Source organism: Erpetoichthys calabaricus, chromosome 3 (assembly GCF_900747795.2).
Source record: "Erpetoichthys calabaricus chromosome 3, fErpCal1.3, whole genome shotgun sequence".
NCBI lineage: Eukaryota > Metazoa > Chordata > Cladistia > Polypteriformes > Polypteridae > Erpetoichthys > Erpetoichthys calabaricus.
Genome location: NC_041396.2, coordinates 156577412 through 156646620, shown reverse-complemented (window position 1 = coordinate 156646620; position 69209 = coordinate 156577412). Strand labels below are relative to the sequence as shown.

Here is a 69209-nt window from a genome sequence, read left to right as displayed (position 1 = left end):
TCCCTTGTAGGGCTCGCGGTGATTTGGCACCCGCTACTAATTAATCGCGGGCCCAGTTCACACTGCGTCCCTCTATGATATACGGTACGGGTCTCGCTTATCTGTACCACTGCATTTATCATGATGGGAGACTCCCGACCAAATCGCCGTAAGCATTCCTCCACCTTTCTTAAAGGCGCTTCAGCCGCTGCTTCCAGCTCCCCAACGATCTTCTCTATGTTCATTAGGACCTGAAAGAAACTCTGCACGGGTTCGATTAGTTTTTCGAGATCCCGCACGTCCATAAAGTTATTTAATTCGGCCGGAGGCAGGCTCACTCCATCATTTGCCTTACCTTCCGGCCGGGAGCCAATGAGCACGCCCGCTCCTGGCACGTGCTCTGACGGGCTTCGCAAAGGCGGCTGGGATTTGGAGTTTTGAACTACAGAGGTCCGGGGTGCCACTACTGGCCGACTACAATACGCCTTTTCTAATTTAACGGCTGACCGTTCAGTCATATCTCATTCTTCTATACCTTTATTTACGACTGGCACTGCTTTGTTTGCCTCCCCTTTCCCTTTCAGGGAGCTCGGTTCCATCGGGGGAAACGGCGACCTCACCTATGGGACAATGTTGACCTTCTTCTTCCCACAATCCTTCGGGAGATATCACGTGTTCTGTTTCGGTGAATGGAAGGAACCTGTCATGGTCATGTGTTCGTTTGTAGTCCTTTAGGTTTCCCCAGCCTGCTCCGGGATAGTTCACGTGACTATTCTCGTCGAATAGGTTTCCAAATTTCAGACTCCTTGATCGGCTAGACTCCTCGTCATCGCGGCCATTTTGCTCAGGTGGGAAGTATGTTTCCAACTCCTTGTCAGAATCAAGAAGACAAGCCTCCGAAAAACAATTAAAGTAAGGTCCTGGCGCATCGGACGTTTTTTCGGCACATACCTCCGGACTCCGATTGTGTCCTCTTAGTTCATAGAGGTTGTCCTGTGCGTCCGAAGTTTGACAGCCCTCCCGCTGTCGTAATGCTCGGGTCCTCTCGGTGTCAATCGCGGCCCTGTCTTCCTCGCTTCCCATCAGGTATGTCCATAGACGCGCGGCATCATCTAGGGTCTGCTCCTTTTTGGTATTCCCATTCTTTTTCCCGGATTTCTTCCCCATCATGGACCGATGTTCAGTGAGGCTTTCCTGTGTTGCAGCGCTGCCTGTTGGGTTTGCGTCAGCATTGATTTTTTCTGTGTGTTGTGACCCTGTCTTCTTGAGGTTCTCTGTCCACAGAAATTTATTATACAGGTCCTCTGCCAAACCAACGGCCAGAGAATCCTACTGGCTATGCCACTGTGACTGATAGGGGGCACTATCTCTCCCTTGAACCCTCAGACTATACGCCAGACACCAGATAAATGTCCAAATATAATATTTATTCAGACTGTAATGTGCACAAAGTACCCTCCTCTCCACAATACTCATATAAACACAATAATAAACAATCCTCCACTCTCCCAGACGTATTGCCACCCTTCCACCCAGCTCAGCTCGTCCATCTGGGATTTCCCACAGTCCTTTATAGTCCTTGACCCGGAAGTGCTTCTAAGCCCTCAGTCCATGTGATTACCCAGCACTTCCGGGTCAAATAAAAACTCCTTTTTTTCATCAGCCTGGAAGCACTTTATTTCTTCCAACCATGTGACTGGGATTTACAGTACTTCCGGGCTGTATGGAAAATAAACGTCTCTATGTCTCCCTGCAACGTCTCCTGGCAGCCCCGATGTTATCCAGCAGGGCTGTGTATTAAAACTCCATAGTCCATGATGCCCTGCTGGAATTCGGGGCATCTCCACGTTGCAAGGAGGGCTCCATCTAGCGGCCTGGGGGTATTGGCCGGGATTAATGGCCGGCCATATCCCAAAATATATATATATACAGTATATATATTTGTAATAGATTGTAAAATATTATTAACTAAAAATCCCTTATGTACAAGTGACTTGTGGCAGAAACATTTCTTGATGTGCCACAGTTCATTTTATGTTAGAAAGTAAGAAAGAATATATACTCCTTTAAAACCTGTTTCAAAATTAAATGGTGATTGCCAACTTCACTTTCCAGCACCTGCCACATGTAAACTGTTCTCTGTGTGAAGAAATACTTCCCAGAATGTACACAAACTTTGCTATGTTTTTGAACATTTTGTTTAAAAGTAACAGCAGGCTTCAATCATCCTAATTCCATTTATAAATTTAAATAATTTATGTTATGTCACCTTTTAATCTCTGTTTAGGTAAAAAAAAAAAACAACACTTTCAATGTTTTGTCAAAACTCATACACCATCTAGTCTCTCTTCTTGGAACATTTTAATTTTCTTTACTAGCGTTATGTCCTTTTAGTAATGTGAAGCCTTAAATGCATGTAACATATCAGATGAAGTGCATTAGGCAGTTAGTACTACCTTCCTTGATGTGAACTTCACATGCTATGTAACCCACAATTCAATTAGCTGTGTTATTTGCTTCTGTACTCTGTTTGGATGTGATAAATAATTAGCCCACTATGACACCTTCTCATATTGTGCACTTTCAAATGTCTGATATCAGCTTTGTATTTCAATAAAACTTTTACTTTCTATGTGTAATACTTAATGCTTATTTACTTTTAATTTCATATTCTATCACATTACTATCTATTTTCACAAACGTACACATGGGAGTCAGCTGAAGGGCTCGAAAGATGGTAATTCCATGCTTTTCCAGAGGGTGGTAGTGTGAACTAACCCCTTCTCTCTCTTTTTCCTGCAGATCACCTAAGGGAAATCCTGTCTAGGCCTGTCAACATCACTTCCAGTTCCAGTCCCAGTGACATCACATCCTCCAATCAACTATAAAACCACCATCTTTCTATCATTAAGATGGTTCTGTTTTGTACTCACATCTGTAAAGATGTATTGTTGTCTTTGCCTTTAATTCTCCAGAATCTTCAAGTATACGGTGTGGCTACGGTAAACCTTTTTCTATGTTCTTCTGTTTTATTTACACTACCTATCTATATATATTGTTATGTTTCTGAACTCTTTTGGGACCCACCACAATGGGATGACATGCCAAAGTGCAACTGCCATGTCTATGGAAGACGGCTTGCCTGTCACTGCAGGTTCGCAGCGCAGCAGCATAGCACCACGGAAACAACTACGAGCCGACTGAGATTGTGCTATAAGCAACTGTCGCTGATGGGTGATGAAAGGAACATTATAAATGCAGGGAACAGTATATCTTGGCCACTAACCTGGTCCCAACCCTGCCCGTTTGCTGTGTTTGTGTATAGGAGAGTGGTAGATCCCACTACAATAAATAACTGTGCTGTTTCTGTTTCAAGTTGAATAAAGCTGGTTTTGCTAAAGGACAGAGACTCAGCCTCATTTCTGAGGTGCAAGACAGAGACTCACGCATAATAATATAAAATAAAATGTCTGTCTGAGTGCATGTTCCCTATATAATCCTACACCCTTTGATCAATCTGGACCAAATTTAGCACAGTTGCTCTCAACTATATTGAAACCCAAAATTCTGACCTGGGGTCCCAGTGGGTTTTCGTTTTTTTTCCTGTGTGCTAGTTTGCATACCAGTGCCACCTGCTGGTTCAGAGCATGTGACATATCTGAATACAGTAGACTGAAGCCAGACTAGCAGACAAAATGACCAGAGCTTAACATTAATTACCTGTAATGTTGCTTGCTGCTTCTATTTACTGTAATATAAAAATGAGTATTGTGTGCTTTTGCAGGGTAGTGTTGGGTAAGGCTAGACTGAGAGTGGAAGTGCAGTATTAACTCCTGCTTTGTCAGATTTTCTTCATAATTTAAGCACTATGACATGACAGTGTTCATGGTTACAACCAGGCAAGCACCTAAATGAGAAGAAGTTCTAGTCTCAGATGAAAACCAGCCTAGGTCATTTGGCCAGCCATCCCCACCGTGGGCATTTTGTAGTTCACCATGGTGTTGTAAAACATCAGTAATGCAAACAATGACAGTCTGACACTTGGTCCGTCATTGGTGACAACACATCAACTCCAAAATCACCTCTAAATGTACCTGTAAATCCAAGTCGATATGTACACACTGGAGTTATATGGATATGCCTCTTAGTTCTATATGTGGTTCTTTCTATTGTGTTTAGATTAAAATTTGAACAGCCTGGCAAGCATTATAGTAAACAATTCAACTTGATAAAAATAAATTTCTTTACATTTATACTTGAATCCACATTGACTTACAATTGTTTACATGCTTTTTATTTTTTTTTCCAAATGGAGCACAGGCAAGTGAAGTGACTTGCTCATGGTCACACATTGCCAGCAGCAGGATTTGAACCCAGAATCTAACGGCTTGAAGTCCATGATTAACCACTACACTACACTGCAATAAAAATGGTAGTACTTCAAGATCTTGTAAGTTACAAAAAATCAAGATTTCAAAGTTGAATAACACAGGTATTAAATAGTGTGGTAATGACTGAAGTTTAAATCAGTGTCATTGTCACCAACATACAAATTAAAGTTAATATTAAGTTTCCACATGACTTCTCAGACAGCGTGTTGGCACAATAATTCACATAGTGGTTATTACTGTTGGGATCAAACCCTGTGCAGTCTCTGTCTGTGTTCAGTACGCAAATTCTTCATGTTTGTGTGTTATGGGGGTCCTTTGGTTTTTCTTTTACAAAAGCATGCCAGGTTGAATTAAATGGTGTCTCAAAATAGGCCCTATATGATAAAGTTTGTATGTCAGTGTATATGTTTGTGTTGCAGAATGGCATCTCATCCAAGGCTGATTCCTACCTTGTGTTCAATGCTGAGATAAGCTCTGGCTCCTTGTACTGTAGAACCAGTCAAGTTAGGATAAAGAATATCTGGCTGAAATTAATTATATATTTTAATGGCAACAGATAATGAGGACAAAAAGAAAGCAACAGTATATTTCACTGCAGCCAAAAATGACGGAATATTTCACTGCAGCCAAAAATGACAGAGAATTTATAAATGAAGCAAACCAAATGAAAGCAGTGTCTGATGGAATAACTAAATTCTCAAGTATGTATATAACAATGATGTGGCTAGTGGTATTGAAAGCGTTATAATGGAGGCATTACCTGCATCAAAGGATGTCAGAATATCTGTGGCGACATATTATGACTGGGGTGAAAGGAGAGAGAGGAGAGGTTAGGAGCATTGCCACACCCACCACATGACAAACCAAATCAGGTTGGAGGGCCTACATGCAGGGATGAATGGCATGAGGTTTTTTTTTGTTTTTAATTAAAACTGAATTGAGAGATAACAATGTTCCTGAAAAAATTATAAATAAAAAAGATGCACTTAAAATCAATGTATAATTCATAAGAAAGTTCAGATTTAAATATTGTTTTTAATTAATGATCCAACAATGGCCATACTGTGACATGTTGGTTTCTGTGCTCAGGCCAATTCCCATTCATCTACACAATGTTTTCTAAAACTCTGATCCCTATAGTTTGAATATTAGTCTCTTTTGAGGTACCTTGTCAAAAGCTTTATGAAAATCAAGGATGATAATATCATATGCTCCATTAGTTTCAAATGCTTTGACATTTCCACATATAATTTGTACATATTAATGAAACATGATCTCCACGTTCCAAACCAAAGCTGACGGTTCACTAGTTTACCAGTACTAGACATTGCATGTGTTTCTCTAGCATTTCTTTAATAATTCTAAAATTATGTTAAATAGGATGGTGCAGTGATGAATCCAGCATCCTGGGTTGAAATCCATTGCCTGGAGTAATGTCTGTAAGTGAAGTTTACATGTGCACACTGTGCCTGTGTGGATTTTCCTCCCATATCCACAAAGACTTGCAGATTAGATTAACTGGTGACAATACATTGGTCCATGAGTATGAGTATGCAAGTGGGCCCTGTGATTAACTAATGCACTGTCATGGGATATTTCTGACCTTGCTATCAAGATATACACTGACTCCACAAAACCCTCATTGGATTAAGTGGATTTGAAAATGAAATGGGATATTTGCAATACATTTTAAACTAACTGACAAAATGTTACTAGGGTTAGACTATGTATATAAATGGATAATATTTGCCAACTTTTGTGTTTTACTGCTTTTCCAGGCACGCAATGATTTTCATTGCTGGAATAATTATATCTGGAAGTGTACAGAAATATCTGTACTCAAGCGAATTTCCATTCATCTACACAACGTTTTCTAAAACTCTGAACTCTGATCCCACACACACTCATATAGATATATATTCTCAAACGTGTGAGTCTGGTAAGTGCCAAACAGGAACACAGAGTGCTTGAGAAAGAGGGGTGTACTTCTACCTCAAACATTTCCCCTCCTTTCCCAGGTAAGAGGTAGTAATGCCCAAAGAAATCTGGCGTCACTTCTGCTCCTGCCAACCTATTCCTCCCATTTTAGTCCAAGGACTATAAATTACCTCACAAAAGAAGACCAGTATCATTTGACCAGAGCATGCTGAAGGAAGCATAGCTGTAATGACTGGGTGCAACTTTCCACTATTTTTCCTTCATTCATTATTTTTCATTATTTTTTAGCTTTGCTGATTACAGTAATTATGGATTCTTAGCTGTGATTCCAGCACTTTTCACGTTTCTGCCTTATCTATTTACATATCTATACACATACACACACACAATATTTATATACACTGTATATACAGCATACATTGTACTTATGTACTAGTAAATATTACTCAATTCATGTTATATGTGATTTCACTCTTTTTAACAAAAGACTGAATAAAATACTGATAATAAAAACATAACAAAAGTAGCACATATCTCTCTATCTACATATAAATCCAAATCATTTACTACTTTATTAATATTCCCTAAAGTTACTTAGATGCTTCTGAAAAGTGAAAACTGAAAAAATATATAAACTTAAGAGTATTTGTTGCTTCCTTTTCTGAATATTTTATATAAACCTTGCTGTTTTTAGCACACTTCACCACCTCCCTAAATGTTCTCTAACTGCTAAAACAATGTAACATCAACTTTTGCATTTTCAGTATTGTTACTCTCTAACTGACCTTCGACATCTCTGACAGCTTGTTTAACCATGTAGTTATATGTTCTTAAATGTCTATGAATCCCAAGGCTAGTGCTGGAGTTATTTGTCTTTTATGCATTACACATTTGCCTTTCTTTGTATAATTTCTCTCTTAACTCCTTACTTATCTGAGGAATTCTTTTAAATAAGATGCTATTTTGATATTAATCTCTGTACCTATAGGCATGTCCTTCTTTATAAGGCTTTGTGGCAACTGCACAAAATTTCTATTTATACATCCCTTAACCTATTTAATCCAAAGCAGTATCATGGAGGGCCACAGCCTTTTCCAGTAGCCCTGAAGACAAAGTAAGACCTAACCCTGGCTGCCGTGACACTCTCACCAGGGTCATCTTAACAGCATCATTGGGCCCCTGGGCAAAGTAGTGCGCTGGGGCCCGGTTTTGATAGCAAAACAGAAACATACATAGGCATCAGAAACATCAGGCCCCCAGCCAATGCCCATTGTGCCAATATGTTAAGATGGCCCTGACTCTCACTCATACTGTGGTAATTAACCTAAAATATGTTTTGGATGTGGGAGGAAAACCAGAGAAAAAAAATGACACAGACATATAGAATATGTGGAATATTTGATCAAGCAGTGATAGACTGGGCTGCACTTATCTCAAGCTTCTGCGCTTGAGGCAGCAGTATTAAACAGTCATGCTCAAAATGTGTTTTACTAAAAGTTAATTAAACCTATTGTCCCAATATCAGAAAAATGAATTTTTATGGTAAATCAAATGTTGGTGAGGTGTATATTATGATCATGGGATTCTAAATAATGAGAACAATGATTGATGACCTCAGTTAACTACAGTGCTCTGCTATTTGTTGGGTTTTCCCAGTTTTTATTTAGCTGATGAAAGTTACTGTAACATGTCCTTCCAAACTTACTTTTTTATCTTTTTATAAAGCACTAAGTGGTTAATGCTGCTGCTTCAATGGACCAACGTCCCGAGTTCGAATGCGTATTACCTGTCTGCAGTCCGCAAGTTCTTGTTACATCTCCAAAGACAGACCCTGCAACCCCGAATTGGATTTAGCGGGTTTAATAGCGCATTTATGTACCGTGTACACTGAAAGGTGATGCAATTGGCCCAATGCATAACTAAAACATTAAACATGTAGAATATGGAAAGCTAATATAACCTAACCAGTGAAACACCCCTTTCAACGCATTCAGGTAAGGAATGACTCTGATAGTGTTTATTTGCAATGCGAAAAGTAACATAAAATCTGAAAAACCGTTCAATACAGGGTTGCAGAGGGCTTTAAAATCATGAGCAAAGCAGGGAACAGGGCGGACGGGGCTCCAACACATAATTAAGATTGTTTCCAGGTTGAAAGTAAAAATAAAAAGGTTACAGTACAGAACTTTATGAGAAACGTGAAAATAACAAGTTTTAGAGACAACTGAAATCATTTTACTTAAACTTACAGAAAATTATGCAATGGAACTCAGACCCGAACTGCAATCCCGCATGCTCACGTGTTTCGTGATGTAACACACAAGATGCTTTGCCGTCCACTCTGATTTTTTCTAGACCGAATGGACTCCGCCCCTTTCATAGAAAGACAGGAAGTGAAAGTCGTTGATGACAGAAGATCTGCGCTAAAGCGAACTGCGGGTTAATCTTTGGAATCGTGCTTGAAGCTGTCATTAAAATGTCAGCATTAAGTCCAGCTCGAACAATTTTGAACCCGGTAAGTGTCTAAAATGTTTCATATGCCATTTCATGTCATTACACCTTTAACAAAAATGTGCTGACTTTACATGTTTCGGTGTGAAATGATTTTTGAAACGAGTTACTATTTGACCAGCTTTTTGTGTACGAGTAAGTGTGCAGTTTATATTATTTCCTTATTTGCAATAAAGCCAAAATTAGTGATATTGATAGAAAATAGTAGGTGAACATTATTTCATATAAAGTTTACAGTGTGATCTCGGAAAATCGTGAAAAAATATGAGCGTCGTGCGTTCCGTATTGCACGAGTAGAGATTCGTTTCATATAATAGTCACAGATTGTCATTGGGGTACATAAAACAGAGACTGTTAAAGTCACCAGATTTAGTTTCACTTTTAAGCTGTCTGTTATTTTTTCCCTTTCAGGTGTGCAGTATAAATACTATAGCATAGTCTGTCAAGTCTTTGTAGTTTTCAAGTAAGTTCAGTCATTTTGTATTGACTGTACTAGCCATGTGGAGCAGTTTTCTTTTCAAATTATCTGTTTATTCCATTGTAGAATGGTGTCTAGTGCAGGGTCGTTTCCTGCCTTGTTCCCTGTGCTGTGGGTCCTCTCTGACCAGAATTCGATTAAACGAGTTTGAGAATGATCAGTTATGGGAATAGGGTTTAAGAATTCAATCTGGAGTCTAGGATTTACATTCAATGTGTTATTGTCAAATAGTCCCAAATGTTTGGTATATTAAGAGAACAAAGTTCATTGAGGTTACAATGATAACGGTTCATCTTTCTTCAAAACGTTTAAGTACATACGTTTGTATGTTTTATCCTTATTGACTTTTTTTGATTAATAAGCTGAAATTCCACCCTTCGATAGTTTAAGCACTTTTCCAAGAGGAAAATGCTAAAATGTTTTATATTACTAACAAACTTTACAGATGTTAAATTTATTTATTTGGTTGACACATTTATACAATGTGACCTACAACATTTCAGATACAATTGGTTACATTTCTTTTGCCTTTCCTATTGGAGCACAGGTGGGTGAAGTGACTTACACAGGGTCACAGAGTGTCAGGATTTGGACCCACAGCCTCAGGGTTTGAAGTCCAAAGCCTTAACCACTGTGCCATACTGCCTGCCTGCCCAAATGCAGACCATATGATTAAACTTTTACCCCATCCATTTTTGAGTCCACTTTTTTATTGTAGACAAACATTTAAAATCTTCTTTTTTTTGGTTAAAAGCAGACCTGTCATCATTTCCCTTTATGTGCAAAATTCTCTTCATACATTTTATAATTATTCCTTATTTAGAACCATTTCTGTAGTTAAGTGCATAATGATCTCCTTTCAGTTAAGCCTTAAAAGTTGGTAAATTGAAGAACCTATTCATTCTGTGTCATTTGTTAAGATAACCCTTCCTTAAAAAGTGCTAAAAGCCATAGCTTTATTGAGCTGGTGTCACACTAAGGACTTAACATGACTTCTGAACTTCTGATCAGAGAGCAATCTTACTTCTTCAGAGGGTGTCATATTGTATGACTAGGAAGGAATTGCTAGGAGCAACTGATTAAAAGATGATTTCATGACTTTTCATCAAAGTTCCAACTTGTCTCGTTTTATGTCATAATAGGTCCACATCACCTCATTATGGCAGGCAGTCAGTGTGGAGCATGCTGTAATAAGGAGAGGAGCACTGCACAGAAGTGAACATGAAACACAGTAAAGGTGGCTACGCTGGCTCCAAACTTTGACAATTCTTTCCTCTGTTGGCATAGCCTAAAACACTCACTTTCCTTGCAACCTCTTTTGTTCTTCCCTGCCTGTGGGCATCATACTGTACTTCCTATTGAGCACTCATTTGCTGACACAGGGGCCCACATATAAGTTTGATTTTTATCATAACCAGTCGAAGAGATTTGTAGGGTCTGTTTAGATTTCTTACATTTTATAAATGAAGGATGCAAGTGGAAATCAAACGAGAACTCACAGTGTGATGCCTGCTTTAGAAGCAGCATAGTGGCATTCTGTGTTAAGTCTGCATGTTCTCTTTGTCTTCTTGTTTAGTTTATTCTTTATTGCTACGTCATTCCACAAAGTTAATCATTTTGTTTCATGTATAAATTTTATCATGTTCTTAGAATTTATAGTTTTGTTTATGCATCCATATACTTGGGGTTCATTTTAAATACCAATCTTATAGATAACAGCATCATTTAGAACATGTTTAAATTTATTCTGTTAGGAAACTAAGCTTTCAAAGTCTTCATACTTGTACATTTACATTTACATTTACATTTACGTCATTTAGCAGACGCTCTTATCCAGAGCGACTTACAACAGTGCTTAGTAGTCTAGTAGTAAATATTGTGAACATCTTTCATATTCCTTTACTTGTACACAAGAAACATTTATCAGTTTAATTAAATTTATATTTTGTTTATTACCCTTCACTGTGTACAGGCTTGGAGCACATACACATAATTACAAGTATAATTCATTAACAGTATTACATAATACCATATTAATATACATTAGCACACAAATTGCCTTAAACACACAATAAATTTGAATAAATGTCAGTGATGGTCATAAAGTAACTATGACAATGTAAAGTCCTATAAACATTATAACTGAGGAATGACCATTTGACAACTAAGGGGAGAAACTAAAACTTCATTTTACAGCATTTCAGAGAAAACAAACCATGGGATGTCTGTATTAGGTTGTAATAAACAAAATCACAAGTTGTGATGAGCCAGGCAAACTGTCTGCCCTCCCCTTCGGCTTTTCTAAAATACTGTACATGCATTCTGAAGGGTCTAATAATGCTGCCTTCACTTGTCATGTGACAAACTTGAAATACAAGTTTCTTAGTAGGAAAGTTTATATGAAAATCTTTTGAAGTGGTATCTCCTAGTGTGACAATTCTGAGAAAACAAGGCTTCTCATCTCATTCAATAGTATAAGGTAAAAACCTGGTTAGCAGAAATTATCATATTTTTTGCTCATATTGAAAAAGAAGCAATGTGCCCATTATGTTTAGTTTACTTATTAAGTTAGACATTTCTTTTTTGGAGATCAAGTAGCAAATCAACAGCTGATTTGTAATTCTTCCGAAACACCAACCAGAAATTTAGGTGAGCATATTAAAAGTGGACAAGTGAGGAGTTACAAGTGGTACAGTATCTCTAGAAATTCTCCTAACACTTGAATACAGTTTCAAAAGCAGAACGCATTCAGTTAAATCCTAAGTTTTCCAATATTGCTGGTGTCACTTTCTATGGGCAGACATTGTGCTACAGCAGCATATAGAGAAAGGAAACCAATAATGAGTGTCAGTAACCATTCATAATGATTGCCAAGCTCTTGTCTTTAAGTGAATTACTAAGGGTTGCAATATGCAGATTGAATATACATTTCATTGAAACAATTTTGGAACCATAATTTGTCACCAGCATGTGCTCATTTGTAATTTTTTTTTTCTCCTGGGATTTCTTCTGGTTTACCCATAGGCTTGTTTTAAGCAGTTTCATCATTTGCGGATTTTCAGAAGCAGCACACAAAATCAGAATATCATGAATTGTTCATTTGCTTTCACCTTTTTGCTTTAACTGAAAGTTCTACTGATGTTCAAATTACCAAATATTGTCTCTTAATGATGATTAATGATGCTGATACGCGTCACCACACCCACCACATGACGAACCACTTGGATTGGGGCCCGAGTGCAGTGTGTGACACCTCAGCACCCACTGGAACAGTGTGAGTTTTTTTGCGGCGGCTGGAGTGCCAATCCTGCCACCAACCCCTAAGTGTTCCCTGTAAATTGGAGTTGCAGGGCTGGGTGAAGATTAAGGTCATACCTAGTATGAAGCAATTGAAGATTAAGGACCTTGCTGAAGGGCCCAGCAGAGTAGAGTCACTTCTAGCATTTATGAAATTCGATCCGACAACCTTTCAACTGCCAGACCAGATCCCTATCATCAGCGTTACCACTCCGCCCTACCATATGCTCGGAAGTATACTAAAGTCCTTATTTGTGAACTTCCTCAAATATGCACGATAATAAACCGTTAAATTAAATATTAAAAGTCCTTCCTCATAAGTAATCCCTTTCAGTCAAGGAAGGTTTGCTTTCAGGGGAATCAAAAGTTTGTGGGTCTGTAGATGGCTAATGAGAAATTCTGAAATATATTCACTCTGCCACAATTTGGACATTTGTTTCCAATATGTAGGAATAATTCCAGGTTGCTAATTTCTGCCATGGCAGAAAGTTTCTCTTGTTCTCATCATTCTTCCTTTTGCTGTTAGACAGCTTCAAATTACTACAGACATTGACATAAACTCTTCTCCATCTAGTTTGACAAAGGGCAGTGGTCTCCAAAGAGTTGGTGTTAGTGTTGATGACATCCTTGAATCATATATTTCTGCCTTCCAGTGGAGTGCTTTCAGTGCCTGAGTTTAGAAGAAAACTTGCTTTGGGAGTCTAGTATCAAGCATTAATGTAACATAATTGAATGGTCATTGATTTTATGCTCATGCTGTTCTCTTGAGACAAGACACTATTGTTGGTGTGCCTACTTTCCTTGCAAATTTGAAGGATCTTCACAAGCAAATTAAATGATACTGCTCCAATATCTTGATGTGCTGTCCAGTGCTTGCCCATATTTTATCTCCTTATAGGAGGGTGGGAGTTACTACTGCTGGGTAAACCTTTAATGTGGCTTTATTTTTGATGTAGTGATCCCCAAAAATCCACTTCATCAACAGACTAAAGCCATTGCTTGTGCATTTGAGGTGATGCTGGATTTCTTCATGAGTGTTACTCTTCTGTGACAGGTGGCTTCTTAGGTATGGAAAATGCTCAACATTTTCCAGTGTTGCATCATGTCACTAGGTTATCAGAGTTGGAGACTGTTAATTTGGAGCTTGCTGATGGAGGGTCTTCAACTTCTGAGTGCTGAGTGCAAGTTCCATTTTCTTGTGTGCTTTGGTAAAGATATTAGTAATAGCTCTAAGGTATGCTTCTGAGTGAGCACACATCAGTATTGCCCGCATGCTGGAGTTCAGCAACTCAAGTCAAGGTTGTGTTAGCCTTGGACTGTAAGGGTCAAACAGGTTGCCACCTATCTGGTGGATTAGCTTCAGTCCAGTCACAATCTTGATCCTAATCAGATGGAGCATACTGTAACTGCCAGAAAAATCAAGAAGAGGAAACTGTTTCACTGCAGTCTTACTTTCAAATAGGTCAGTGATACTGTATGTCAGTTTTTGAAAATCATTACTTACATGTTGTCACGGAGTAAGAAAGAATGTTGGCAAATTTCAGCTGGCACCCATACTTCAGAAGAATGTTTCATAGCAGAACTCTGTGGACAGAGTCAGAAGCTTCTGTTAGGTTAGAGAATGCCATTTAGAGAAGTTGGTGGTGTCCTTGACATTTGTTTTCAAGCTAATGAGCAATGTAGATCATGCTAGTGGTTCCATTGGAAGGCTTGAATGAAGACTGAGATTCTGGAAGGGGATGATGATAGTTTAGGAAGATTATCGACGTGATATTTCTTTGCAGTGGACAACAGGGTGATTCCTCTGTAGCTTCTACATTTGTCTTCTTTATTGAAGATGATCATGATCACAGCGTCCCTAAACCGCAGCATCAGGGTGTGAAAGTGGGATGTGAATTCTTCTCACCCATTCTTTAAGATTTCTGAAGGGATGTCATTAGCACCTGGAGCTTTGTTTTCATTCATGTTTGCTGGCTGTCTATGTCTCAACAGGGTTGGAGGTAGGGCGGCACTGAAGTGAAGATTTGTGGCTGAAGAGAAAGCCAACATTTCAGAATACACTGGACCAGTACTTTTTAAAACTGGTTTTGTGCCTTTGCATAAGTCCGATATGAAATCAGTCTTATTTTTGTGTAATGCATTGTAATTAAATTGAATCATAAAACTTCAAGTTGATGAAAAAAATAGTTTTTTTTGCGGAATCCAGAATTTTCAAAAAGGATATAATTAAAATGATCTGAAAATAGATAATTGAATGGATGAATAAATAAAAAGGTAACAAAATGTGAGCGGCCTTACTTTAGTGCGATACCTAATCATAAATGTGAGCAAACCATACTCATCTATATTGTTTAGTTAGCCAAACTTAAATAGTGTTGCTTTTTGTACCAGTTCAATTTGCCCCTTTGATTATTTGCTTTTGTAAAAGCATAATGGTTTCTTGTAGTATGTCACTACTGTGTGTTCCTTATTGTAAACAAATCTAGTACAATTCTCTAAAGGTGACGTCCACAGCCCACAATGCAAGGCAGTGCGACATATCACTCATTCCCTATTAAACGGGAGGAGCTATTTGAAAGCACCACCCATATCCAGCGCAGGAGAGCAACAGAAACAGCGTCACATATTTGGCAAAAAATATGGCATTTTTACTTACAGTATTTGGTTTGAATACCAAATGTGTGTCATTTTTTTGCTATTTTTGATTAATTTTTTTCAGTGACCAAATATTCAGTACGTTAATTAGTTGGATGAATTTCTTGCTTGTCTCAAAGTGAGTGTTGTGGGATAGAATTGAAAACACTCTTGCCACTAACGGAGTTCTGGTTGAGAAGATCATTGAAGTGCTTTTTTCCAATGAACATTAATGGCCTCTCTCTCTTAGTTCAATTACCTCCATCCTTAAGTGTAAAGGGTACAGGTTTGTGGCTGCTCTGGCTATACACAGCTTTGGTTGATTTTCCATTGATATGCTTCTTATGTAGCTGCCATTTAAGAGTCATTTTGATGAACATGACCAAGTGCATAAGTGTATGATTAGTTCAACAGTTGTTATTTCCTGACATACTGTAGTGTATGTGATACAGACCACTTTCTAATTTCTGGCACATACAAAGGTATATTCTATCAAGTGCCAGTGCTTAAATTGTTGGTGTTGCCATGATGTCTTTTTCTTTTGGTAAAACAGTGTGTTGGTGATATTGAGTGTTTGGTTCACTTGATCAAGAGGAGAGTATAATTTGAATGGCTTATTCCAACTTGCTGATGTTTTCTTTCCAGTGATTCAAGTCCTTTTTTTCAAATCTGTTATTAACATCAGCTTCATTTGGAAACACCTGAAAGGAGTTTAGAAATGCATATTAATCTAACACACTCATCTCTGAAATATAAAAGGAAAGCCACATTACCCAGAGAAGACCTCACATGGACATGGGAAGAACTTGTAACATTAAACACACACAACAATTGGGGTCTGAATTCAAACGCAAAACGTGGGTATATGAGACGGCCATGCCAAATAACTTACAAAGGATATGGTGTTGCAATACAGAAAAATGCAATAAATATGAGTTTCGTTAAAGTTTTGAATCCAGAAAACATTATTTATGAATAACAATAAGATTTCTATGACAAAAGATGGATTGAAGTTGAGTTTAATGTTCAACTTTAGATTGTTATACATTACACTTGTTTTCTGTTAATGACTAGTACTTGTTGCTTGGCAGTACTTCTTTATACTTAGAAATGAGCCTTTCCACATACCCAACGATCTTAAAAAATATTGATTAGGAATCAACAAATACATCATGGTGGCGAGTGCAAGAAATTATCATTGTTGACTCTGAATGTGGCAAATCTGGATAAACTGAGTACTGTTGGTAAACTGATACTAATATGTTGAGTCATTGTGGGTTTTTAGACAAGATTAGGATTGCTAATGCCACCTTAACTACAAGGGATAATCAAAATGTTCTGTGCCTGACCTGTGAAGAGAAGCTCCAATAAGTGTAAACAAGTTTTATTTTTACTCCACTGTAACTGTAATACAGTTATTCGAATGTTCTTGAAGCTGTTTTATTAGGGATATGAATGTAACACATTTAAAAGTTTGTAGTTAAACTGTTTAAATACTAATATATATTTTTTTATTTTTTAAGCCCTGGCTTGATCCCTCCTTAGCCCCAACTGCAATCACAGTGTGCTTTACTGAAAAATAAACAAGATTTCAGCAGAGCTTTTTTGTTAAACTGTGTGGCAGATATTTGCACAACTGAATCTTATCAAGTGTTATAACAAAGTGACCTCTGACAGACCCAGTTAAAATGAGTTTTGAAACTCTTCCTCAGTGGTCATCCTCATTTTGAATGGTCTTGCAACACACCCAATAAGTGTTCTCACACTAGCAGTTGCACCTTTTGTAACACAGACTTTGAAGCAACAGTGAGGTTACAGTGAAGCAGTAAGCAAACAAAGTAAAGAGAAAGCAAGAAACTGAGATACTGGAGTGAGTAATATAGGTGTACAAAAAGTAAAGTGACAGAACTTTCTTAGATTCAGGACATAATATTGTAAGAACAATAAGCGATTCGAATCATTATTTTGTAGCAGCTGTTGATATCCATTAGCTCTTGCTGCTTTGACCATTATAAGTAAGGTTGCTGATTAATCGGCAGTAATTTGTGCGAAAAATGTGTTAACAACTTCTGTGATTAATTAAATCTGGTTAATTTGACTGCACTTCACACATTGTTAATAAAGGAACACTAAAGAAATCCAAGTTTATTAATAGTAACAGTGTAGATATGATTTAATTAATTGTGCATCCTTTCGATGCATGTAATTAACATCAGGGCTTGAAATTCACACACAAAGTTAATAATTCCCACAAATTCATATTTGTAATGTATAAATTTCCCACACATATTTATTTGGTAAACACTCTTTCTTACTTGTTGCAAAGTCAACCATGCTGCTATTGCTTCAGTAGTTGTTAGGGCTCTCTGTCATAGTAATGTTGCCAGCTTGTATGCCCAGTTATGAAATGCATTGTACATTTCTTCATCTCCAAATTCATTTGCTTGAGATATTTCCTCAGAACATAAGATGCAGTGTTGCTTCATTTCTTGGTCATATTTAATTTTACATAAAGAATGAATTTATTTGACATACAAATATTCCTTATGTGTTTCTTATCTTATATACTGTCACCCTTTGATTGTCCATTCTTTTGTCATCAATGTCCTCAGTGTCAAAATGCTGACCTAACATTCGGTCCTCTTTATGAGATTTTGTAGCCCATCTCATACCTGAGGATAGACTGTTGTTCTCTACTTTTAGAAACTGAACAATAGCACAGCATTTGATTTTGCAGTTTTTGGCATTCATGTTAACTTGGTTATGAAGCAATAAATATACACTATAAACCACTAATGCTAGGAGTTTTTATTTTACCTTTATTAATATGCAGGAGCTACTTGTTGACCACTTACAAAATGAATACTGTAGAAGAAATCTTTTTGAAATTAATGCACTGATTTTTTTCATAATTTATTACTAAAAATAAACTATTCATGATTATATTTTAAAATAATTTGCCATTTCTTATAGTCATATAGTTAGTCATTTTATAGCTATAAATATATATATATATATATATATATATATATATATATATATATAAAATACTTTTTAAAAACTGTGCATATATTAAGTTAAAAAGTGTACTAAAAAGTAAAAAATAAGTCTCTCATTAGTCACTCGTAAAATAAAAGGTGGGTGCTTTTGCTAAGATTTTAAGAAGTGTTTTTTGAATGTTGATTGATGAAAAACACCCACGCTTTTATTTTACACGTGATGTATGAGAGACTTATTTTTTACATTTTAGTACACTTTTTAACTCAATATAAGCGTGGTTTTTAAAAAGTATTTTATATATATATATATATATATATATATATATATATATATATATATATATATATATATATATATTATTTTTAACTTTTTAGTCTTGGGTTTGTTTTAGTATAATTTTGTAATCAATATTTTAACACTTCCTTTAATATCTCTGTCTGTTACTAGTGTCTATTGGTGAAATCTTGAACTATTCTTCATATGAAAATTTCATTTCTTAATTAACATGGATTAATTGATCAATTAGTGAAACTGATTATTGATTCATGTATTGTCATCGGAAGTGAGTAAGTGTGCAAAATTTCAAGTCATTTGGACAATAGGAAGTGGATTAAATATCGATTACAAGATCTGTACCAGACAACAAACAGGTGAAGTTAAAAGAAGCGTGGTAATAATAATAGAATGCAAAGCTGACTGACTCACTTATTCACTCACTTATCAACAAAATCACTAGTTAAATATCTGAAATTTTGCAGGATATAGGTCAATTTGTATCCGCTAAGAAACGACATTTCAATATTTCGGGATAATCCGGATCCCCCCCTCCAAAGCAATAGAAAAACTCTCAAAAACACTTTGACTGATTTGATTGAAATTTGGTGACCTTATAGAAAAAAGAAAATTAGCCAACACGTTTTTTTTAAAATTTGTTGATATTTGTCAATAAAAATGCTGTAGCAAATGGGTTATTTAAAGGCACCCCATCTTTTTTTCTGCTCAGCGCAGACAGGCCGCAGTTGTATGCCAACAGCACCACTCACCATTAGTGTGGACAGACAAGTGAATAAGGAGAGGTGTCATGACAAAGGAAAAGAAACAGGATGATGTGAGGCATGAGCTCTGAAGTGGAAGAAGGAAGGTTCAGTGAAACTGAAGTCAGATGTGGTTACCTTATGCACGTTGAGTCCAGCTTCCAGGGAGGGAGAGAGATATAGAGGAGGATGTGGATTCTTCAAGCCCAAAACAAGTCGCGACTGAGCGCTTGCGCAGCTCAGAAGAGAAAGGGGATGGACACGGTACACAGTTCACAGTCCAAGGGGGAAACCCCCATTTATTATACCCTAAACTGCACGCTATGGATCCAAGTAAGTCTTGCATAGCCTTAAAACTCGCATGTAAAGGCTTGATATATACAGTCTCGCCTAGGGTAAACAAAAATTCCAGCACCTAGAGTAAGCGTACATAAAGTTCTCTAAACTATTTTATTTTGTATAGGGTGCTGTTTGCAACTTACACTGCGTTCTGAAATGAATACACTGTCTGTTTTATTAATAAATAGTAAACAAACTTTATTCACTTTGCCAGTGTTTTCTCGCTCAGGTCTCAATAATACATACAACGTATGTTGGTATTTCGTCTCATACACTATAAGCAAACATTTACTGACTTTATTCTAATAGATCTGTAACAGCTACTGAAATTGAGGTGGTTATAAATTAGTGTGTTTTATGCCTCCTGCCAAGTAACAATATGAGTATTACTTTGACTCACATTTTGGTGGAATGTTGTACTGAACATCTTAAGACACATATTGTTCTCCTCATAACACACAAAAAAACTGTTCATTGGTATCTTACAGATAAGTTCCCTTAAATATAGATTTATATTGAATTGCTTTTTTACATGAAATTCCATTCTCAAAACCACTTTGCTCAATTTCTGCCCTTCTGGCATTTAAGGAGGTGTGGGGAGTGCATTTTGATATGCTATATGTGTGTTTTAGTATAGAATAGAAGCATTTCAAATATATAATTCATTGCATAGGACAACTAAATGTGGGGCCTGTAAATGTCATTGCTTTTTATAATAAGTTAAAGTAAAACATGATTCAATGTTAGAACTTTGCTGTCAAATTATGAATATGGCAGCAGAAGAAGAAATGTCAGTTTTTAACATACAACTGATGAAAGACATGAAAAATAATACTTGAGTAAACAAATTAAAATCATTAACATTTTGTAATAATAACCCATCCATCTATTTTCTAAACCTGCTTTATCCTGAACATGGTTGCAGAGAAACTGGACTTAAATGCCCAAAACTCCCATTATTTAACTTATTACCTGTTTGAATTCAAAAGAATTGTCCATCCATCCATCCATTTTCCAACCGGCTGAATCCGAACACGGGGTCACGGGGGTCTGCTGGAGCCAAACCCAGCCAACACAGGGCACAAGGCAGGGAACCAATCCTGGGCAGGGTGCCAACCCACCGCAGGACACACACAAACCCATCCACACACCAAGCACACACTATTTAGAATCACCAATCCACCTAACCTGCATGTCTTTGGACTGTGGGAGGAAACCGGAGCGCCTGGAGGAAACCCACACAGACACAGGGAGAACATGCAAACTCCACGCAGGGAGGACCCGGGAAGCGATCCCGGGTCTCCTAACTGCGAGGCAGCAGCGCTACCCACTGTGCCATCGTGCCGCCCCAAAAGAATTGTTTCCTGTAAAATTCAGTTTTGCATTGATCATTAGCAGAATCCAAAATCAATCACTGAGAAAAGCTGGAATTGATCTACTGCAGAAAGTTTCTGTTCTTGACTATTTGTATGTAGCATATTCAAGACTAATAGCTTCAGTGTACTAATAATATTAGTCCCTGGTTAAAAAAAAACAAAGATTGTATACAAAAAAGAATAGTCAGCTACATAGTACTTCTGATATAAATACTGATATAACTGACAGCACTGGAACTGAGGCCCATTGTCTTAGGAAATCTCCCGAGTCAAGCTAAGTAACAACAGTCATAATATAAACTTTAAGATAGTTTGTGATATTTTATTTAACTTGATGTCAAAAGAACTTTTTTTTTTTTTGAAGACAGTCATCTTGGGGCTGATGTGATTTCTACTTTTACCATCAACTTTTCAAAAACTGGAATGTTTCTGTGGGGTTTAATTGACTGTGCTGAGGGGAATCTCTGCATTTAAAAATTGACAACACATATCATTTTACTGTGTCATTATGCTAGTTTCACAAAGTGTCTTTTATTTATAATGGTCATATTTTTTGTGTATACAACAGAGAATTCCATATACTGGAACTATCTTTGGTGGATTTAAGCCTGGAGAGATGATAATTATCCAAGGAAAGGTACCTAATGATGCTGACAGGTAAATCTTTAAATGTATCCATTGCACTGTTAATTTATTTACAATAGCAGTACATTGAATTAATGTTTTGTTTAGAATATATAATGCTCTTATGGTGGAATTTCACCTTTTTGACATACAGACTAATTATAACATTTGCAGCATTAATACTTCTTCCATCATTCTTGTATCTGGTGCAGTGAACTAAAAGTACCATTGAATTTGCAATGCCATTGACATCATATCAAATTTTAACAAGTTAGATATTTGTAGCATGTAGCACAATACTTCATTTACAACACTTGACATTTTGTGGAAATGTTTTCTTAATGTGTGGTTGGTAGACTAGTATATCAATTGATCTTTCTGAGGAAACATTTTGTGAAACAAAATATCTTTTAGTCTCCATTTTGAAAGTACCCAGACAGTTTTGTCTTTTCATGTCCTCTCATTTTAATGTTAATGGTCATTCAATTGCATTTTCTTACACTCACAATAATTGTCTACAAAAAATGGCTTTTAAATACTGAAGAACAGTCCCCAATAAATATTTTTCATATTTTGTGATAGCACCCGTAATTAGTGCCAATCTATTCATGTTACATTTCCCAAGACTGTTTATATTTGTAGCCACAATTGCCAATGCTTTTCTCAACAAAACCTGTTATAGCAATTGCAAGTCCTGATTCCTGCAAGGGAAAAAACACACCTCTTTAGACTTTGTAGTTATTGTTAAAAATGATTTATACATATGAAAAAGTTTGGGAACCCCTCTTAATTCTTTGGATTTTTGTTTATCATTGGCTGAGCTTTCAAAGTAGCAACTTCCTTTTAATATATGACATGCCTTACGGAAATAGTAGTATTTCAGCAGTGACATTAAGTTTTTTGGATTAACAGAAAATATGCAATATGCATCATAATAAAATTAGACAGGTGCATACATTTGGGCACCCCAACAGAGATATTACATCAATACTTAGTTGAGCCTCCTTTTGCAAAGGCCTCTACATGCCTTTGATGAGTGTCTGGATTCTGGATGGAGGTATTGACCATTCTTCCATACACAATCTCTCCAGTTCAGTTAAATTTGATGGCTGCTGAGCATGGACAGCCTGCTTCAAATCATCCCATAGATTTTCGATGATATTCAAGTCAGGAGACTGTGACGGTCATTCCAGACCATTGTACTTCTCCCTCTGCATGAATGCCTTTGTAGATTTCGTACTGTGTTTTGGGTCATTGTCTTGTTGGAATATCCAACCCCTGTGTAACTTCAACTTTGTGAGTGATGCTTGAACAATATCCTGAAGAATTTGTTGATATTGGGTTGAATTCATTTGACCCTCGACTTTAACAAGGGCCCCAGTCCCTGAACTAGCCACACAGCCCCACAGCATGATGGAACCTCCACCAAATTTGACAGTAGGTAGCAAGTGTTTTTCTTGGAATGCGGTGTTCTTCTTCCGCCATGCAAAGCGCTTTTTGTTATGACCAAATAACTCAGTTTTTGTCTCATCAGTCCAAAGCACTTTGTTCGAAAATGAATCTGGCTTGTCTAAATGAGCATTTGATACATCAAGTGACTCTGTTTGTGGTGCGAGTACAGAAAGGGCTTCTTTCTCATCACCCTGCCATACAGGTATTCTTTGTGCAAATTGCACTGAATTGTAGAACAATGTACAGATACACCATCTGCAGCAAGATGTTCTTGCAGGTCTTTGGAGGTGATCTATGGGTTGTCTGTAACCATTCTCACAATCCTGTGCATATGCCGCTCCTGTATTTTTCTTGGCCTGCCAGACCTGGGTTTAATAGTAACTGTGCCTGTGGCCTTCCATTTCCCGATTACATTCCTTATAGTTGAAACTGGCAGTTTAAACCTCTGAGATAGCTTTTTGTAGCCTTCCCCTAAACCATGATACTGAACAATCTTTGTTTTCACATCTTTTGAGAGTTGCTTTGAGGATCCCATGCTGTCACTCTTCAGAGGAGAGTCAAAGGGAAGCACAACTTGCAATTGAACACCTTAAATACCTTTTCTCATGATTGGACACGCCTGTCTATGAAGTTCAAAGCTTAACAAGCTAATCCAACCAATTTGGTGTTGCAAGTAATTAGTATTGAGCAGTTACATGCATTCAAATCAGCAAAATTACAAGGGGACCCAAATTCTTGCACAGCCAGTTTTTTACATTTGATTTAATTTCATACAACCTAATACTGCTTCACTAAAAATCTTTTGTTCGGAAAAACACCCCAGTACTCAGATGTTCCTAGGAAATGAAAGACATACCACTGTTCTCTTTGAGAGGGGTTCTCAAACTTTTTCATATCACTGTACTTTTGATGGTTATACAAAAGTGAAAATTTGACTATAAAAATAAGGAGTTCAGAGACATATCTATATGTACATAATTCATTTCTTGCAAAACTATGATGAAATAAGCTAAAACATTTTGTTTTTTACATCACTAGGTTTCAAGTAGATTTACAGTGTGGAAGCAGCATTAATCCTCGTGCAGATGTGGCTTTCCATTTCAACCCTCGTTTTCAGAGATCTGGCTACATTGTATGCAACACCCTGCAAGAAGAGAAATGGGGTCGTGAGGAGATTACCTACGAGATGCCCTTCAAAAAAGGAGAGAATTTTGAGATAATTATTTACGCCTTGAAAGACGTTTTGAAAGTGAGATATAATTTCTTTCTGTGCTAGATCTGGATTGTGGCATTTTAATAAGAAGCTACAAATTAACAGCCCTTTCTTAGAAGGAACAGAAACAATTTCATCCAGAGCTTATTTTAAATAAATAAATTGGCATAGTGTTTATGTGTAGTTCTTGAAATATTGCTTAGCAGGATTGTACTATCATGGCATTATATTCAAGATATTTAAGCCTTTAAGTATTATTCCATTAGATTTCAGAATTTAACCTTTATGATTTTGGAAAGTATATATTTCTTTTTCAACTTTTAAGGTCATTTTTATATAGGTAGAATAATGTTACTTATTTTGTTTTAAAAAGTAATCCTGCAATACTTTTACACTGTTGAGAAAACATATTTGCCTATTTCATAATATCCTCTGTTTTTGCATATTTTACACAATGAATGACCTCAGAACCTTTTGACAAAATGAAATATTAGAGAAACGTAACCTGAATAAACACAACAGTTTTTAAATCATTGCTTTCTTAATTCAAGGAACAGTTATCTAAAACCCCAATCCCCCACTTGAAAAACAAATTGAGTCTGTGTTTTCAACACTTAGTATTACTGCTAAGGTGTTAAAACTAACAACTAAATGCTTCTTATGATTTAGGTTTTTCACATTGCTGTTGAGAAATTTTAACTTGTTTGCCTCAGTAGATCAGCTTTAATTCAGTCACATTGGTAGGGTTACAAGGGTCCTTCCACAACAGCTCTATTGGGTTTATATTCAGACATTTGACTGGGCATAGCCATTTTGTTTCTTTTGTGTTTATATTATTGTCCTGTTGCTTAACCCAATAATGTTTCAAGTTCAGGACACAAGCAGACAACTTATTAAGAATATTGTGGTGAAGTACAGAATTCATGGTTCCATCACCAATGGCAAGTGTTTCAGGTTCTGAGGCTGCACAGTATCCACACTTCATCACATTACCACCCCTATGTTTTATTGTAGGTATAATGTTCTTACAGTTGAACACTGTATTAACTTAATGTCCAACATTATGGGACCTGTGTCATCCAAAGGGAACTATTTTTGACTGGTCCATCCATAGAACATTATTCCAAAATGTTTGAGGATCCTCTCATTTTGCAAATGAGCACTGTCCTCCCTGGCCATCAGACCTTACTTTTATTCTATGTTAATTAGTGTTCTCTTATTTTAATTCTTATTTTGTCTTTTTTTCTCTTTCTTCATCATGTAAAGCACATTGAGCTACATTATTTGTATGAAAATGTGCTATATAAATACATGTTGTTGTTGATGTTGCTCTTGGGTAGAATTTTCCACCTTGCTTCTCTCCCATGAATCACATTTTTACTCAGCCTCCTTCATGTCATGAAGTCATGAAGACTGCCTTTAGCTAAGGCTACAAAGGCCTGCAGTTCTTTATATTTTGTTTTGGTAATCTCTGTGACTTTTTAAATGAGTAGTCTCTGTGCCCTTGGGGTAATTTTGGCAGACTGGCCTCTCCAGAGAAGATTCACCACTGTTTCAGATGTTCTTAATTTGGAGGTAATGGCCATCAATATGGTGCAGTGGAGTCCCACAGCCATAGAAATGGCTTTGTCATTTTTTCCTGAATGGTCAGCAACTCCTTTGATTGATGCATTGTATTCTTTTAGAAACTTTATGTTGATTACTTCACTGTCATGGCAAGGGTCAAAATATTGTGAGGTTTACAATTAAGAGAGCTGGCTACAGTCAGGTCTGCCTGTGTTCAGTTAGTGGAGTCTAATTAGTAGTTAACTTTGGTCGTCATCTGCTTGAGTAAGTAACTAAGTGGGTGTGAGGAGGGAGTGTAACTAACTTTACAATACAGGTGTTGAAAAAAGTTTATTACTTAATTTCTAAATTCATACTTCATCTGCTTGTGTTATGTTTACTCTGGATCCCTTTATCTAATATAATAGTTTGTATAAAGATCTGAATCCATTTATTGTGACAAATATGTGAAAAAGTTGACAATATCAGGAAAGGGCAAATATGTTTTGACAACACTAGGTGGTAATTCCCCGATACAGCAGGTATTAACATGTTAAATGATTGTTCTATGAATATTCATGATTAATTAATGGTAAATTTTGCAAAAACTAATAAGCACTAATATTAGTCTGTTTTCAGATATTTCAGTTATTTATGACATTTAATATTTTATTTGATTTATGCGAAAAGCATGCCTTTTGGTCAAAATGACCATGGGGTGAAATTGATACATACCGACATATGTAAGGGAAGAGCAGACATGTAAGAGAAGATACATTAGTAACAGTTTATACCATTCTTATTTAGTGTACACTGGTGTTCTAATATATATCCCATGTAGCGAGTGACACCTGTACAGCAATGCACAATCTGACAAGTGTCCTTGTCCCAGTGATCTATTGTACACTTCACTAGCTCCACCTGAAAATTTTTTTTTTTTTTTTTTTATTGTAATCATTCCATACAAATAGATCACTTTATACAAAAAAGAATTAAAGACAAATCAAACCCCACCCTTGAGAAGGAGAGCATGGCCAAAGGAGAATTGCTTAGGGCTTTTTAATAGGGCAAAAATAAACAAATGAAAGAAAATATATAAATAAATAAATAAAAAATGGAGAAGGGAAAGAATTGCGGAAATAATTATTTCTTCTTATTCTAAAATATTATTGATTAGATCCTGCCAGGTTTTGAAAAAATTCTGTACAGATCCTCTAACTGAGAATTTGATTTTTTCTAATATCAAATAATATAAAACATCTGTTTCCCACTGACTTATCAGAGGAGAGTTAGGATTCTTCCAATTTAACAAAATAAGTCTGCGTGCCAAAAGTGTAGTGAATGTAATCACAGTTTGCTTGTCCTTCTCCACTTCAAGTCCGTCTGGAAGAACATCGAACACAGCTGTTAATGGGTTAGGAGGGATTATGACACCAAGGCTGTCTGAAAGGCACTTAAAAGTTTTGGTCCAAAAATGATGTTAATTTGGTGCAGGCCCAAAACATGTGACCCAGTGAGGCAGGAGCTTGGTTGCAGCGTTCGCAGGTTGGATCTTGCCCTGGAAACATTTTGGACAGTTTTAAGCGAGACAGATGTGCTCGATATATAATTTTTAGTTGAATAATTCTATGCTTTGCGCATATGGAGCTTGAGTGAATTCTTTGCAATGCTACCTTCCACTCCTTTTCTGATATATTAATTAAGAGATTTTTTTCCCATTGTCCTCTTGGATCTTTGAAAGGAAGGGACTCTAATAAAATTTAATACAATGCGGAAATGGTGTCTAATTCCTCGAAATTGAGCAGTATTTTTTCCAGCATGGTAGAGGGTACGAGATGAGGAAAATCGGGCAGTTTCACAGTTTAACAGAGTTTCTAATTTGAAGATAGTGAAAGAAATGTGTAGCTGGGAGGTTGAATTTGGAACGTAATTGTTCAAAGGAAGCAAAGATATTGTCTATATAAAGATCTCTGAGCAATTTAATCCCAAATCTTTTCCAAGTATTAAAAACTGGATATGTTTGCGAGGGTTGAAAGAGGTGGTTCTCCTGCAGGGGTGCCACAGATAAAAGATTTTCCATCTTAAATTGCTTTCTAAATTGGTTCCATATTCTGAGTGAGTGAAGCACAATTGGGTTATTAGTATATTTGAGATAACTTGCACTTATTGGAGCGCAGATCAGGGAATATAAAGAAGTATTGCAGGATTTTACTTCTATTGCAGACCAAGCCTGAGTATGTTCATCTATTTGTGTCCAGGTTTTTATAGCTTGTATGTTTGCTGCCCAGTAATAAAACTGAAAATTAGGTAGAGCCATGCCACCTTCTGCCTGAGGTCTTTGTAGGGTCGCTCTTCGGATACGTGAGTGTTTTGAGTTCCAAATAATTATTGATATATATTGGAATGTTTTGAAATAAAAAAAGAAGTTTAGGAAGGATATTCATCTTAACAATGTTAAATCTTCCGGCTAGAGTGAGATGAAGGGTTGACCATCTATGCAAGTCTTGCTTAATTTTTTCCATACAGATGGCAACATTTTGTTGATAAAGAGCGTTATGTTTACTTGTGATATTTACCCCTAGGTATTTAAACTGTTCTGCTATGGTAAAAGGTAGGGTGTACAATCTAATATTATATGCTTGTGAATTCACTGGAAAGAGTATACTTTTATTCAGATTAATTCTGAGACCAGATATCTTTTGAAATTCTGTAAGTACTGTTAAAACTGCAGGCACAGTGTTTTCTGGGTCTGATATATATAAAACCATATCATCTGCATATAGAGAAATTTTCTGTTCCAGTCCTTCTCTGATAATCCTCTTTATCTGATAAGAATTTCGACAGTGAACCGCCAGTGGTTCAATGGCGATTGCAAACAGCAGTGGTGACAAGGGGCATTCTTGTCTGGTGCCACGTTCTAGCTTAAAGTAGTCTGAACAAATGTTGTTAATACAAACTGAAGCTTCTGGATTGGTATACAGTAGTTTGATCCATGCACAAATATTCGGGCCAAACCCAAATTTCTCCAATGCAGTGAAAAGGTAGTTCCATTCAAACATATCAAATGCTTTTTCTGCATCTAATGATAATAATATCTCTGGGGTGTTTGACTTTGCTGGTGAATATATTACATTAAACAGGCGTCGGAGATTGGAAGATAAGTGTCGGCCTTTAATAAATCCAGTCTGATCCTGTGATATTACCGAGGGCAGCACTTTCTCCATCCTTCTAGCTATAATTTTTGAGAGTATTCTAACATCATTATTCAGGAGTGAAATTGGTCTGTATGCTGCACATTGTAACAAGTCCTTATTTTGTTTAGGAAAGATGGTGATTAATGCTTGACGAAAAGTTTGAGGTAGAATTTGATTGTCTGTAGCTTCTGTAAATGTTGCCAGTAAGAGGGGAGCTAGCTGAGTAGAGAATTTCTTATAAAACTCTACGGGGTAGCAATCATGGCCTGCTGATTTCCCGCTTTGAAGTAACTTTATAGCATCTAGTAATTCTGATGGGGTCAGAGGTTTATCCAGTTCCTCAGCACTTAAAGCATCTATTTGTGGTGTCTGTAATGTATCCAGAAATGCATTCGATTGTGTGTTGTCTTCTTTGAACTCAGTAGAATATAAGGTTTTATAATAATCTGTAAATGTGTGCATTATATTTTTATGGTCAATGATTTCTTCTCCATTCGTGTTGGTGATTACTGGGATTGCATTGCGAACTTCTTGCTTGTGGATTTGTTGAGCTAAAAGCTTATTAGCTTTCTCTCCGTGTTCATAGTAATGATGTCTTGACTTATAAATAAGTTGTTCAGTTTCTTCAGCTGTCAAGATGTTGAGATCTGTATGCAGAGCCTGCCTTTTCCTATGAAGAGCTTCATTTGGACGCCTGGCTTGTTCTTCATCTATTCTAGTAATTTTGCTTCTTAGCTCTGACACTTTCTTGGTTTCTACTTTATTTCTGTGGGAAAGATATGAAATAATCTGTCCTCTTAAGAAGACCTTTAAAGATTCCCAGAGTGTTCCTGCAGAAACCTCTGAGGGTGTGTTTGTCTCTATGAAGAAGCTGATTTATGTGGATATAAATTCTGTGCAGTTCTCGTCTACTAATAGAAGAGGGTTAAGACGCCATCTGTGAGGTGAGTGTAAGGGGCTTAATGATTTTAGCTCCAAGACTAGAGGGGCATGGTTGGAGATAACAATTGTGTCGTATTTGCACAATTTAATCGTAGGCAGGAAATTATTATCTATAAAAAAATAATCAATTCTTGAGTAGCTATGATGCACTGGCGAGTAGAATGAATATGTTCTTGAGTTTGGGTTTAGAACCTGAAAATTCTGGTTATTATCCTATTTATAACTCAACCAGGAGCCTGTTTGCTATGCCCCGGATACTATAAAGTGTAGTCCCTGACAAAACCAGTCTCTGTTTTCAAATAGCTAGTATATTTTTAAGTGTTGAGTATATCTTCTTGACCTTGTATAGAACTTGTCCTTATACATGAGATTTACGGCTGCGTCATCTCTTATTAATCTCTTTACACATGAATGTGTCCATGCCTTTGAGATAAATGTATTGCTGTGTCTTTTTGTTAGGAGAGAATCTGCTGTAAACAGGAGATGGTCCTAGATTAATGCTCTTTAGAGGACTTTTTATGTATAGGTCACATTAAATAGATAAAACTGCTTACTTTATAAATAGTTTCAGCCATGCAAGTTTTAATATCCTGTATGAAGATAATGAAATTAGAAAAGTATTTTAAACAATAGAAGAATTTTTCACATTTCCGTTTCAATTCTAAGTTGTCTTTTTCTTTTTTATGTCCTGAAACTTCATGAAACCTTGAACACAAAAAGAATTTTTTGTGTTGCACATCAGTGACTCTGTTTCGGTCATCCCAAATGTCTTCATTAAATTTTCAACTATTGATCCCTATTTTAGTCCCAGAAACGTACTAATGGTAAATTTAATATACTTGTTAGAAAGTTTTTCTTCACATAGAGAACGACCAACACATGGAATAAATTATAAAGTAGTGTCATAGAGAGTAGGACCTTAGGAACCCTCAAAACTTAAATTGATCTTATTTTAGAGAAATGTCTTGGATGTTAGTATTAGCAATTTTTGTTGGACTAAATGGTTTGTTATCATTAAAAAAGCTTGAATTGTATCTAATTATCTCATTTGTATGTTGCTGGACAACTAATAAAAATTCAGCTTTGACTGCATGACCTCTCTTTCAACTTCTCTGGTTTTTATGTAGTATTTGCTATTTTATTTAGATTTTGTAGTCCTTCCTCTGTATCTTCCATATTGGTCTGATAGCCTACAAGGTCAGACATCTATATCAGCTTGCCTCTCACTCTTAGTCTTTTTCTTTCTTCAGTTCACTGATTTAATTTGGTATACCTACTGTCTTTTTATACTTTACAGATTGTTCTGGTAATCCCCAGATAGCATATCTTTAATTAAACTCTCTGATTCTTCATTAGAGCTGTTAATTGCACATCTTACTTATGTACTGTACTTTTGTAATGATTGCAATTTTAGTACTTGATTTTTAGAAATATGTTTACACACTGTAGCTAGCTATTTACTTGATTATTTTTTCCTTCTGTACTTTGATATTGTGTGTTATTGTTAACTTAGGGGTGTTTACATTCAGTATTTTTTCTTTTTCAAGGTTGTTTAATTTTGTTATTCCTGTAGGTTGTAGTAAATGGAAAACATGTACTTCAGTACAGACACCGACTGGCCCTGGAAAGAGTAGATACCTTAGGTGTCTATGGCAAAATTCATGTTCAGGCACTTGGATTTGTATCTGACACTGTAAGTAATACTTTTGTTTTTTTAGTATACTACTGTTACCCATTTTCTTACATCAATAAATGTGTCTTCAACTCATTTCTTATGGACAAATTAGTTATATAAATATTAGTTACTAAATTGGTGAATACAGTATATATAATCTTTCACATTGAATAATATCACACCTCTCAGAAAGCTGAAATTATGTTAGCTATAAATAGGCTAGTTAGATAACATGAGGCTTGATTTGTGCTTTATGAAGGCAAAGCTGCTAAGGTGCTGTTTACTTAGACCTGATTTGTGTGAGAGATGTGGGATTCTGAATCAGAATGTCATCTTTCACACTAATGGTAAGAGTTTTGTGTGTCTTTCTTCATTCCTGCTCCTACTTTTATTTTAATAAGGACCAATCAGCCCTACTTTCTCACATATTACACAACTGACACGTGCTTACTACTGCTACTGTGTCTGACAAGGTTCTGTTGATATAAGATATGTGTTATTAGGTGTGGACGTTACTTTCTTCACAACAAGTATATGTTGATGTCAAGTTCAGATTGAAGTGTAAAACCATTAATAAAGAAGGCTCTCCAGCAGAGGTCTGAATTCACAAGATTTCATAAACATTAGCACATGGATGGTGTTTCTGCCATCAGTGGAAATAATGGCCTCATTTAGGAAAGCATTCTATTGCAACTATATTCTGTGTTTTCGTTAACATTAAATGCAGCATGGCACACACATTGGTATTTCATTGGCACATTTTTTATGATATTTTATCATAAATTGTGTGTTATTTGTATATGCTAACAAAGAAGGAAAAAGTACTTTTTAAAAGAAACTGGATCATATGTTTAAAAATAATGTAACAGCATGGACTATCTCTAGCATGGCTTCAGCTCAGCATATTACATAGTGTGCAATATTGTGTCAGACTTATGTATATATCAAGTAACATTACCAGTGTTTTCTTACTAAGCACAGATTTAATATTGATAATGTTTAATACTGAAAATATTGTATGTTGAAAAACATTAATATTGAATGTTGAAAAATGTAAAAACATTTTTGAGAACAAAACCTTGTTTCATTAATTGTTAATATTTAGACTAAAAAATTGCATTCAGATATTTAATATTTTGGGTACATATTTTTTTAATACGTTGCCTTAAAAGCAGACAAAAATGTGAAACATAAACAGTGGTATTGCATCTTCCATATACAGTCATGGCCGAAATTATCGGCACCCCTGGAATTTTCCCAGAAAATGCACCATTTCTCCCAGAAAATTATTGCAATTACAAATGATTTTTTATATATATGTTCATTTCCTTTATGTGCATTGGAACAACACGAAAAAACAGAGGAAAAAAAAAGCCAAATCTGACATCATGTCACTCAGAACTCCAAAAATGGGCCGGAAAAAATTATTGGCACCTTTTTAAAATTGTGGGTAAATCGTTTTATTTCAAGCATATGATGCTCGTTTGAACTCACCTGTGGCAAGAAACAGGTGCTGGCAATATAGCAATCACACCTGAAGCCAGTTAAAATGGAGAAAAGTTGACTCAACCTTTCTGTTGTGTGTCTGAGTGTGCCACACTAAGCATGGAGAACAGAAAGAAGAGCAGAGAATTGTCTGAGGACTTGAGAACAAAAATTGTGGAAAAATATCAACAATCTCAAGACTACAAGTCCATCTCCAGAGATCTTCATGTTCCTTTGTCCACTGTGCGCAACATAATCAAGAAGTTCACAACACATAGCACTGTAGCTAATCTCCCTGGATGTGGACAGAAGAGAAAAATTGATAAAAGACTGCAACGAAGGATAGTCCGAATGGTGGATAAACAGCCCCAATCAACTTCAAAACATTTTCACGCTGTTCTGCAGACTCAGGGTGCAACAGTGTCAGCTCGAACTATCCATCGACATCTGCATGAAATGAAATGCTATGGCAGGAGAGCCAGGAGGACTCCACTGCTGACACAGAAACAAAAAAGCCAGACTGGAGTTTGCCAAATTGTACTTGAGGAAGCCAAAATCCTTCTGGGCGAATGTCTTGTGGACAGATGAGACCAAGGTAGATCTTTTTGGTAAAGCTCATCATTCTACTGTTTACAGAAAACGGAATGAAGCCTATGAAAAAAAGAACACAGTACCTACAGTCAAACATGGTGGAGGTTCTAAGATGTTTTGGGGATGTTTTGCTGCCTCTGGCACTGGATGCCTTGACTGTGTGCAAGGCATCATGAAATTTGAAGACTACCAAAAGATATTGGGGCGCAATGTAGGGCCCAGTGTCAGAAATCTGGGTCTGTGTCAGAGGTCATGGGTGTTCCAGCAGGACAATGACCCAAACATACAGTACCTCTAAAAGCACCCTGAAATGGTTGAAGACAAAGCGCTGGAGAGTTCTGAAGTGGCCAGCAATGAGTCCGGATCTAAATCCGATTGAACACTTATGGAGAGATCTCAAAATTGCTGTTGGGAAAAGGCGCCCTTCAAATCTGAGAGACCTTGAGCAGTTTGCAAAAGAAGAGTGGTCGGAAATTCCAGTTGAGAGGTGTAACAAGCTTGATGATGGTTATAATAAGCACTTGATTTCAGTTATTTTTTCCAAAGGGCGTGCAGCCAAATATTAAGTTGAGGGTGCCAATAATTTTGTCCAGCCCGGTTTTTGAGTTTTGTGTGAAATTATGTCAGATTTGGCTTTTTTTCTCTGTTTTTTATGCTGTTCCAATGCATATAAAGGAAATAAACATGTGTATACCAAAACATTTGTAATTGCAACAATTTTCTGGGAGAAATGGTGCATTTTTTGGGAAAATTCCAGGGGTGCCAATAATTTCGGCCATTGACTGTATTTTGATAAATACACACCATGTACTTTGCTTATGTTGTAAATACGGAGAGTCATGTACTGGCCAGTGTTGCCAAACCTTTTAACATATATCTGAATTTAAAAATCTGATAATCTGATCTGGTAATTTCAGTGATAAACTATGAACCCTTAGTCAATTTTTAACAAGTAAAACTAAATATTTGCACCTTGCGATTATTCATTGAATAGAACTTTAGTTTCATGAGGTGGAAAGACTTAATGTGTACATTTCCTGCTTCAGTTTTATGACAGATAAATTTACATTCTTTTCAAATATTTTCTGGTATATTGTAGAATTCTTGGTGAGCTCACACCATAAGGCTTCCAATCTGACTTGTAGTTGGTATGATGTTCTTATGTGTAAAGGCAGCTTTTGGTTCATGTTAAAACACAATATCTGACATTAATTGAGAATCCTACTGTAGCTAATTTTTCTAGAGCACATTATTTTTGAAATATTTTTATACATCCACATGATGTACAATGTGTCCATATATATACATATTTTTCTTTTCTGAAGATAGAGGCTACTTCTTTCTAAATTTCCAAACAGACCACATTTCCACAATCTGCGTATGTCCTTTGGCTCTTACATCCAGACTTATAGGTGTCTTTCTTTTGAGGGCTTCAGGAAGTTTTGTTGATTGCGGCTTCATATGTTGTGTTCTGCTGTAATAGTTAATGTGTTACAGCCAATGCTGTTTGGTTGATGGGGTGAGGCAGGCCGAATTTTGAATGGGAAAAAATAAGATTTGTATAGTGGGCTATATTCATTAATGTATTTTGAAGACCATGTTGTTGGGGGAAAAAAAATCTGTAAAGAGATTGAGGTGAGATAGTACATAGATAATGTATCAACAAAGTGGAAAACATGGAAAAGCTTGCAAATTCTTATTATTGTAAATGATACATTATTATTAAAAGGATATTTATTAATTATTAATTAATTTATTATTTGTTTGTATTTTACATTTTTTCTTAAAAATGTAATTTCAAAAATGATTAATGACATCAAAGAAGAAATAATCTCGGGTAAGCCATATTTTATAAGAAAACTAACTGTAAAAAAGTATCTTTTAAGTCAGTCCTTAAAAATTCAACATCTATCACACAGGTATAAAGTTTTGTGTGTGTCTGTGTGGTCTTTATAGCTGTCAGTGTTTATTGTGCTGTATTTTAATTTTTTTTTTAATTTTTAGATGTCTACATCATCATCCTTTGAAAGTAAGAACACAGAAGTGGCTAAAGAAAATGTAAGGATTAGCTTGATTATTTTTCATAGGCATCGTCATTATTTATATGAATTTCTGTTGTGATCAAAGGGAATTATTTTGATAGGGAGCAGAATGCAAAACTAATTGTTGAACTGAAATTGTAACCTTTATTGCTGAAATAACAACAGACAAGAGTATTAAAAAAAAGCCAAACCAAACAAAACTGTGAACATTGACAACAGCCAGCTTATGGTCCTTTAGTATTTTATATGACTCCCTCTTGAAGCCACCACTGCTCCTCACCTCTGATGCATAAAGTCAATGAGTCTCTGAATCTGTAGTTGCTAAATAATTATGCAGGAAAATGGGATAAGGGACAACATTGCAGATCATTAGTGGGCTGAGGGTCTCATTGCCAGATGTTGTGATCCATGAAACTTCAAAAGTTCTCTGTGAGGTTAGGTACAAGAGAGAAGGCAGGCCAGGGCAGCAGGTGCATACTCGCATTAATTACTCCAGACAGCTGTGACCACAGCAACTATGTGGCTTTGCATTGCCCTGATCAGGGGTCATACATCTAGGTGGTATGAGAAGAGGGCCTCCGACCACGCAACTTCCTAAAGCCTGCAGCATAGAGTCTGTCCCTCGTTGTCCAATCACTGATTTGGGCATTATGTCCGATGACAGTTTCAGCTGCAGTACAGGTTATGGGTCTGTATTGACCTTTCAGATGGTCTTGTATATTGATTCTGCTCTGGTGTGGTTGCTCAAGGGTGACTAGATATTGAAAGGTCATCTTCCCTGTTGCTCTGTTTAAACGTTGTCTGCAGTTGGAATGTAGTGGAGTAGCTTAAACCATATTGTCTACCAACACTAGTGCATGACATGCCTACAAACAACATGAAATGGTCTTCTCCCTTGTTTCTGATGACATTATGGAATTAATAAAAAACTAAGAGGTCTATATCTTGCTTTGAAAGCCATTTTAAATGCGACCTTATTGGGCCTCATTCCATCTGGACCTCACTGGGTAAAAGTGCATCTCTTCAACTTTTGTGTCTTTGTCAAGTTACAGAACCTCACTGTGTACACTATATGATACAATAAAATAATTTAAAAAGTTTTGTTATGAAGGTAGACAAGCTGTAACTGTGGTTTTCTCATTCCAGAAAATGTTGCTTTTCCTATCAGTGCAACAGAACGAGTCTGTGACTCTGATTTAAATCATATAATTGTGTTTTTTCCCCATAAGGCAGACATATTACTGAATATGAATAAAGTAGCTTTTTTAGTGGCTTGGATCAGTGAGAGAGAGTGGGGAAAATGTACAGCAAAAGCTAAACAAACAAGCAGTGCACCATCAGCACATGAGGTGAGGATAATACTTAGTGTTTGATGTATTAGAGAGCAGACAGCAAAGCAGGGGCTTCTAAATATTCTACCCTGGTGCACTTCCTTGCTTGAAAACCATTGATGGACTTCTTTGTCTTAGTGTGTTTTTTTAATTTTTATTGATTTTATTGTAATCATTCCATACAAATATATCAATTTTTACAGAAAATAGGATTGAAAACAAATCAACCCCCACCCCTGAGAAAGAGAGCATGGCTAACGGTGTAAAACTTAAAGCTAATAAAAATAAATAAATTGATGAGTTTAATAGGCGGATAAAGATAAATGGAGAAGAAAAAGAAATGGGAAGAGAATCTGCTTCCTCAGTGCTTTAAGAGCTTATTCTAAAATATTATTGATTAGATCCTGACAGGTTTTGAAAAAGTTCTGCACAGATCGTCTAAGTGCAAATTTGATTTTTTCCCAATTTCAAATAATAAAAAACATCAGTTACCCACTGACTTAAAAGAGGAGAGTTAGGATTCTTACAGTTTAGTCTGTGTGCCAATAGTGTAGTAAAGGCAATCACAGTTTGTTTGTCCTTCTCCACTTTAAGCCCATCTAGAAGAACACCAAACACAGCTGTTAATGGGTTAGGAGGGATTATGACACCAAGGCTGTCTGAAAGGCATTTAAAAATTTTGGTCCAGAATGATGTTAATTGGGTGCAGGACCAAAACATGTGAGGCTGGAGCTTGATTGCAGTGTTCGCAGGTTGGATCTTGCCCTGGAAACATTTTGGACAATTTTAAGCGAGAAAGATGGGCTCGATATATAATTTTGAGTTGAATAATTGTATGCTTTGCGCTAGTGTGATCAATTTGTTGTTTTTTTTTTTGTTTTTTTTTAAAAGACACACACTCCTAATACCAGTTACACATTAAGATGGGGCAAGTAAAAAACTGTACAGTAAATAATCAAATACAGGGGAACCTCGGTTTGCAAGTAACTTGGTTTACGAGTGTTTTGCAAGACGAGCAAAAATTTTTAATAAATTTTGACTTGATAAACGAGTGAGGTCTTGCTGTACGAGTAGTATGTATACGCTTTGTCTGCTGAGCGTCATGTGATCACAACTGAGCTGATGGTTCTTCTCTCTCTCTCACTGCGGGATTGTGGACAATCGTCTCCTATTCTCTGTCTGAATCTGCGTGCCTCACTCATATAGTCAACATCCGTACGAGCGTATACTGTTTTAGATTAGATTAGATTAGATAAATATTGAATTTCCCCTTGGGATTAATAAAGTATCTATGTTTACTACAGCATTAGCATTGTGACTGTGTGTGCGTGCGCATGTGTGTGTGTGTGTGTGCGTGTGCATGTGTGTGCTGTGACGTGCGAGTCCCCGTCTTGCACCCTAAAACACGAAGCTGAGTCTCAGTACTTTAGCAACACCAGCTTTATTCAGCTTGAAACAGCAACAGCACGGTTATTTATACACAGATACAGCAGTCAGGCAGGGCCCTGCACATTTATAATGTTCCTTGTTCCTTGTATCACCCATCGACGGCAGGCGCATATAGCATGTCCGCGATCTTTTCGGATTCGCTTTTACGGTGAACTGCTACAGCGCTGGGAGACTGCGATTGCTTTGGGATGCTCTTCCGCGTGTTGTCCCATTGGGTGCAATCCCACAAGAGTTTAGAAACTCACTCACACCAGCCATGATTCTTTTCAAAAGTAAAGTGCAGGTTAATTTGTTTTATGTATTTTTACTTCATATAAAAATGATTAGTACAAAATATAAATAATTTTGGGTTGTGGAACAAATTATCTGAGTTTCCATTATTTCTTATGGGGAAATTCACTTTAATATACAAGTGCATTGGCCTACGAGCACGTTTCCGGAACGAATTATGCTTGCAAATCGAGGTGTCACTGTACAGTAATCCCTCGCTATATCGCGCTTCGCTTTTCGCGGCTTCACTCCATCGCGGATTTTATATGTAAGCATATTTAAATATATATCGCGGATTTTTTGCTGGTTCGCGGATTTCTGCGGACAATGGGTCTTTTAATTTCTGGTACATGCTTCCTCAGTTGGTTTGCCCAGTTGATTTCATACAAGGGACACTATTGGCAGATGGCTGAGAAGCTACCCAGCTTACTTCTCTCTCTTGCGCTGACTTTCTCTGATCCTGACGTAGGGGGATTGAGCAGGGGGGCTGTTCGCACACCTAGACGATATAGACGCTCGTCTAAAAATGCTGAAAGATTATCTTCACGTTGCTATCTTTTGTGCAGCTGCTTCCTGAAACGACATGCTACATGGTGCTTCGCATACTTAAAAGCTCGAAGGGCACGTATTGATTTTTGATTGAAAAACAAACTCTCTCTCTCTTTCTCTGATCCTGACGGAGGGGGTGTGAGCTGCCGCCTTCAACAGCTTTGTGCCGCGGTGCTTCGCATACTTAAAAGCCAAACAGCCCTATTGATTTGTTTGCTTTTCTCTCTATATAGTGACAGTCACTGCTCCTGACACGCACTCCTTTGAAGAGGAAGATATGTTTGCATTCTTTTAATTGTGAGACGGAACTGTCATCTCTGTCCTGTCATAGAGCACAGTTTAAACTTTTGAAAAAGAGACAAGTGTTTGTTTGCAGTGTTTGAATAGCGTTCCTGTCTCTCTACAACCTCCTGTGTTTCTGCGCAAATCTGTGACCCAAGCATGGCAATATAAAAATAACCATATAAACATATGGTTTCTACTTCGCGGATTTTCTTATTTCGCGGGTGGCTCTGGAACGCAACCCCCGCGATGGAGGAGGGATTACTGTATACTTAAATGCAGTTTTAACCTTACTTAGGGAGCATAAATAAAGTTACCCATGGACTTTACTGTATGGAATTTACAGTGGTAACCACCGTCCTAAAAAAAAGGCAATAATTTTGTAAATTAAAATAACTAATTGCTTATAGCATGGTTGATTTACCACTTTGATTTTGAGGTTGACACACAGTTCCTAACACATGATCAGGTGTGTACATGTTCAAATGTTTATAAGGAACGTTGTGGTTCAGGGATGTTCAGCTTTTGAAATTGCTGTTTACTGATAACTGTTACAGGATACTTCAAAAGCCATACCTGTAACTTCATTCCTTTACAAATAGCTAATGATGAAAATTAAGCGAATATTTATGAGGCCTTAAAATTATGTGTAGAAGTATATTTCTTCCATTTGAAAACTCATTGGTTAATTGCATATTTTGAAATGTAGAAATGGAGAGCCAAAAGGCATAAGTGATAGTATCTGAAACACAACTCCTTATTGGAAAGAAGTAACCAAATATTAACTTTTAGTGTGAAAATAGAAAAAATATAAAAGAGTGCTTTATTTATGCTGACACGTGTGGTATAGCGGGTCCACAGCTCTCAGCAAAGGCCCGTTTTAAAATAAATAATCACCGCGCTCGTGGCTTAGCGAGGGGGTGTGGTGGTTGTGGCTGCAGCAGTTCTCAGGGCGATCTGCGGTGTGGGCGTTTAAGTGCACAGCTGAGAGACTGCCCACATCCATGATTGTTCCTGGGCTGCTAATTTGCTGCAGCTGCTATGCCCTCTCGACATATATAGAAGCGAGAGTCGGCTAGAAGGGAAAATGAACGGAAAGAGAAAGAGACGGAGGTTGCTGGAAGGAAGTAAGAAGAAAGCCGGTGAGAGCGAGAGAGAGCGTGAAGGCGAACGAGCGAGAGCATGCTCAAGTGCAGCTGGACTGTGGACCCTAGCGAGGTGTTTATCTAACACCTAAGGCAGTTGATTGTAGTCGCTCCCGCCGACTGTTTGGAGAAGAGCGGGAGTGACTAGCGAGGAAGGTGACTCGCCATGGAAGACAGCAGGAGTCAGGAGACTTGAGCAGGTAATTTCCAGTGTGGGAGTCCTGGCCGTTGGAGAGAAGCTAAGTTCTGGTCTGGGAGAGAGAGAGAGAGCGCAACCGAAGCTAGGATCGGGAGGCCTCCAGACCTGTGTGATTGAGAGAAAGGCCAGCTGCAGAGAGACCGTCTCGCCTGCTGCAGGGCCCAAACGGGAGAAGCAGGTGAGACGCTAGTGTAAAAGAAGCACCGGGCTTGTAATTGTTTTAAAGGACTGCTTCCAGCGGTGTTTTAACCTCGGCTTTTAAAGGATTGTTTTTTCTATTGTTTTTAAACCTCCAAGTTTGTTTTAATGGATTATTTATTTAATGAATGACTGTTTGGGAAGCACTGCACTTATTTATTTGAACATTGTTTTGTTGGATTTTTAAATAAAAGCACTTTGCACTTTTATACACCACCTCCTTGCTCCATTGTTATTGCCTCACTGTCTAGCTCATCAGTAACATTACCAATGGTGACGGGTTCAAGGGCTCCCGGACAGAAGATGGGAGCATGGAGCTAAACCCGCATCGTCACAACACGCTGTTCTAAATTAAAGTTTTGTGGCAGGTGTACTAAAGTACATTTACAAATCTGATCTTTAACAACTAGAGTAGATTTACCTCCATGATACACAGATACAGTTTTGATTGATTTCTGAAAAAAGCTTTCTGGAGCCATTTTGTTTTGGTTTATTTTGTTCAAAAGTATATTGGAATAAATGTAAATTTTTTAGCTAGTTGGGTTCAAGCAAGAATGAAAGCAGGGAATTACAAGTACAAGTACAATATGTACAATGAAACAAGTAGGTGAAAGAAAAGGGCAGTTAAAAAAAAAAAAAAAAAAAATATATCGGTCATTTGCAGGTACATGCTTACACAGCCCCTTATAACTTACAGAAAAAGAACATTGAGAAAAAAGTACGTTATTAATTGAAAATATTTAAGGTTTTGGTCTTGGAGAAAAACAAAATACATTTTATTTCTGTAAATCATTAAGCTGTTTTTGCTTTTAAAATAGTCCTCTCATTGTCATCTTAATGATGGAAAATAATATGAAGGTGCTAAAATACCTAAAATCTTTTCTGTACTTGTGTTAATTATAAACCTTTTAGGCTGATGTTATATTTCCAGTAAATTCATATACAATACATTTTGCAAGATATGCTTATAAATTATGTAGAGCTGAATTTTCTGCTCATTGGTGTTTTTATAGGCATCATTTTTATATTTTATATTTATATTTTATATTCAGCTTTTATGTTTTTATAGTTTTTAGGCCATATAGTAGAATAATTTTAAAGCAGATTTGAGCTTTTCTTGTAAAGTGGCTAAACATTATGTATGTTTTTCTTTTGCATTTAGATATTTTTGGTACAAAGTAACATTAAAAAGTGTCATCTGTGCAGCAAGATATGTTTGTGCTAGCATTGATTTAATTATGAAAAATTAAGTACATGTCAGCTGCTACATCCTAGGGCAGTGGCAGTATAACCTGAACATTGTAGAGGCTAAACTAGATTTTAGGTTTTTACCAGACTCCAAGAACATCTTAATGGCTAATTTTGTGTGACAAAGATTTTTATTTGCCATGATTTGCTTGGTCATCGAAATAGTGTGCTTTATATTTTTAGCTGGATTATATAGAATAAACCAATCTGCCTCTGTTGGTTTTATTATTTATAAAGGCTGTATTCAATTTAACTTGCCCTTAAGATATTTTTTATCTAGAAAAATGTTATTTGTGCTTGTTAAAAGAAATCTTTCATAAGAAGGGTGGGTTATTTTGCCAATTCTTTTTGAATTACTGGTCTTACGTAAATACAAAGTGTTTCCAATGTTTGCTCCTCAAGGAAATATTCAGTTTCTCTTTTTCAAAAGGACATATTTTAACATGTGGAATTTGCAAACCTTTACAAGCAGAGGAATATTGTTTTTGTTATGTTATTAAATATACTATGAATGTAGCAGTTGTTATTGGTCTCATACGGTCATAGCATTTGTATAATTTCCTTAACATTTGGCTTGGGATTTAGTAACAAGTTTTGCCCCTGACATTGCAGGAGATGATTGTAGTGAAAAATGTGGTTTAAAAAAAAATCGAAGAGTAAATAGAAAAGTAATGCATTTTAAACTGAATGTTGACCACTCTGAATAAAGAAAATGGTAGGAAGATCATTTATCAAAAAACATTTGTTTTATATTTATTTCTTTGGCAGACAATCCTTTTACAGCCTCCTGACTATGTAAGTGTTTTTTTTTCCCTTTTATAAATGTGACTTTTTTTATACTGTCTTTTATTGCCCTTGTTTTAATAAAGAAGGGAGGAAGCTTAAAAATTAACCCATTACCCATCACTTCCAATATTACCTTTATGTTAACTTCCAAAGCATACTCTGCCAGGGCAACACACAATTTCATCATGTGTGTTGTTTACAATGTCATCTTCTTCGAGTCCAACATATCTTTTGTTCTAAAATCATAACTTAAAAATGTTGTTTTAATGTTTTTCTTAACTGCTGTGTTTTGTTTTGCCTGTTACTTTTCTTTGTTTTTCTTTGCATTAGAATATATTATATAATAAACTTTTCTTCCATCAATTGCTTTGCCTCTCGTTGTCATTGTTTCTACAGTTGCACTGGTGTAGAGTTTTGCTGCTTTTGCATCTTTACCTTGCTGTGGTAAAAGCTTTGATAAAAGTAACCTCTATGTATTTTCATTTGTTCATAAATCAGACAGACATTAACTTTTTTGCTGACCTATTTATATTACTGAATTTTAAGTATGAATTATATTGTTACTGTAAGTTTGTGATACACTTTTGGTCTTTTTTTAACATACAACATGTAACAATTGGATGCTGCATTTATTAACACCATTCACCAAAAAGTTTATATTACATTTAACGATTTCTTCACTTCATCTAATCATAATTAGGTAATTTAAACAAGTAATAACAAGTTTTTTTTTCATTTTTATAATTACTAACAAATGATTCATGTATGTGTTGAGGTAAAGATCAGATTGGAATGAGTGTACAAAGTATTATTGAGAATACAAGTCCCTGTGTACAGTAGATGCAGGCATTTTAAATGTGCTATTTATTGGTAGGATCAGGACATGTAAAATTGATAATGCTACCTAAAGGCTGCTTTTTTATATCGGACACAGTGAAAGTTATCACAGACTAGGCTATGGATGAGCAACATGGCAGAATTCTACTGTAGTTCAGAGAAAACCTTAGTTGAGGAAATAATTTAATATTATTTTAATCTGAAATGTGCTAGTTTACAATAGACAAAAATGTCTCTAGAAAATTTGAAGAGTCCTGTATGTGGCCAGGTACATAAGAAGTAATTTATTTTTCCAGTTTCTACATTTATTTTTTCTTTCCTTTATTTTTAGACACTTCCCTACAAAGGGATCCTCAAAAATGGAATAAGTCCAGGGAAAACGATTTCAATAAAAGCAGAAGTCAGTGCATATCCACATAGGTAAGTATAGAAAAGGGTGTCTTCATTTAAAATGTGCAAAACGTAGAGCTTCAATAGTTCTTATTTCAAAGTAGTCATTTGGGAAAAATTGAAAATTTCACAAAAGTATTAATATTCACAGTTTTTTATATAGTGGCATTTATAATCCATTTATATTATTCCATCTGTTACAATAGTTACATACTTCCAAGTTTTAATTTAAAAATACAACAGATTTACCCGTAAAATGTTTTTGTTGTGTCTACTAATTAACTATGTTGTATTGTGTTGAACTGCTGAAGACAAAGCAGTCCATGCCTCTCCTGGTAACTTTAAAAAGTAAAACTACAGCATTCGTTATCCAAAAATAGGCATGACAATAGTGTATTTGATGCATTATGGTGCAGTTTTGTACACAATTTCAATTCAAGGTCACTGTTTCAAAAATATTATAGTATTGCCTGCCTAATGGAGAGAATCATGTGTGCTTTACTATTACATGTACAGTGGGAACCACTCCTGCAGATTATTTCTTTCTGCTGGGTCAAAAAATGCAGAAGTTTAATTCATTTGGATTATTGCACAAAGATATAAAAAATTAAAATATGTACACTTTTTTGTTTTTCGGAATTTAAAAATCACCCATCTTTTGCCAAGATTTTCTTGTAATCAGAATTATTTTTTTTTACCCATTCACCCATCTGTCACCTTTAAAATTATCCATAGCCAAAATCATAAGGCATGTTTTTAATTTTTAATAACCAACAGAACCAAACAGAAGAGAGCACTCCTTAATTTCAGACAACAGAACAGGACGTTTGTGTTAACTTATTTAATAGTTTTTCAATTTCTCAATAATATGTGCGGTAGTAAGATGGCACCTTACTGCAGGGCCTACTTCATGTTACTATTTATATTTACTATTTATTATGGGGAATATGTATGTGAAATAGTGTGCTGCAGCTTCATACAGTCTATGTTTCACTCTGTTCATATTAAATCGCTAATAATAACAATTGTAAGCATTAAAAAATAGCATGTTTCTGTGTGCTTAAAATGCATTCATATATTTTTTACATTTTTCATAAAACTGTGTTCTGATAGATGACTGTTCACACTTATTTATCTAGCATTTTCTTCTTGCCAAAGCTGACATATATTATGTGACAAAAACATTGAATCAGATATGGAAACTGTCCATTTTTTCACAATTTTATATTTTTATAATATGACATGTAAGAAGGAGTCTCTAGGCACAACAAAATGCAATAAAAATAACTAAAAATGTCATAGGCCTAATTATGAGAAAAAATCCATGTGTGGTAATTAAGAAATCTTAATTTTAAGCCAGTGAAAATTAATGAAATTCAAGCCTTAGAGTTGTTGTCTGAAAATTTAGTTTAATTAATACAGGAGTACACAATTTTTTTGTGGAAACTTAGAATGAACTGGCTACCTATTGGCACAGATTTGTTAGAGAGACTCAATGGTAACACATTTTCTGTCAGATTTCTTATGTTGTTATATTCATTTAATATTTTAATAAAAGTTGAGTTTTTTTGGATTCATTTATTCACACTCACATTTTTCTTACAGTTTTGTTGTGAACTTTTGTTCAAGTGATTCCACTGATATAGCTTTACACCTGAATCCACGTATGAAAAACAGTACTTTTATAAGAAATTCATACCTGAAGGGATGCTGGGGATCAGAAGAATGCAGCTTGTCAAAATTTCCCTTTGTGGCAGGACAGTATTTTGAGGTAAATGACTCGATTTTTTAGTTATAATGATTGTTCCAAGTTCAAAATGCAGCAGTCTTAACAGGTAAAATATAATAATCATCTATGTAAAAATATGACTAAAACCCAGGAGAAATGCAGCCTTGCTTCCCATGCAATCAGCCTTTTTAAATTGTATTTTTGTCTTTCCAAAAATGTATGCACCCTGTTGTGTACTTTCCTTATTCCTAAAAACCTTTCTAGTGTTTGGTTCCAATGTAATAATGCAACTGTTATTTTTTCCTCCTTCACCCTAAGGTGTTTTTTTTTCTTTAACTAAATTTTCTCATTATTTTAAACACACTACAATATTTCCAGCTCTGATTGGCCACTTTTATTCACCTGTGTGCCTTACTGACTGAGTGCCTTATTGTTGATTCTTCCATTGTACTCCATTTCAAAATAACAGTTTTGAAGGGTGTGGCCTGTAGAGTTCAGATCTTTCTCCCTCATGTGACCTTAGCTCAACTCCACTCCTGACTCTGACTCACATGGAGATGTTGGAGCGATCCTTTTTAACCTAGACCCAGAAGTACTTCTGGCAAATCTGCACTGTAATCTGAAAGCACTTTTGGGTCAGGCGGAGCTTGTCCTGACAGGGGACTCAGCTTTGCAAAAAACAATCAAAAGCACGCCTTGAGAGACTATGCATTCACTGTTTCATGTAACCTAACAGTATAGACCACTGCACGTTGAAAGTGAGTGCATAGTCGGAGAAGGTGTTTGCTGTGGTTGCGGGATGGGGCGGAGACAGAGTGCAGGGGAGCAAGGTGCAAAGTTCAGAGGAGCATGCACATACACGGGTGAGGTTAGGATTTCAGACCCGCCCATGTAACGTTATTTACGTTTGCATAGTTAGATGTGGACCGATTGGAGTTTGTTGCCCCATCCCATCCTTTTTGCCACTGCAGTGAGATTTACTTGATCTGCCAAAGCACTTCTTCGTTTTCCTCTTGAAATGATCGGTTCATTAAATGCTACATAAACTCCAAAATACTAGGTTATTGAATTTTAGAACGAGTTTCTTTTTGCTGTCTTCTGTTTAACACTTAGGTGTTAGCCTGGTTCAAAGCCCATCTTATATATAAACGTCTATGTGTGGAAGTGTGTGTGTCTGTCTGTCCGGTCCAGAAGTGCACTGACAATTTCAATAGTTTCTAGGAGCAGCCCGGGCTTACACAGCCAGTGAACTGTAATGATGTAGAGACACGTTAACAGTTCAATTTAATAAAACCTGCTACAATAATGATGACAGGATCAAAGCCATTACAATAGCAGCTATGACAGAACTCATGGCTATAGCAACAGAGAAAGACAACCCTACCCCAAGCCCCTCAACTGCTTCAGCTCGTCCTATGGCTACATAGGTTTGAGCAGGTAATGACACAAGGGAGGGAGCAAAAAAGAAAAAAAGTCTTTATGTAGCTATTTAAAAAAAAAACACAGGAATTCAGAGAAGGTGAGTCTCTGCACACTGCCATTGAAAAAGAGGTCAAGAGCTACTTGATGATACCCGAGGTGGGCAGTGATATAAATCCACTTGAGTGTTGGAAAAACACAAGAAGTGCATTTGCCAAAATTGGGAAAACTTAAAAAAAGTACCTCTGCACCCCTGCCTCAAGCAGCCCTACTTAGAGCACTTTCAGCACCGAAGGAAATGTTGTGACATGTAACCATGTTACTCTGAAGCCAGATGCTGTGGACAGACTGGTGTTCTGTCAGTGAGTTAACACTAGAATTACCAGAGCCTACGAAAAAACTCGTATATCCAGCCCACCTTAAATCGCTTCTTAAAACCTTTCTCACCTCTCCGCCAGCGTCTTTTGTCATCTAAATGTACTGATAAAGACAAGCTGCCAGCAGCCGGCTATTCCATCCCCCCAACGACTTAGAACGTAAACAGGCTTTTTCCCAGCTCTTGCCTTGATTGATTACCTGGGAGTGAAGTGGAGTTTTAGAGTAGAAATAATAAGATTGTTATTTGAAACACACGCATTTCATATGTGTTGCATTTCTACAGTAATCTGTGTAAACACATTGTTAAAACAGAAACGTGTTATATATTCTAGTAGCAATTGACAAAATGTAGGCATAAACTATATAATGTATGAAGCCTGAAGTCCAAATATCAAAGAAACACTTTCACAAAAGGTACAAAAAAAAAGCCACCGCCAAAAAAACCCACCTTAGTGTGAGACATTGACATGACTTAACTATTACAGCTTCCGTGGTGCAGCAGTATCAGTCGCTGACTGGGAATCAGAAGGTCATGAGTTCAATCCTGCACAACTCCCATTTGAAAAGTGTTCTTATTTTCACTATTTTAGAATAAAAAGATACATTTGATTTCAGTCTGTAACAGCTGGTGTAATTTATGATATTTGTAAAGGTTAGCTTTAGTTTTTTTAAATTCACTTTTCATTGTCTCAGTCGCGTTCAGGATCCATCCCTACCGCCCCCCACCTGACACTGCTGTTTTTACATAAAGACGTGCTATAGTTCTGCAGTGTATCACGATACATACGACCGCGTGTTTTTTTCCCCCAGTATTGCCAGTCACCACGTGTTGCCGTATGCTGTTTCTTTTGTACTCCAGGACATGCAGAGGAAAGCATAGTAAAGAGCAGTAACTTCAGCGCTATATGCAATCATCAGACACTCCCCATCTGATGCTATTTTCACATAAAGACGCGCTAAAGCCCTGCAGTGTACTTGTGACTGCATTGTCGTACCAATGCTTGCGAACTGAAGTGTCTGCATGCACTTTTCGTGGCATTATACGTGTATTTTTTGAGCATGCCCATGTAGCTCAAACACAGGAACATATGTTGATGTAAAAGTATAACAAAACAAGTGCACTTTTATTCAAGACTATAACCGAAGAAAAAAGAAAGCAAGTTACACCAGGCGGTTGATATGACAGCTTGCATGGTGGAATGCTAAGAACTGCTGATTTCCATTCTGTGCTATATAACTGTTAACATTTGAATCTGATGATTGCATATAGCGCTGTCTGATTTAGTGTGTGCAAGAACATGCACGTGGCCAGTTGCTGAGTGCTACAACGCACATTTTAAAAAAGAAAGAGACAAATATATGTGACGTTTTGAAGAAATCATTTTATGACGCGAATAGTACCAATCAGAAAACATCGTCGAAGTAATGCAATATTATTTGAAAACGAACAGCGTCAGGTTGGGTGTGAAGTTATTCTGGCGCTGTTTGAGTCAGATCAGAAGCTGAATAAGCTGAAAAAGCTCCTGTTCTGACTCTAAGTAAAAAAGCATGAATTAATCAACAGAAATAACCGCGATCGATATCACCAAGTGTGATCAAGAGTACTGGTTCGATCCCCACTCACTCCTATATTTGCCGTTTTCAGTAGTAAGCTGCTCTTTTGTTAATATTATACAGTACACACATGCACTTGATTTGTGTCTGTACTTGCGCTGTTACTTAGAGAGTCAGATCGGGGGGAGGGGTGATGTTAGAGCGGGTGAGCTTATTCAGTGCTTTTTCTTTCAGTACATGTGCCTTCCCTGTTTGTTTGTATATCTCTGCCTGTCTCTGTCTGTGTATTATGGATCTTGAAAAAAAATAAGTTATAAGGACGGTTTGCTGACTTGGAGCACCACTGCCTTACTGTGCCACAGAGACGCGAGTTCGATTCCCAGCTTTGAAGAAAGTGTTTTTTTTTTTCCTCAAACGGACATTGAATTTATAAATTGGTATGCACTCTAAATCGTTAACTTTAAAATGTCAATCGCGGTTATTTCTGTTGATTAATTCATGCTTTTTTACTTAGAGTCAGAACAGGAGCTTTTTCAGCTTATTCAGCTTCTGATCTGACTCAAACAGCGCCAGTATAACTTCACACCCAACCTGACGCTGTTCGTTTTCAAATAATATTGCATTACTTCGACGATGTTTTCTGATTGGTACTATTCGCGTCATAAAATGATTTCTTCAAAACGTCACATATATTTGTCTCTTTCTTTTTTTAAAATGTGCGTTGTAGCACTCAGCAACTGGCCATGTGCATGTTCTTGCGCACACTAAATCAGACAGCGCTATATGCAATCATCAGATTCAAATGTTAACAGTTATATAGCACAGAATGGAAATCAGCAGTTCTTAGCATTCCACCTACTGTAACTTGCTTTCTTTTTTCTTCGGTTATATATACTATGCTTTCCTCTGCATGTCCTGGAGTACAAAAGAAACAGCATACGGCAACACGTGGGGACTGGCAATACTGGGGGAAAAAAACACGCGGTCGTATGTATCGTGATACACTGTAGAACTATAGCATGTCTTTATGTAAAAACAGCAGTGTCAGGTGGGGGGCGGTAGGGATGGATCCTGAACACGACTGAGACAATGAAAAGTGAATTTTAAAAAACTAAAGCTAACCTTTACAAATATCATAAATTACACCAGCTGTTACAGACTGAAATCAAATGTATCTTTTTATTCTAAAATAGTGAAAATAAGAACACTTTTCAAATGGGAGTTGTGCAGGATCGAACTCATGACCTTCTGATTCCCAGTCAGCGACTGATACTGCTGCATCACGGAAGCTGTAATAGTTAAGTCATGTCAATGTCTCACACTAAGGCGGGTTTTTTTGGCGGTGGCTTTTTTTTGTACCTTTTGTGAAAGTGTTTCTTTGATATTTGGACTTCAGGCTTCATACATTATATAGTTTATGCCTACATTTTGTCAATTGCTACTAGAATATATAACACGTTTCTGTTTTAACAATGTGTTTACACAGATTACTGTAGAAATGCAACACATATGAAATGCGTGTGTTTCAAATAACAATCTTATTATTTCTACTCTAAAACTCCACTTCACTCCCAGGTAATCAATCAAGGCAAGAGCTGGGAAAAGCCTGTTTACGTTCTAAGTTGTTGGGGGGATGGAATAGCCGGCTGCTGGCAGCTTGTCTTTATCAGTACATTTAGATGACAAAAGACGCTGGCGGAGAGGTGAGAAAGGTTTTAAGAAGCGATTTAAGGTGGGCCGGATATACGAGTTTTTTCGTAGGCTCTGGTAATTCTAGTGTTAAACATGTTGCACAGGTATGGTAGTTTTGCTAAGTTCAGTCACTGAGGAGATTAATTTTTGGAAAGAAATTGCTGTAGAGGGTCACACAGCAACTAAGCAAGTGACTGTCTCTTCAGAGGTTCTGCTTTGCCGACGTGCTCGCCTCGCTTGTGTGTCCTCGGAGGTGGAGCCCTTACCCCGACTATACCTCTCACTTCTGGGCCAGACAGACGCACACACTTCCACGCGTAGACGTTTATATATAAGATGGTTCCCTTCACCTTTCTATACCATCAAAGACAGCACCTTGCATTGTTTCCTGGAAACTCCATATATATTCATCGTGATGCTACCATGCAACTAATACTAATTGTCAGAATATTTATAAAACTTGTGGTCATTTATACTGGTCAGGTTAATAACGGTCGTCTTATATCTGCACATTTAATCCTAAGTTCAAGTGTATTTACGCCTACTAGTGTAAATTCATCCATTTCAACAGGTACATTTTGTTGGTTAATGTTAGTCATATTCTGCTTTGGCAGGGAGTTTGTTCATCTTTTAGGAAATATGTTTTTTCTTTTTTTCTGAAACATCATACCTTAAATTATTCCATATATGAGTGACTTTTCTTTTTATTTTAGATCATCATTTATTGTGATACACATCAATATAAAGTTGCTGTAAATGGAGTACACCTGCTTGATTATAAACATAGAGTGAAGAGCCTGGAGAGCATCCACCAACTGGAAATAAATGGAGATATCATGTTACTGGATGTGAAAATGTGGTAAACCAGCAACTGCACGTGTCATATCCTACTACCTAAAAGCATTTTAGAATGTACAGTAATCTAAGAACATTCCCCTATTTTCTTACTGATATCACATTGTTTTTATGTTACCATTTTCTACATTATCTGTTTTAAAAAAGAAAAACTTTCCATTAATGTTATTTTCTAATGAACCTTCTATAACATCATTGTGCACTCAATGAATTTTGAATGTAGAATTTACTTATAAGCAAAGATATGTTGCTGTATATGTTTAAGAGTATCTAAATGTAAAAAATATAATTACTGTACAGTGTTTTTCTGTTATTTCTACTCAAGAAATAATAGATTTAAAAGAAACTTGGCTTATCTGAAATTTGGGAATACCCACGTCTCGAAAGAGCTAGTTGCTCTTGTGTATAATATGTAATATGCTGCTATTTCTACCACTGAAATTTCCTTAATTACTTTCTTAATCTGTGTAACAAACAATCAGTACAATTATACCCAAGTGTAATAAATGATTAATGAATATATTTATTTTGCTACCATTTGTGTTTTCAATGAATCATAATCAAAGAGAAAGAAATGAAGACAACTATAGTAACCTAGAGTATGTAATGTGGTTATAAACCATTATGGTATGCTTTCTTTGCTATTTCACAGTTTTCTTGGCATATTTTCAGTCCTTCCTCCTAAATCCTTAAATTTTGTAATCTCGTGTGGGCCTGAACCTTACATGGAACTTTAGGCATAAAGGACAGAGCACCCAAGAGGGAGAGAGGAAACATTCCGCCTGGACACCAAAGACACCTTCTCTGCAACAGCCTGACAACTGAGTCAAGATAAGCTGCCTGTGAGATGAGTCTTCTTCATCCCTTCATGGCACAGACGTCTCCTTTGATGGTATTTTTCAGTATCCATATTCTTATGGAAAGTATTGTTATTTTAAGTTTTTTGCCTTTGAAACAAAAATGTATTTTTATTAGGGTCTTGTACATGATTTTGCTATTTTTTCTTATTATCATACATTTCATTTATATTCTTTGCTGCTGTTCTGTTTTTTTTTTTTTTTACCAGCATTATCCTATTTTAAAAAACATTGCTTTGCTTTACATTTCTATACATTGTACGTCTTGAGGGACTCCGTTAATAAAATAAATACATGGCACCTTGTGTGGGTAGATAGCCATTTCTTTCCCACAAAATTAGCTACTGAGAGCGTGGAAGACAGTAATGTGTACCAGTGTCTAGGGGACATCCGGGGACACCCATGTGTATGTTCTGACCTGAAATTCTGACTGTGCAGTGTGCAATCTCTTGGTATCTACTCCATTATTAAAGAAAAACGTGAAGTCTTTGCTACTAATAAAAGTAGATGGATTTTGATAGTAGATGGTAGATGGATAGATGATTTTTACTTAACACACCAGTTATTTTTCTAAATAAAACATGGTTTGTTAATTTTGCCATCTATTACTCTGATTTGGTTATCTTTTAGTGGGCTCCCTCATATTATTAAACTGTAACTTCATTGTATTCTTTTTACCCTCAGTTTTGTTGTGATACAGTCCTAGGCTGACCCTGCTTTCCCTTTTATATTCTTTATTATGTAGACCTGACCAAAATGCTCCCAAAACTCCACTACAGCCCTCATACACTGCCTTGTAAATCTATGATCTCGGGCAACAAGATAGAGAACCAGAACAGAAAGGAGAAAAAGTTACAAATGTATTCATCATCCATCCATCTATTTTCCCACCCGCTGAATCCGAACACAGGGTCACGGGGGTCTGCTGGAGCCTATCCCAGCCAACACAGGGTACAAGGAAGGAACCAATCCCGGGCAGGGCGCCAACCCAACGCAGTGCATTCATCATGTATTATAGATACAAAGTTGTAATCTTCAAATACTATAACTAGTCCCAAAAACAAAAAGTATGTGGCCTTGCAAAGCATGCAACCTGACAGTGCTAGACGTTTAGTTTTGGGTGGCACATAAACATGTAGTAAGTAACACTTGATTCGCTCTGGTCATCTCATTTCAGGTTATCATCTGGTCTGCTCTCTTCTTCGCCAGCTCATCATCTAAATGTATACAGTTTTCTTCCTTAGTGACCTGTCCCTATCACATTTGCAAGGGTCATCAATCTAAAACCTGTCTCTCTTCCTCCAAGCGTTCTTCCTAGAGGGGGATGACTTATAGACTGAAATGTCTCCCTGCACACCAGGCCCTCTCTGGTCAACTCTCCCCCACCCTCTGTCATAGATGGCCAGAGCAGAGCACTTAACCAAAGTTCTTGTCTGATCTAGAAAGTGATCAATATCCCAGGGCAACAACTGGCTTATCCTGCTTTCTTGCATTTTAAAATTAGTTGGACAGTAACTTCCCTGCCTGTTTAAACATTGTTAGACATTAACAGTAAAAAAAATATTATTAACCTACATGATAGATATTATTCTGTTACACCCTCTGTTTTGTGACACTCACTCGTACAAGTAAGTGGTGCAGGTAAGTCATTTTTAGTGTGTACTATCATTAAACCATGGTGATTCTCTTTTCACTTTCCCTTTGTTTTTCACAGTAGCTGTATATAAAATGCCAAGTTGTAGTAATTTCAAAACTAATCTGCACTGACATTAGTTTCTTAGCTTAGAGCTGAGGTTTTCACAATATCAATAATCTGATTTTTTGATTGTAATGTTAAGAATTTACTGGACTTCGGGCTAGATCTGTTTGTTTATGGGTTTGCCTTTTAGTGTTAACCTTTTTACCCCTCCTTTTCTGATTGTTCTCTTGCTCTACATTTTTTGGAATCTTTTTGCATAATTCTATAAAATGTCAAATGAACTTGTAACGGCTGACCCCTTACCCAGCCGGCATCTACACCTCCAAGACCTGTGGCCTGGATAATTTACTGAGGTTGAATCTAAATATCAAGCCGTACCTCTAACTTTTCCCCACAATCGACGATGTAAATATAAGCACAACAGAAAAGCAGATATGTAAAATTAAACTAATTGTATTAAATGAAATAACAACAAGAAATATGCAAAATAAAAAAAAAATATATAAATATCCCTCCACCACAGCAACAACGTGACACCACCATATATAAATACAACAAACCCTTGCCCCTGTAACATGTAACAAATGAATGATATACGGAATGAATGATCGTGAATTAGAGTTCGGTTATAAAACTGTCCTGAAGACGGATGACTGAACTAGAGATAAGTGAGTTGTTTGATTTTCCTGGCAATTGGAGCAACCTCACCGTGATTCCTCAGCGCATGGTAGATTATGATCCGACCCTGGGGTCTCTGCAGATGAGGGATGGAAGACAGTCCGGCGGAATGAAAAACAAACTACTGTAAAAGCGCGATGTGAAAAAAACAGCAGGTAAGTTGATCCGTGGTTGTGAAAAAATGGTCTCCTTTCTCCTCTCCTCCTCTCTGTTTCCTCGTGATTGCTTAAATAGTCCTGTGCTGGATGTAATTAATTGATAATTAACAGGTGTTTTCCAGGTTTGGGGTTGCGATCTCCTTCCATCATCGGGCATTCACTGACACACACACACAAACAGCAAATGGGACGACGGAAACAAGACGCACTCAGTACTAACATTTGACAACACTATAACTATGTGGCCCCGCTACAAACTTTGTTTACTTTTTATGGGTTAAGGGTGTTACAGTTTTTCTTCAGTCATTTGTGAATATTTTGATTATAAAGCCTTTGCCCTATTTTTGAGCTTGTGCAGGCCACAAGCCTGCCTCTTGACATTAGGCTAGGCTGCTCGGGAGTAATGAGGCCTACACTATTTTGGTGTAGCCTTGTGGTGAAGTGCAGCTCTGGCCAGAGGTGTAGCTAGGGTTCTCAGCGCCCGGGGACAACTGAAGATTTTGCGCCCCCTCCTGTTTTCCAGAATGCAATGGGGAAGGGGAATTTGGTGCCCCCTGGATGCTGCGCCCGGGGACAGATGTCCCCCCTTGAGCTACCTCACTGGCTCTGGCTTCTGTTTTTGAGGCTTGTCACTCTTCTTGATATCATGAGCAGGCAGGATCATAACAGATACTTTCATCTGTAGGGTCATACACAGTTTGGGACTAGTTAGTGCTAGATAACATTTGCTAAGTTTGCATATCTGTGAATGTCACTGTTACCCCCTCAACATTATTTTGTCGTAACTCACTGTTAAAAAAACTGTTCCAGTGTGGTGCTGAGGTGTCACCGGCTACACTTGGGTCCCAATCCAGGTGGTCCGGAGTGTGGTGGGTGCAGCAGCGTGCTACCAGCAACTGCTCCCAACCTCTTTAGCTAACTTTAATATAGCATTGCTATCTTTGAATAGAAATAGACGATATGGTCTGGGAGGCCCTTAGTAATAAATCTAGATTTAGTTTTATAGGACTTTAAATAATGTAACCACACCTACATTTTGTAAATATTTGGGAACTTTACCTTCTAAAACATCACTCTAGCACCAAGTGCTTAGATTTATGTTGCATACAGAGTTGGGGATAATGTGGTACAAAGTGACATGTTACTGTAATCTCTTTATATTTACCAGTAACAAACTAGTGTGATGTGCTACAGGTTCAATTCTTGTAATTATATTGCAGTTAGTGACTTAGCAACAGTTTTGTTACTTGCCTTTCTAAGTAAATAATATTGTAAAAAAAAACACAAAAACAGCAAAAAGGTTTGGGGTTTTCCGGCCCCATATACTGTAAAGAATTGATGGTCAGTGTTTGCTTTTCAAAGGTTACAACAGACAGAGATGGTAGCGAAGAGGAACAATTTATGGGGTGGGACCGGAAGCAGGCAGACAGAATGCTGGGAAGGCACCATGGTGGTGGATGGGAATAATGACGTCATCAGAAGGGGACCAGAGGGAAGGAAGGGACCCGGAAATGGCTGGGTTCTGTTAGCGAGTCCAGGTAAATTCAAGGCGGTGGTACTTCATTCTTTCTGTGAAAATAAAAAAAGAGAGGTTAGTACCCCGCCATTGTCCTCTGGCACAATATGATATGTTGCTTGTTGAGTGCATAGGGAGCCGCTTAAAGACCCATGTGTGACAATATGTAAATGTCTTGAAGGGCAGGCATTCCATTTCGGGTAACATTTCAGATTGCAAGGGTGGCCGCCATACAGTCATATGAAAAAGTTTGGGAACCCCTCTTAATTCTTTGGATTTTTGTTTATCATTGGCTGAGCTTTCAAAGTAGCAACTTCCTTTTAATATATGACATGCCTTATGGAAACAGTAGTATTTCAGCAGTGACATTAAGTTTATTGGATTAACAGAAAATATGCAATATGCATCATAACAAAATTAGGTGCATAAATTTGGGCACCCCAACAGAGATATTACATCAATACTTAGTTGAGCCGCCTTTTGCAAATATAACAGCATCTAGACGCCTCCTATAGCCTTTGATGAGTGTCTGGATTCTGGATGGAGGTATTTTTGACAATTCTTCCATACAAAATTTCTCCAGTTCAGTTAAATTTGATGGCTGCCGAGCATGGACAACCTGCTTCAAATCATCCCATAGATTTTCGATGATATTCAAGTCAGGGTACTGTGACGGCCATTCCAGACAATTGTACTTCTCCTCTGAATGAATGCCTTTGTAGATTTTGAACTGTGTTTTGGGTCATTGTCTTGTTGGAATATCCAACCCCTGCATAACTTCAACTTTGTGACTGATGCTTTGAACATTATCCTGAAGAATTTGTTGATATTGGGTTGAATTCATCCAACCCTCGATTTTAACAAGGGCCCCAGTCCCTGAACTAGCCACACAGCCCCACAGCATGATGGAACCTCCACCAAATTTGACAGTAGGTAACAAGTGTTTTTCTTGGAATGCTGTGTTCTTCTTCCGCCATGCAAAGCGCTTTTTGTTATGACCACATAACTCAATTTTTGTCTCATCAGTCCAAAGTACTTTGTTCGAAAATGAATCTGGCTTGTCTAAATGAGCATTTGATACAACAAGTGACTCTGTTTGTGGTGTGAGTGCAGAAAGGGCTTCTTTCTCATCACCCTGCCATACAGATGTTCTTTGTGCAAATTGCGCTGAATTGTAGAACAATGTACAGATACACCATCTGCAGCAAGATGTTCTTGCAGGTCTTTGGAGGTGATCTATGGGTTGTCTGTAACCATTCTCACAATCCTGCGCATATGTCACTCCTGTATTTTTCTTGGCCTGCCATACCTGGGTTTAACAGCAACTGTGCCTGTGGCCTTCCATTTCCTGATTACATTCCTTACAGTTGAAGCTGACAGTTTAAACCTCTGAGATAGGTTTTTGTAGCCTTCCCCTAAACCATGATACTGAACAATCTTTATTTTCAGATCTTTTGAGGTTGCTTTGAGGATCCCATGCTGTCACTCTTCAGAGGAGAGTCAAAGGGAAGCACATCTTGCAATTGACCACCTTAAATACCTTTTCTCATGATTGGACACACCTGTCTATAAAGTTCAAGGCTTAACGAGCTAATCCAACCAACTTGGTGTTGCAAGTAATCAGTATTGAGCAGTTACATGCATTCAAATCAGCAGAATTACAAGGGGTCCCAAATTTTTGCACATCCAGTTTTTCACATTTGATTTAATTTCATACAACTAAATACTGCTTCACTAAAAATCTATGTTTGTAAAACACCCCAGTACTCAGATGTTCCTAGGAAATGAAAGACATACCACTGTTATCTTTTTTGTTGAAAGTAGGGTAAATTATTATGCAGGCTGAGAGGGGCTCCCAAACTTTTTCATATGACTGTATATGGGTGTTCTGCCCGATTTGCACTGCACACATGCTGTTTTCACGCAGGTGTAGAGCACATTAACGCTGCCAGGTCTGTACCAGAGATTTGTGTTGTTTTACATGAGAGTTCATTTTATTTCTGGATTGTATTGAGGGCTTACTTTGTCTAAATTAAAGAATTCAAATTTAAATTTTTACTTTGAAAGATAAGTTTTGAGTTTTATAACACATTAAAATTATATGATTAATGGGAGATTTAATTCTAGTTCAAGGAAGCCAGAGCTAAGTGAATGTATGATAGCTACATTCACATTATTATTCATTGTAATATACAGCCTCTTGATCAATAATCACGTAAGGGATTAGATTTACAGAGGTACAAAAGTCGACACCCAATCAAACAGAAATGCTATAAGCATCATGTCTCAAAAAATGTAGTACCGTATCCCAACATGTATTTTGAGTTTTTCATCATGTCTTTATTGTTCCCAAGGTCACAAGAACGACAAAGAGTCATTGGAAAGGTTTGGGACAGCCACCCGTATAATATTTCCCGGCTGCAAAACTGATCAAAAAGAACAGACATGTTCACATGTCCAAAACTGAACTGTCTTGCTGCCTTAAAATGGCGGCCTTTAAATACAAGTAGAGGAAGTGACGTCGTTGGCTGCCCCAGAACTGGGCGGGATTTCCCGAGAATGGTCTGTAAAGAATTGAGAGAGAGAATCAATGCACTACGCCACCCCCTGGTCAGGCATGGAATTACTTTTATTCAGGCCCCTTAGTGGTCTCCTAATCACGTGTGTGTGACACCACAAAAATGGAGAAGTCCGTGTCCTATTTATATAACTTTATCTTAAATATTTAATGAAGTTAAGGCAGTTAAATATGAAATGTAAATGCTTTCTTTTTGATCACCACATTATTAATTGTACAACCAGGGTTTTTGCCCTGGCTTAAGCTTTTTTTTTTTTTTTTTTTGTTATTTAATCTTTTACTTATTATCCATCCATCCATTTTCCAACCCGCTGAATCCGAACACAGGGTCACGGGGGTCTGCTGGAGCCAATCCCAGCCAACACAGGGCACAAGGCAGGGAACCAATCCTGGGCAGGGTGCCAACCCACCGCAGGACACACACAAACACACCAAGCACACACTAGGGCCAATTCAGAATCACCAATCCACCTAACCTGCATGTCTTTGGACTGTGGGAGGAAACCGGAGCGCCCGGAGGAAACCCACGCAGACACTGGGAGAACATGCAAACTCCACAAAGGGAGGACCCGGGAAGCGAACCCAGGTCTCCCAACTGCGAGGCAGCAGTACTACCCACTGCGCCACCGTGCCGCCCTTTTTCTTATTATTTTAAATATATTTTTTATAGGGTGGCACGGTGGCGCAGTGGGTAGCGCTGCTGCCTCGCAGTTGGGAGATCTGGGGACCTGGGTTCGCTTCCCGGGTCCTCCCTGCATGGAGTTTGTATGTTCTCCCCGTGTCTGCGTGGGTTTTCTCCGGGCGCTCCGGTTTCCTCCCACAGTCTAAAGACATGCAGGTTAGGTGGATTGGTGATTCTAAATTGGCCCTAGTGTGTGCTTGGTGTGTGGGTGTGTTTGTGTGTGTCCTGCGGTGGGTTGGCACCCTGCCTGGGATTGGTTCCTGCCTTGTGCCCTGTGTTGGCTGGGATTGGCTCCAGCAGACCCCCGTGACCCTGTGTTCGGATTCAGCGGGTTGGAAAATGGATGGATGGATATTTTTTATATCATGATGTTTTTTGTATGATATGATTTTATTGATATGGTGGGGTAGCGCAATGGTAGCTTCGCAGTAAGGAGACCTGGGTTCGCTTCCCGGGTCCTCCCTGCGTGGAGTTTGCATGTTCTCCCCGTGTCTGTGTGGGTTTCCTCCGGGTGCTCCGGTTTCCTTCCACAGTCCAAAGATATGCAGGTTTGGTGCATTGGCGATTCTAAATTGTCCTTAGTGTGTGCTTGGTGGGTGGGTGTGTGTGCCCTGTGGTAGGTTGGCACCCTGCCCGGGATTTGTTCCTGCCTTGCGCCCTGTGCTGGCTGGGATTGGCTCTAGCAGACCCCCGTGACCCTGTGTTAGGATATAGTGGGTTGGACAATGACTGACTGACTGTTATCTACTCTGCTTCTTGTTTGTGGAACCTAAGAAGTAAAGGCCACCTAATTAGGCCTCTGAGTTGCTTGCCCTAGCATTACTTAAAGGATAAGTTAGGTATTTTTCAAGTCAATATTATTTCTTCACCAGCTTGTTACACAGTATATGCATTTGCCACCTGAAATTATGTTCTAAAGTTAACAGTGTCCTGTACATTTTTTAAAATACAGTACAGAGCTTGCCCTGGCGTTTTTATAGTGGAAGCCATGAAGTACAGAGAATGTCCAAGAAAAAAAAAAAAAGCCTAAAAACTTATCAAATATCTCCACTTCAAAGCAAAAAAAAAAAGTTTAGATATAAGAAAACATGTCTTTTTTGTGTTTCTAACACCTGTTTGTGACAACAAAAGGAATCTGGAAATAATCGTTTTATAAATCATTCCAGGTGCTATTTTTCTTGAGGTAAACATCTAATTTCAGTTTGCTTGTGTGATAGCAGCAGCCTACATGGGACGAGTTCTCTCATAAATTTTAGTTTAGTGTGATTTTCTTTTGAGAGGAAACCACATCTCTGAGGAGGGAAAGGTTGTTGTGAAGGATGCCAAGCACTGAGGTAGCGGGTACAGCTGATCTTCTTTTAAAATGCTGTAGTGTAATATAAAGAAGATTACAAATGATATAAGGAGTCATATAAAGGACATAAACAAGACAAATGAGAAGCTGCTTCAGGATATTAAAGAGCAGGAGAAACATTTATGTAATCGCTTTGAGGCAACCTTTAAAAGGTATGCTAGAAAATATTGAGGAAAAAATACAGGATAATTCCGCTAAGTTTGGGAATAAATTTAAAGCACTTGGTGCTCAGTTTGAAGATGCTAAGAAAACGTTCACGAGTTGTATTGAAATAATTGAACATCTACTGCTGACGGAAGAACAACGGCTGCAAATTCCGAATGCAAACTGCTTGGAGACAGATTAGCTGCACCGGAGTAATATCAGAACTGAAGGTATCCCTGAAAATTGTGAAAGTCTGAGATATTAGCAGCTTACCACATACGTGGATTGAATGCTTCAAAACCTAGAAGCCTCATTGTGTGTTTCAACAAATTACAATCTAAATTAAATGTGATGTCACTTCTCAGAATGAAATGAGATTACATTTGAAAATAACTACATTCATATATTCCCTGATTTCTTAACTTCAACAGCTGATAAATATGCCACATTTTACAGCATTAAACAGTGCTAACAGAAAGCCGAAATCCAATACAGCCTCTTGTATCCTGCTAAATTGAAAGTGGATATTTAAGGCAAGTTCTACATTTTTAGTACTCTGGAGGAAGCAGAAAAAGAGCTAAGAAAATTGATCCCAGCACTTTTTGAAATACGATTGTGAGTCATACTGTGTCCTGCAAAGCAAAAAAGATCTTACCTGCTATTGGGTCCATTCGCAATGTGACTTTTGCCATAATTATACATTCTATTTCCTTCTCGGCTATTTTTATATTTTATTTATAATTGTATTTTTTTTCTCCGAAAGAGGACTGTTTAATGTCATTCCCTGGGTTTACTCTTTCAGGAGTGTTTTGAGATCATATTCTATGTTTATAGTATTTGGACTGTATAGTAGATATCTCTACTTTAATCCTTCTACACCTCTTCTGGGGGGCTTGTTTGCTTTTGGACATGCTCTGTCTCTAGGCATGTCAGAGGACTGGGACTTGATGAAGTGTAATGTAGCCTCATGTGGGGAGGCAATATGGGGTGGGGAGAGAAAGAGAGCAAGCTATTTCTAATCTATCCTTTTAACCCTTACAATTGTAAGTGGCAATGCAACAATAGGCGTCATAGCAATAACTCCTGGAAAAACTGGAAATTAAGGTCAAAGCTATCTTATGTAATAATGTACTAAATTAATCCAAGACTACAAAATATCAACAAAAGTTCTGAAGCAATGTCTCTATGATCAAACAGTGAACTTTGTGAGCTGGAATGTCAAAGGTCTCAATCACAAATTAAAGAGAAAGAAAGTATTCTCCTGCGGTGGGTTGGCACCCTGCCCAGGATTGGTTCCTGCCTTGTGCCCTGTGTTGGCTGGGATTGGCTCCAGCAGACCCCCGTGACCCTGTGTTCGGATTCAGCGGGTTGGAAAATGGATGGATGGATGGAAAGTATTCTCTCACCTAACACGTCTAAATGCCAAGATAATATTTTTGCAGGAGACTCACTTATTAAGCAAGGATCAGTTTTGGTTGCAAAGAGATTAGCCTGGTCAAATATTCCACTCCAGCTATACAAAGAAAACTAGAGGTGTGGGAATTCTTATACAGAGAACGATTTCATTTGTAGTATCAGATGTAGTATCCGATCCTGAAGGGCGATATGTGATCATCATGGGTAATTTATTAAACTGTAAAGTAATTTTGATAAATGTGGATGATAGACCCTTCATCTAAAATGTATTTGCATCCATTCCTAATGTGAACACTCATAAAATTATAATGGCCAGAGACTTTAATTGTGTTTTAAATCCAGACCTGAATAGGTCTGCTACCACAGGGGTGATTACATCTAACACTGCAAAAACAATTACACAGTTTGTAATTGATCACAACTTATCAGACCCTTGGAGATTGTTAAATCCAAACTCAAGAGGATATTCCTTCTTCTTACCAATACATCACACTGTTACTCAAGAATTGATTATTTCTTTATAGATAACAATTTTTTATCCACAATCAAATCTTGCAAGTACGATGCTATTGTTATCTTCGGCCACACCACTTTGTTCATGGAGCTCAAATCATTATGCTCCACATACTCATCTCACAGCCGGCGTCTTAACCCACTTTTATTAACTGTACAGAGTTTATATCCAAGCAAATTGATTTTTTTACAAATACATACACAGAGGTCTCTGTAGGAATACTCTGGGAAACTCTGAAGGCATAAATGGACAGATTATTTCATATCTCTCCCACAAAAATAAATTGGAAACCAAGAAAGCGTCAGAGTTAATCAGTGAAATTACCAGAATAGATCAAGAACATAACAGGTTCCCAAATGAGGCACTTTATTAGAAAAGACAGGCTTTACATTCAGAACCCAACTTCTTCACATCAAAAAAAATGGAACAACTCATTTTCAAATCACAACATCATTACTATGAAGATGTTAACTCAACAAATCCAGCTTCCCAATTTTTCCACTATTTCCAAATTAAAAACTTTGCTAAACAAAATCTGCCCAATTTTCCTCGCCTCCCACCTACTTCTATTCTGGAAGAAATATTTATCAGTCTTCAGGACTCAGACAGCATTTCTATAATATATAAAAACATTTTAAAGTCCCTTCCTTTTAAAGATACCAGAGTACAGTGGGAAAAGGATCTCAACATGTCAGAAATGAAGTGGAAAACAGCCATGCACAGAATTCACTCTAACTCCATATGTGCAAAACATTCAATTATTCGACTGAAAATCTTTTATCGAACACATCTGTCTCGTTTAAAATTGTCCAAAATGTTTCCAGGGCAAGATCCAACCTGTGAACGTTGCAATCAAGTTCCAGCCTCACTAGGCCACATGTTTTGCACCAAATTAACATTATTTTGGACCAAAATCTTTAAATTCTTATCAGACAGCCTTGTTGTAACAATCACTCCTAACCCATTAACAGCTGTGTTTGGTGAACTCCCAGATGGGCTTAAAGTGGAGAAGAAGAAACAAACTGTAATTGCTTTTACTACATTTTTGGCATGTAGACTTATCTTGCTCAACTGGAAGAATCCTAACTCTCCTATTCTAAGTCAGTGGGTAACTGATGTTATATATTGATCTATTCAAAACTTTTTAAAAACCTGGCAGGACCTAATCAATAACATTTTAGAATAAGCATTTATATTGGGGGAAAAGAATCCTTTCTCTCTTTACTACCCTCAACAGTTTTACTCTGGCTGTTGGTCTTCCTCTCTTTGTCATGGGTGGGGGTTGGTTTGAATTTAGTTTTATCAAGTTTGACTTGTTTGTATAGAATGCTACTTGCTTTTAATAAATTCAATAAAATAAATTAAATGGCTGAATCTCATAATATTTGTGTTTTCTTTTGTTTAAATACTGATAAGCTATTTTACAATGTGTGTGTGTGTGTGTGTGTGTGTAATCTCGAGATGCAAATTAATGCTTGCAAACTTTCCTGGCTCAAAAAAGAACTTGTTCAGTAAGTTTTAAGACTTTTGTTTTCCAGTTGTGCTTCCAGTCATAAAACACCAGGACAGACTCTACACTTTTTTAAAACTTCATAGATAACACTTGGCTTTTAGCACACAGTTTGGTGTGGCAAATGCAAATAAAGTACTAGCTGTGTAAGCCCGTGCTGTAAGAAGCCCGGGATCCTAGAAACTACTGAAATCGTCAGAAAAAAACTGAAATGTAGAGATGTCAGGTAATTGAAAAGAACTACTCTGGGCATCTCTCTCCTAGGAGGTTTCGTTTGCCAATGTGCTGGCCTCGTTTGTGTATTAGCGGCTAAGCGAGTTTCTGTTTCCTCTGAGGTGGAGTCCTTACCCCGACTCCACCTCTCACCTGTCTGCCAGACAGACACATGTACACACACACACTTCTACGTGTTTATACGTAAGACTAGGGGGCTTCGCTCACCAACCCTTGTGTTTGGTTAATCGGATATACAATTCAAAATTTTTTTTTTCTTTGGAATTGTTTCAATTTCATTATTTGCACTTTTACTTTAAAGCTTCATTAAAAACAATATTTTTTGGAGACACATTGTGACAACGCAACGTATAACTGCCCGTGAGTGAATATTGTTTCTGTAATAAATAATCCGAGTTTTTCTAATGTTTGTTCCTGTGATTTATTGATTGTTATAGCAAAAGCTATTCTCACGGTAAACTGTAAACATTTTAATACGAATGGCATATCACAATCTCCTTTGGTGTGTAATGTTATTCGCGGAATATATATATATTACCTTTCTTTTTGCCTGTTAAAATTTGCATCGCTTCTCCGTGATCATCAATATACACCCTACCGAATTGTGTATTCTTTGAAATATAACTTGTCGTTGCTTAAACTGTTCCGGTACCACAGATTCTCATAGCGTATGGTCCATTATTGTGTAAATTCACGTTTTGTGCATTGATTGATGCGAATGCAAAAAAGACTTTGTTGTCTATTCTTTTTTTCTGACCTCGATTTGTCCTGCTATTTTTTCAATTACACCTGGTTCTGATGATTAATCGCCTTTTGTTTGCGGTAATCTTTTCTTTGATACTGTAGCGACAGACATGATAAAGTGTCACAAAATGTTTATCTGAACAATCGCCGACTTCCTAACCCCAAACACAACTTTCTAGCACCCTCTCTAGCACCCCCCCCTTACCGCATCAATCAATAGCCCGCTATCAGTCTTCCGTGCTGTACTCCACCCTCCCTCAATCGGACCTAACAGTCACTTAAAATGACTAATTTAACATAATGACTAATGACTAATCAACCTGGCTGGGACGCTACAATACTTTCTAATTTTACTGCTTTCATATTCTGTACCTTTCTCTGCATGTGTATCGTGCCATCGTTTGTTTGAGCCTGTCGAATTCCACTGCTTTCATAATCTCTTATCTGCCTTTTTTTTCTCTCAAACGCCTTTGGGTCTCTATTCTCTGTATTGTCCTTATACGCTTTATATGTGCTGAGAGCACATGATCTGTGTGTACTATGTGCTTTTACACCACTGAGTTTTTTTTGATGAAATTACATTGCTATGCCTAAATTACAAATAAAGACATACAAAATATTCATCAAGTTATATGTAAAATCTCACATCACAACACTCCACCCTGATGAATGTTTTGTACAATGTCTTTATAAACAGTCTTAATTGTTTGAAGAGTCTGTTGAATAACTTGTGCTTTGGTTTGCAGTATTTGCTCTCCCAGTGTTAAAAGTTGTCCATGATCATTTGTCCATTACATATCTTGTTTATTTCAAAGACAATCTGAAGAACTTGGATGTGCTTCTGATGACTTGTATCTGCTCCGGCTTGCTTCAACTGTTTATTTAGCTTTCTGCAGTCTTCATATGTCATCAGATCTGGTGGTTCAAAATGAGACAAGTCCACACCTTCCACTAAACTAGCCCACTGCAATTTAAGTCTATTGTGAATTCCTAAAGCTGACCTTTGTTCTTTACTGGTTTTGTGTCTAACTGCTAATTAGACCCTTGTCCCAAACTATCTGTTTAAGCATATGCAGCTATACAATTAATATCAAAATTTGAAAGGTAACATGTCACAGGTGCCAGTACAACCACTTCTGCCCAAGTGAGAGCACATGTGCCACTGCATAAACTGTTCACAAAACCAACCTTTGTGGCCCCTCTTCACACATTTGGGGTTGATTTAGTTGCCTCTTGTGCTTTCCTACCCATGGTGTAACTCATGACTGCCATCAGCCTTTACCAGTATAGGCTGGCATCACCACCATGAGACATCACAGCTATGCAACTCATCATTCCCCCTGTAGGCCACCCCTAGAGTTGTTTGCTCACCATATGCGTACTCATTGTGCTAAACACCTCGGTTTAGAATTGGCCCACTGGTCCTCTGCCTGTACCACAGCTGACAACCTCAGCAGGGCTTCCGTATTTTCCCAATTAGACTATACTTAAACATCGGAGCCCATATGACTTGCAAATGTACCGGCTGCACCTGCTTTCCTGAAAAGTTCACCAATTTTCTTAGTATACATTTTCCTTAATAATAGTATTAATTATATTAATAATCCCACTTAATTAATTAATACCCAGAATGTATACTGTATGAACCCAAAATGAATCCCCTTATTTTGGCATTACTAACTGGTTTGTTCAGTTTTCCACCCGTTGGAATATAAATTTGCTGCAGTAATGAACAAATCTTTCCTTTTAAACTATAGCTATTCTGACTAGTCCTATTATTATGTGACTTGTGGACTTGTTACTCACTTTAAACCCAGTAAGTGTCGTTTTCTTGCTGTCTGTTCGGTTCTTCTTCATGTCTTTGTCTTTAGTCTTTGCTTATTGTCTTTTCCTGTTTCTTTATTTCATTCCGCTATGTAGGCAGGTCTGCAAAATGGAAGGTGACAAAGCAGTTTCTGTCCATCTCATCTTTTTGGTTGTTTAAACCTGGTGCCAACACTCAAACCTTGCTTCCAGGCATTCATTGGAACAGCTTGACAACACTACCACTCTGCTCCAATGTGCTAATGGTAACCCAATCTCCTGCATGGATTTTACTCTGCTAATTTCCTTCACTATTTATTACCTGCACAAACCCAAAGTCTGTAAAACCTCAAATAATAGAAGTAGCTCTATTACAAAAGGCCAGAAAATTGAAACAGAAATTACTATTTTCCCTTTCCTGTCTTCCTGCGCTACCCTTCTATTTTATTCATTTGCCTGTGTGTCCTTTTTTATTTTTTTTATTTTATGGTAACTGCTACCAGAAAATGTGGGCTAAAACCTCTCCAAAATCTGAGTGCCAGATCCAGCATCTCTCCTAAAACCGACCTGTGTTCTTTACTAAAGACCAGCTCACTTTTCTCCATTTTATTACAGGTAGATTCATAGGATGTCTTTTTAAACAACTGGTCAGTCAGGTTTCGAATTACTGAGCCTAAGTGTGTGTGCTTTTTAATTACTTCTGGCCCCAGCACAGCTGTTAGGACATTCACACCCCTGTGCATTCCTGACTTGCTGTCTGAGCTTGGAAACCTTCCTGCTGCACCATCCCCCATCCTTTGTTCATTGGCGTGTCCTGATTCATTCAAACCAACTCCTAAACTGGTGCACTTTTTTTCCAACTCAGTCATTCTTGCATTAGCACTTTTAGACCTTTCACACACAAGCACTGTAATTTCTTTTATTTCCACTGTTCCTTGTTTAAATTCCACACTTTCTTTACTCAGTATCCTTATGCCATTATCCATTTCATGCCCTCTAGTCAACAATTGCCATTCACACTCACCAGCTTCTCTGCCTTCTATCTGATTTATTTGTCCTAAATCAAATTTCAGTGCACCACTGGTTACCTTTCTTAACAGTGGTGAAATATCTATTGGTGTAGCATGTTCTTTAAATACTAGACAGACCTTAGAATCACCTCGAGATTGTGGTGCAGTGGAGAATAATAATGGAAGAAAACATCCTTACTGTTCTCCCTTCCTTTCATCTCTCTCCATTCCCTTACACTCACATTCCCACTCTTTATCTGA

At 37.3% G+C, this 69209-nt stretch overlaps 1 protein-coding gene across 1 annotated transcript; it reads left to right on the top strand.

Annotated features, from left to right (window-relative positions):
* Positions 1–8670: 8670 nt before the first annotated feature.
* On the top strand, positions 8671–53035 carry lgals8a (galectin 8a). Its single transcript, XM_028797440.2, has 9 exons — positions 8671–8823; positions 21546–21634; positions 24092–24302; positions 31521–31640; positions 35703–35756; positions 43180–43206; positions 44366–44454; positions 46030–46195; positions 51910–53035. The coding sequence occupies exons 1-9, from the start codon at positions 8785–8787 to the stop codon at positions 52057–52059; spliced, it is 945 nt and encodes a 314-aa protein (XP_028653273.2). The 5' UTR covers positions 8671–8784; the 3' UTR covers positions 52060–53035.
* The last annotated feature ends 16174 nt before the right edge of the window (positions 53036–69209 follow it).

What these genes read in the sequence shown, in the direction of transcription:
- lgals8a (XM_028797440.2), top strand. Translation starts at nt 8,785, where the DNA reads ATGTCAGCATTAAGTCCAGCTCGAACAATTTTGAACCCG. An exon ending in CTCGAACAATTTTGAACCCG is followed by an intron (nt 8,824 to 21,545) that starts GTAAGTGTCTAA and finishes TGTATACAACAG; the next exon opens with AGAATTCCATATACTGGAAC. An exon ending in GTCAGTGCATATCCACATAG is followed by an intron (nt 44,455 to 46,029) that starts GTAAGTATAGAA and finishes TTTTTCTTACAG; the next exon opens with TTTTGTTGTGAACTTTTGTT.